At 31.9% G+C, this 72,089-nt stretch overlaps 4 protein-coding genes across 8 annotated transcripts in view; 1 reads left to right on the top strand and 3 right to left on the bottom strand.

Moving 5' to 3' along the window:
- Positions 1 to 5,375, bottom strand: part of LOC132733025 (dehydrogenase/reductase SDR family member 4-like) — a 6,813-nt gene extending 1,438 nt beyond the window's left edge. Inside the window, exons 1-7 of the mRNA XM_060719600.1 lie at positions 5,233 to 5,375; positions 3,818 to 3,995; positions 2,923 to 3,000; positions 2,392 to 2,486; positions 1,620 to 1,677; positions 1,148 to 1,282; positions 164 to 213 (exon numbers count right to left, since the gene is read on the bottom strand). Coding sequence (XP_060575583.1) covers positions 164 to 213; positions 1,148 to 1,282; positions 1,620 to 1,677; positions 2,392 to 2,486; positions 2,923 to 3,000; positions 3,818 to 3,995; positions 5,233 to 5,282 — 644 coding nt within the window. The 5' untranslated portion in view covers positions 5,283 to 5,375. The remainder of the gene's footprint in view (positions 1 to 163; positions 214 to 1,147; positions 1,283 to 1,619; positions 1,678 to 2,391; positions 2,487 to 2,922; positions 3,001 to 3,817; positions 3,996 to 5,232) is intronic.
- A 4,500-nt stretch (positions 5,376 to 9,875) lies between these two features.
- On the bottom strand, positions 9,876 to 13,973 carry LOC132733026 (dehydrogenase/reductase SDR family member 4-like). Its single transcript, XM_060719601.1, has 8 exons — positions 13,832 to 13,973; positions 13,300 to 13,477; positions 12,923 to 13,000; positions 12,221 to 12,315; positions 11,312 to 11,363; positions 10,686 to 10,820; positions 10,333 to 10,385; positions 9,876 to 10,003 (listed from the first exon to the last, which is right to left on the bottom strand). Exons 1-8 carry the CDS (start codon positions 13,879 to 13,881, stop codon positions 9,889 to 9,891), a joined length of 756 nt encoding a protein of 251 aa, XP_060575584.1. The 5' UTR covers positions 13,882 to 13,973; the 3' UTR covers positions 9,876 to 9,888.
- Positions 13,974 to 21,681: 7,708 nt separating this feature from the next.
- On the bottom strand, positions 21,682 to 30,988 carry LOC132733027 (dehydrogenase/reductase SDR family member 4-like). Its single transcript, XM_060719602.1, has 8 exons — positions 30,641 to 30,988; positions 28,038 to 28,215; positions 27,647 to 27,724; positions 27,050 to 27,144; positions 23,531 to 23,588; positions 23,063 to 23,197; positions 22,446 to 22,495; positions 21,682 to 21,953 (listed from the first exon to the last, which is right to left on the bottom strand). Exons 1-8 carry the CDS (start codon positions 30,688 to 30,690, stop codon positions 21,839 to 21,841), a joined length of 759 nt encoding a protein of 252 aa, XP_060575585.1. The 5' UTR covers positions 30,691 to 30,988; the 3' UTR covers positions 21,682 to 21,838.
- Positions 30,989 to 33,727: 2,739 nt separating this feature from the next.
- On the top strand, positions 33,728 to 71,303 carry LOC132733021 (protein broad-minded-like). Of its 5 annotated transcripts, none has more exons than XM_060719587.1 (36): positions 33,728 to 33,849; positions 36,944 to 37,097; positions 37,690 to 37,836; positions 38,567 to 38,756; positions 39,227 to 39,298; positions 39,816 to 39,941; positions 40,673 to 40,748; positions 43,096 to 43,199; positions 44,595 to 44,656; positions 45,762 to 45,903; positions 46,351 to 46,407; positions 46,611 to 46,713; positions 47,132 to 47,266; positions 47,732 to 47,821; positions 48,358 to 48,500; positions 51,966 to 51,980; positions 53,207 to 53,334; positions 53,787 to 53,988; positions 54,679 to 54,773; positions 55,276 to 55,414; positions 56,111 to 56,198; positions 56,657 to 56,775; positions 57,250 to 57,369; positions 57,726 to 57,814; positions 58,321 to 58,434; positions 58,949 to 59,057; positions 60,125 to 60,221; positions 64,622 to 64,663; positions 66,772 to 66,894; positions 67,158 to 67,241; positions 67,770 to 67,839; positions 68,559 to 68,680; positions 69,296 to 69,450; positions 69,933 to 70,073; positions 70,370 to 70,558; positions 71,121 to 71,303. In XM_060719587.1, exons 2-36 carry the CDS (start codon positions 36,946 to 36,948, stop codon positions 71,232 to 71,234), a joined length of 3,954 nt encoding a protein of 1,317 aa, XP_060575570.1. In that variant the 5' UTR covers positions 33,728 to 33,849; positions 36,944 to 36,945; the 3' UTR covers positions 71,235 to 71,303. The 5 variants fall into 5 exon arrangements, with proteins under 5 accessions (XP_060575570.1, XP_060575569.1, XP_060575571.1 ...); XM_060719586.1 differs by lacking the exon at positions 51,966 to 51,980 and adding an exon at positions 49,753 to 49,782; XM_060719588.1 differs by lacking the exons at positions 51,966 to 51,980; positions 64,622 to 64,663 and adding exons at positions 49,753 to 49,782; positions 62,736 to 62,750.
- The last annotated feature ends 786 nt before the right edge of the window (positions 71,304 to 72,089 follow it).

Genomic DNA, 72,089 nt, shown 5'->3' with positions numbered 1-72,089 from the left:
TGTCTCAAGGCATCAATACGTTAAGCTAAGAAAAAAGAAAAGCCATGACACTTCATATGCATAAATGATCACTATGAACAATTATACATACATGTATTTAAAAAGCCTCGTAAAGTGACAAAATTTTCTAAAATTAAAGCATACATTTCAATAGAATATGTACCTTTTTAAATAAATTGAGTCCAATATCTTTTTGCCGTCAGCTTTTACCAGCTAAAAAAAGAAATTGACTATACATTACATGTTACCCGCCCGGGTCCAATATATTACCGTCACTCAGTCCTACCAATCTTTCAGGTTTTTTTATTATTATTTAATTTTTAAACTACGATATGATTCCTTTCTTATAAAACATGGATCAATTAACTTAACATGAAAATATAGTCACGCTCTAAACTTGTATGTCAAAATGCCACATATAGTGCGAAACACAACAAACAGCAAAGGTCAACAAGTAAAAGGGCCATTCACTGAAAGCAGCCTTCAGGGTGACGGTTGAAACCTAGCAACACAGGATCACTGGCAAGGAACCAAGCCGGGCACGGAAAACAATCGGAGAGAACATTGTTTAAAGAAATTGTACATCCTTACAGGCTATCATTACCAAACTATCAGTACCATACATACGTTAGATAGAAAAATAGAAATCATTTAACACTGTTAACATTTTAATCGTGAAATATGACAAATCTAATTTGATACAAAATCCGCCTTGCTATATGTTTATCTATCACAAAGCCCGGATCATATTTACTGTAAAATGATATGTTAAATATCATTAAAAGTAATGTTTTCCCTAAAGTGACATTATGTTCTTTTTTTTATTGTCAATTTGAGTTAAATTAACTATATATTTCAAAAGGTCGACTTTTATAATGGTGATTGACTAACAGTTGATATTTGAAAATGTTTAAGATAAAGAAAAATTTGCCTACAATATCCAAAATCTGTCCCACACTTTTTATAAATTGAACGTTACAGGTTAATTCCGATGGGTATTTACAAAAAAAATCTTGGGTAACATGAGTTATTTATGGTTCACGTGGAGTAAATTTTTAAATTGAAAGGAATTATAGCAAATTTAAACTTATCTTGTTTTTAACTTGTTCACCTACCAATTCGCTGAATTTGGTTTTTAATCACCTACCAATTCGCTGAATTTGGTTTTTATTAGACCAGGTGCTATGCAATTAACACGAATATTCATCGCTGCAAATTGTTCAGCTAACACCTTAGTTAGTCCTATCAAGGCAGTTTTGCTTGTTGAATATGCCCCTGTGTGCTGTAAATGTTAAAACGAACACACATCATAAAAAGGTAGATATCAATTACATTGCATATGAAATTCAACTACATGTATGTCTATACTAATGTTAGCAATGATTCAATTAAGAAGTTATTTTGCTTTTCTCTCCTTATCTTTATCTTTCTATACATTGTATGCACACATTAATATTATTTATGTACTCTACCAAAACTTCTCTTTTTTAAGGTCAAGATAAGGTTCTAGTAAGAGTGGAGGGAGTTCTTTCCAATTAATCTGCGTTGTCCGTAATTTAATAAGGGCAGAGAAATTGACTACTTTTTTAGTGTATTTAGGAAAGTTTTGAAAGAATTACCGTGGATCCTACAGGAATATAGCCTGACACAGAAGAAACTATGACAATAGAACCGCCCCTGTAATATGCAAGAAATAAGAACATGTATATCCCTAAAAAGATTGTAAAATAACTTAAAAAATGTATATAGTCTTTAATACCATAGGCAGTGAAAAGTACAATGTATATTACACTAAGCATATTAAGTAAAAAAAAAGGAAAATGTAGAAGACATATGTGCCTGAAAATACACAATTCAATATAAATGATTTTTTTATCTTTCATCAGATAAACATGAGATATTCAAATATTTTATATTTATGATAACATGCATATACATTTTGAATTTCCATAAACTATATGTATACTGTGATGTTCCATGTAAAGAGTATTTTAAATAACTGTGACTTTTACATCTCATTATTAAAATACATTTAGATATAATTGCACAAGTGTACCAATATACATTGTATCTAAAATGTGGTTAACATGTTTTATTAAAGGACAATGCAATGCACACAGAACTGTGCAAAGGAAATTATTGAAGATAATCTGTCTGAAATAGAAATGAAATAAGGTTAAATGGAGACAAGGCTTAAATTTCATCAAGTCAACATTAAACAAAATGGCTCACAAGTTCATATCTAATAATGACATCCCTACAGCACTGACATAAAAATGTGGATTTACGATAATAAATGTTTTGATTTCCGTGCAAACATTTAATGAGTTAAATGTTAAATTAATAAAGCACTTGAAAGATGGGGTAGGGGCGCTGCTAAAACAGACCTACCCTCTCTTTTCCATGTAAGGTACTACTTCTTTTATCAGGAAAAACGTTGATTTGACGTTTACTTCAAATATCTTATCCCAGCCTTCTTCTGTTGCCTATTTTCAAGAAAAACAAAATTAACATACAAAAATGTATGTTAATTTGGAAGAATTTATGAGTATATTAAAGAGTTTTCTTTATTTTACATTAGCTTCCATGATAAGTCCAAACACAAAATTGATAGAATTTCTTTTGTTTAATTTTTGACCGACAGTATGTTTACAAAATGTATTTATTGTATTTATACTATTTCTATGTACTTAATTTCAATGTAGAGTCATTTTAAAAAGCGCTTCTCTCAATACATGACGCATGATAGATCGTAATACATGTCAAGCATTTGAATATGAAAATTGCCACAAAAGGTCTTCAGTTTCCCAAGAAAAAAATCACTAACATTTAATCGGACCAATACTGCATCACAAGCAATATGTATAAATCCGTTAACATTACATATTGCACAATAGAGACAATATGTATTAATTTCCTTACATTTAATATTGGACCAAATATAGGGTTGACAGCGGCGTTTGATACTAGAAGGTCAATACCTCCGAACTCTTTCATTGTCTGAAAAAAAGACAAAAAAATAAACACCAAACAACAACTCAAGCAATTTATTCTGTTTTATATGCTTCGCGAATTCTAGGACCTATAGTATACTGAATCATTTATGGCTATACAATACAAAATTTAAGCACAACAATGAAATATATGCTCCCACATTTCTTTGTTTCCAGAATTTTAATATCATGAAATACATAATTGCAACAAAAACTATTATTTAGAAATAGAAAGTTACATTTACAAGATAGTCAGTGAAAATATACAAAACATTGAAATAGCTGATCAATAATGGGAAGAACGTGTAAATGCGGACGGGCAAGTAAAATCGGTAGAAACAGTACAGTCAGATAAAGGACACTTCTGAAGTAATAAAGATATGTATAGTATCGGTGACACTGAAAAAAACATCTCTGCTTATTATATAGCTTCTATTTCAGTCGGACCAATCATCATAATATTCTTTCATTTTTCAGAACAAAATGTTATCTCTGATTTCATATTCATTTTTCAGACAATTTCAACTGCATTTTACCGGAAATTTCTGTCGTATAATGATATCATATTATAAAATAACATAAAATACTAATTAGTTCAGTTTGGCACAGTACTTGTACACCATCTTTTACCACCCTTGATAAAATACTCATTTTATGTTGTAACTACATTGTTTTTTATGGTACTCGCTTTTGAAATGCTAGTACATGCGCTTTACACACAAACACTGACTGATCTATGATTCCAGTACATGAATACAAGCACTCATTCACGTGCAAGTTAGGTGCGTGTAAATAATTTTACGTTAAACTCAAGATTACATAACCTGCTTTATCATTCTGTGTCTCTGTTCTTTTTTCGCCACGTGACACACTACGCCGGACACATCCAGGCCTTTGTCTTTTAACATCTCTACAGCCTTATCAACGTTCTCCTGTTTTCTACTACTAATCATTACTTTAGCCCCATCTTCAGCAAGACGTTCCGCAATAGCCAACCCAATTCTATGTAAGAGATAATACATCTTTTTTGTGTGAAACTATAAAGATACGTTTTAATCAAATTGTTTATCCTAAAGTACAAATAAATGAAAACTTTAAAGAACTTTTTTAAACTTTGCCATTTTACGTTTAGGGTTAGTTTAGGGCCGATGCAAATAGAAATTAGCGACGGTTACTAATAAAAACATAAACGTATATTTATATGCGATATAATTAAATTATGATATTGTGTTTGAGTCAATCAGACTTTGAGTCGCAACCAGTAAGCCAAACGGCCAGCTAAGTTATAGTAAAGAGGTCACACTGTACAAACAATATTTATCTTTTATTGTATGAAAATAGCTATATGATATCAGTATAAAATAAATAAATGGGTATTTTTTACTTTATCTAGCCGTCGTTGAAAAGTTTTTTCATTGTTATAAACTATATGTATCAGATGTCAATCGAAATATATTATTTTTTGATATTGTATACCATTATTATTATATGTATAGGGATATAAGATGATATATTTGAAACTTTTAAGGAAAGTAACAACATATACGTTTAAATGCGTAAGCTAAATGTATATATACTGTGCAAGACATGTTTTGAAGACATAGGAATTCAATTGCTGCAAAAATGTATTCAATAAGCTTAACTTTCAATTTTTCCTAAAGGCTTCGATGCATCGGCCCTATTAGTTCTTTTCAATTCTCAACATGTGACTCTCCCGTGTCTCCTTAAGATTTAGTTCGGGTGCCTTCTGAGTTTCCTGTCGCCTGGGTTGTGTTGGGGCCGCGTTTTAGATCGTCGCCTTGCTTTTTTTTATTTATGTTTCCTATTTTCTTAATGACCTATAAATGGCTATCCTAAATGGCTATAAGAATGTCATTGGGTGTTGGAGATACCTAACAATTAGAAGAAATAAGGACTTCAATCTCTATTGAAGTATATGGCAACGAATCTAATTTCTGTCTACATAAATCCTATCTATAATTTTAATGCGGACAAATTTCCCCCTTTGTTGGGGATTTTTTAACCAAACTAAAAAATAACTATTTTCTGTACGTCTTCATAACGTGCTTACAAAGATCTAGAAAATATTTTTTGTAAGCTTTATTAATACTAAAAAGCCGACAAAAAGCAAAAACAATAGATAACATTTCTTAGCCAAACCATCCCATCCATACACACACAATACAAAGTGTTATATAAAGATGTAATTGTAGAAAGTGTAAACGAATGAATTACATACCCAGACGTAGAAGCTGTGACTACAGCAACTTTTCCATTTAGTTTTCCCATTTTAATTTCCCATTTCAACAAATTAACTTGTATATAAGTATCTTAAAACTATAATCTGCCTTTAACATCCGATTCATTGTCCTATCCAAATTGATTTAAATGTAAATAGTTATGTACAATGTAATGTTACAAATAATACTACATTATATGAAAAAATTGTATGGGATAATGAAAAAGTTGATTATTACAGAGACGTTATATCTGCTGAACTGTCTAATATAAATGACATTGTTAGTTGTATTGTTTCAAAAGAAACTAATGTTAGCGCTGGAATAAGTGAAATATCTAATATTTTGTATGATAAAACTAAACGTGTTTTTGGTAAAACTACGTGTAATAAAAGCAATATAAGTAACAGAACGTATAAGAGCCCATGGTTTAATAAAGAATGTGAGGCCGCTAGGCGAGAATTTAGGACTGTTAATAAGTCTCTTAAACAAAATAAATCTGTAGAAAATTTTGAATTGTTAAAAACTAAACGACGAGTATATAAAAAAGCTAAAAGAAAAGCACGGTCTGACTTTAATAGGAAACAGAGAACAAAACTACAAAATTTAGCCAAGCACCAGCCTCAAAAGTTTTGGCAAGAAATACGAAAAATTAAAAACAAAAAATCTAAAGCTGGAGATATTTCTGAAGAACATTTTTTCAATCATTTTAAAACATTATTTGCGGAAAATAGTGCTTTTATTAATAATGAAGTTGAGGATGAATTGGGCCAGAAAAGCTTAGATGAATATGTTATAGAACAACTTGATAAAGAATTTAGTATTGATGAGGTAAATTCAGCCATTTCTTCTTTGAAAAGAGGTAAAAGTGGGGGTGTAGATATGTTGGTTAGTGAAATATTTATAGAATGTAGTGATCTTTTACTTCCTTGTCTTTATAAATTGTTTAATTTTATGTTTCTCAATAGTGTATATCCTGAGATATGGACAAAAGGTATGATAGTTCCAATCCCGAAAAAAGGTAATGTTGATGATGTAAATAACTATAGAGGTATTACCTTCACCAGTGTTTTTTCTAAAATATTTTCTTTAATGTTAGATACACGTTTGCGCAAGTGGGCCGAAACTAACAATTTGTTATCGGAGTACCAGTATGGATTTCGTAACGGCAAAAGCACCATAGATTGTATTTTTGTTTTAAATTCTATAATTAATAAAGTTATTAATAGTGAGAAAAAGAAATTATATTGTGCTTTTATTGATTTTCGTAAAGCATTTGATGTTGTATATAGAAATGGTATTTGGTTAAAATTATTGAATTATGGAGCTTCCTCTAAAATTGTCAAAATGTTGAAAGTTATGTATGAAAATGTTAAAGCATGTGTTAGAGTTAATGGGTCTGTAACTGATTATTTTGACTGTAATAATGGTGTTAAACAAGGCGAACCATTATCTCCTTTGTTGTTTATCTTTTTTATCAATGATATGTATGAATATTTGTATGACGATAATGTTGAGATGTTTACGTTAGAAGAGATGAAATTATTTCTGTTATTGTTCGCCGATGATACAGTTTTGTTTTCATATACGAAAAGTGGTTTACAATTGTTACTAGATAAACTATATATGTATTGTCATGAATGGGGAATCACTGTTAATCCAGAAAAATCAGTTGTTATGATATGTAAAAAAGGTACTAGACAAGAAAATGATGTATTTATGTATAATGATCAAATTTTGAAATGTGTTAATAAATTTACTTATCTAGGTGTATCTATTTCGTCAAACGGTAGCTTGTTTCAAGCACAAAAATCTTTGTCAGAACAAGCCTTAAAGGCCCTTTACTCACTTAATTCACTTTTTGATAACGTGTCTCTAGAAGTATCGGAAAAGTTAAAATTATTTGACTACATGATTATGCCTATTCTCAATTATGGTTCTGAAGTATGGGGTTTGCATAATGCACCAGACATAGAACATGTTCAAAAAAAGTTTTTGAAGCAACTTCTGGGTGTAAGACAGCAAACAGCAAATGCTGCGGTATATGGTGAATTTGGAAGGGTACCTTTGTTAATATTACGCAAAATACGTGTTGTAAAATACTGGTATAGAATAGTTAAACAGCCTGATTCTCTTATGTATAAATTGTTAATGATGAAAGATAGAAATAATCAATATGTTAATAAATGGTCGATTGATGTTAAAAAATTGTTTCAAAATTTAGGATTTGCTAATATTTTTGATAATCCCAATGTTATTGATTTAAAAACCATCATTCAACGTATATATGATCAATATAATCAACAATGGTTATCGGAAATTAGTAATTCATCAAAATTAGAGACGTATAAGATTATAAAAGATAGTTTTGATTTTGAAAAATACCTTTCTTTAGTAAAAAATCCAAAGTTTAGAATAGCTTTGTCACGATTTAGATGCTCAGCACATAGACTTATGATAGAAGAAGGTAGATTTAGGAATATTGACAGAGATCAGAGAATTTGTTTAAAATGTAACATGAATGAAATTGAAACAGAATATCACTTTTTACTTGTTTGTCCATTTTATAGGGAATTAAGGAAAGAACATTTACCAAAATATTATTGCTCTTGGCCTACCTTAAATAAATTTATATCTTTAATGAAAAATTCTAAGCATGGAACTGTTAATAGATTATCAAAATATATCTACTTTGCAAATGCATTACGTGATAGAACGAATGATTGATTGTTTTCAAATAATGATATTGGTATATATAGCATACTTTTATTTACAAACATATATTGAAATACAATGTATAATTATGTGTTCTTTAAATATAAAAATGTTAATGTAAAAATTATTTGTATACAGTTACATACTTTTCTCATATACTATTTGTAACCGTCATTCTGTTTATGGCGACGGACATTGTAAAATGTTTATGCCTTTTGAAATAAAATCTTGAATCTTGAAATCTTGATTCAATAGGTTTTGAAACGATATTGCCTATTGCTGAAACTGTTTGTCAGTCGGGGGTTTACACGAACAGAAATCTGTAGTTGTTGAAAAAATAAATCAAATCGTTTTTACTGGGGTATCATGAACTTTGTTTATGGTAAACAGTTTTAGTATAAAAGCCGTAAATACCGATATTTGAAACGTTTTGGTGATTTTTATAGGTTTAGGTATGTCAAACATATATCACATTGACCTTAGCCAGCGGTGTCATGCAAAAAAAAAGGAAAAAAAAAGTTGAAGAAACTTTTGTTACTATCTAATATTCATGAATAAATGAGTTTGCATTGTGTAGATACACTAACTAATGTACGCTAAAACTAACTGCTTAGTTATAGTTAAGAATCACTTAATGTATTTTTTCACATCATACAATATATATGTGTGCCGTTGGAATGAGAAACTTTTTACTATGTATCAGATTTCTACCGAAACATATAAAAATTTAATGATTTTTTTATTTAACGCAGACATACTTTATACGTTTAAGACACAGGGATTAAATTGCAACATTAATAACTAGAAATGAGTCCATATAGGACACGGGTGCCCTTATTCTCCACTGTTTTTTTTTCAATCTTATGACTCTAGATCAAATATGTTTTGGGCTACATGTGCCAAAAGTTGAATAATGATAATCTTTTACTAAGTCAAGGGCAATAACTCTAAAGATACTGGATAAATTCACAAGCAAAACCCCAGGTTTTGAACCGGCTTAGCATTGAATTGATGTAACCGGCGAGTTTGTAACCGCCAGGTTTATGTTTTATTATTTACACGATTTTATTTATTTCATGATTTTTACGTGGAATACGTCATATACATGTATATAAAAAAAATGTTATTTTGTTTAGTTTTTTCATTTTGGATTGTGAAAAGTAAAAGAAGTTATTATGTGGAAAATTAAATAAATAAAAATTTAAAGGAGGAATAAGAGTTGTTTTTAATTCCTACTCAATCCGTACAATTTATTATTTGTCAATTATCATGTAATTGTAATGTTTATAAATAAAATATTGTTTAAACTAAAGATTGCTACACCAGGTGATCTATGTAAGAAATTCAAATTTCATGTTTTGTGACCTTTAGACCTCAGTTGAGTTCTTTTAAACCCGTTAGTTTTGACCACAGATATATTTTGATGTTCATATAAATGTACATCGATATTAGTATTGTTTAATAATTTTTTAGTCATTTGTTTATATCATTTTTGAATGTATTTAATAATTGCCTAATCTAATTACATAGATTAATATACCTCATTTCTCTTTTATCTCCGGGCAAAAAAGCAGTTATTTTAATCTAGGACTATGCAATATGATACAAAATGATTTCTACAGTTTTCGTTTCTAGAAGTCATATCTACAAATGAGTATCATATTAAGTGTTAATGTAATCATAGTCAGGTTTATAATCTGAAATACTGGAATGGCGGGAAATCTCACAAAAAATATTGTTCTATGGGTACAATTGCGTCAGAGGAAATTTACAGAAATGAAATGCAAAAGTCACATGAAACCGTTACGATTATAAATATACACTATATAATTATATCATATTTTATTTACAACCACTGACTTATACAGTCTCAATATCCGTTGTATTTTCACGACTTTTTACAGTACAATAACTGTTTATTATGTTGTACATTTGTAATTTGATCACAATCTCCCTGACATGCCCCCTGAAATAACTGTAGTCTCGCCAGTGATGTATGCGGCGTCATTGGATAGGTAGAAAGAAACGATCCCTGCACATTCCTGAACCTCCCCAAACCTGCAATGCAGTTTAATTTGTACACTGTTATAGGTAGATAAATAGATCTACTTTTGTATATTACTAAGTTTCGGATTTGTCGAATGTGCGCATAGTTTGTGCTGGGTCATATCTAAAACCTACAATATTAAGTCTTTGTAACGATTTTTTTTCATGCCGCAAAGTCTTCTGTCTAAATGAATATTTTATTCATACATTTTTATCAGCCGTGTATATATAGAACGCACAGACAATAAAACAAGATATTTTAACATAGTAAAAATAATGTGATTTTCAGAAAAGGTAAAAAAAAAATAAACAAAAAAGACTTTTTGTAATTATATAGTTACCTTTTAAGGGGAATCCGTCCCATAAACTCTTTTGAAAACTCATTTTTCCATAGCTGAAATTCGAGATTCGAAATGTTTTCATAAGTTTCCGGAGAAGTGTGTCTTTGACATTGATAGTTTAATAATCATTTTCAAAATGATATTTGTTTTCGATAACAAATGTTTTAAAATAAAGATGACTTTTGAGTCTGCTTTTCGGCGTTATAGAAAGAAAAAATAGTTGTGAACTTATCATAAAATGATTATTACCTTTAGTTAGGTTTATCTTCCTTTTCTATGACATTTACTAAAAGTAAACAAAAATTCTATAAAAGCTTTTTTTCATAATTGGAAAATCCAATATTTTCACTTACAGTTTCACTGAACCTCGTTTTAATAACTCCCGGTGCAATACAATTTACCCGAATGTTCATACTGGCGAGTTGTGGCACAAGAACCTTTGTCATTCCAATTAGAGCGGTTTTACTTATAGAGTACGCACCCATAACCTGTGTAAATTAAAACGTGCATGTGAATCATTTATAATACTAGATTCATGTGTTGCTACGAATTAAAATTTATGAAAACGTTGCATTTTTTTTCAAGCAGAATCGGGGCAATTTCTGTTAAAAATATAAGGTAACTAGAATATGGTAATGTTACATAGCAATAAAAGAAATACTCTATACAAATTCATCCAAATATAACGAAAAATCATTTCCTTCATACAAGAGAAAACATTGCTTTTTTAAGTAGAACAACGCTCTCGTATCTGCAAAAATTATATTATTTTATTAGTTCATGTTGAAATGTTGAGTTTTGCTTCAGTCGGGAGAGTAACAGTAGCATGCACAAATCACTGTCGTGAACAGTCCTAAATAAACTAAATCTGTAGCTTTTCTTAATTTTGCCATGAAAGATGATTTTTAAGGTTTCAATTTCAACTACATGTATTTGCAAAAATATATTTTCTTTACAAAAATGAGAAAAAAGTAGCTACCTCTGAAGGCGTGTAGCCAGCATTCGATGAAACAATGACAACTGATCCACCCCTGAAACGATTTATTTTTTGATTAAGTCAAACAGTGTTCATTTCCATTTTATATGCAGGGAAGTGAGGAAAAAAATCAAAAGAAAGTTTAATACGCTTTCATTTCCTATGCTGAGTTGTTTGTGGTGGCGCGCGTTCGTGCTTTGCCCTGGTTCCCTCCCCTGTTTTTGTTTGGTGTCCTATTGGGCTCCTTGTCGGTGGTCATGTGTTGCTGGGTTTGCGTTGGGGGATGCATTTATTGAATGCCGCTCTTACTTATTGATCTTTGTTTAGATTTGTTGTACATTGTGTATTTGATTAATTCTTTCGGTGCCCTGTCTGATCGCTCGATACTGTTTGCTGAGCCGATGGGTGCCACGTTAGACATATTATTGAAAAACTGCGTTCTACGAACTTTGCTCTTTCTTGTTGTCCTGAGTGACAGCTGTAAAAAGTTGACCCGTACTTCACTTTAGCTTTATTATATTTTCTGGTTCTTCGGGATTATTGATTCCAGCAATTTTAAGTTGAGTTACGCTCAAGCCGGAGCTAGGAGGCGTTAGAGATTGATGTTGAACTATTTCATTATCCCTCATGTACAGACTCAGTCAAACCATGTCTACAATTTTCATGTAATTTTGTTGTGAATTATACTTCCGATGATCACCCTTCCTCCAGAGTTTTATTATTATATTCTATAACAATGATAAAATAATATATAAATACAACGTAGAAAGCGGTAAAAGTATAAAAACAACATATTTATCAATAAAACAAGTACTTATCAAGTACTATACAAGAAATGAGAAAAATCCTGCTAAATATCAAGTAAAAGAATATTCGCATGCAAGACAAGTGAAATTTAAGCTACATACTTACCCACGTTTTTCTATGTAAGGCACTACTTCTTTGATTAGGAAAAATGTTGATTTGACATTTACTTCAAATATCTTGTCCCATGCGTCTTCATTCGACTTAAAAATATGTCAAACACTTTAGGGTATAAAGATAGGCTGAAACACATTTGTTTGCTTTGAAATACTTTATAATATAGAATTAGACCAGTTCTGCGCTTTAAAGTAAGACATTAAAAGAACTAATGTTTACGAAAGACAAAGACACTGGACATGAAAACATCGTTACATAATGACTCTTATATGGTCATTTTTCTAGGCGATCATTATTAGTTTTTACTTGTGAAAATATCGGACGATGTGTGTTTTTTCTTATTTTTGGTGTGTGAGATCATACCATCAGTATAGACAAAGGTTTAATTCCACCTAAGCTGGTGGTATACTGTTTAAGCCGATTCTAGTGGGCGTAAGAGATGTTGCATCCCCCCTTATCTACCATGAACAGACTTATTAAACTCAATTAAACCGAGTCTGCAATTTTCACTTTTAAACTTTATTTTCATTGCTCCCGGCGGACCTTCCCAATTTTTCAGACGCTGGTTTGCACAACCATTGTTCTTGGGCAAGCTCGCTTTAACATTTGTAATAAATTTTCATGAAAATTTATCTCATTGAGAATGTTAATCATTTGCTTACCGTTAAATGTAATATTACAACATATACTTACATCCAGTATTGGGCCAAATATTGGGTTGACAGCAGCATTTGATACCAGAAGATCGATCCCTCCAAACTCGTTCACGGTCTTAAATAAATAAAAGGTGCAAAATAAGAAAGTTTTTTTCCGCATATTATTTTTATGATTATTATAACACTAAACGAATGGATGGACATAATGTATATAAAGTTACATATTTTTTAACAAACACAGTTGTTGCATAATTTAGGTAGACTTCTTTCCTCTTGAAAGTCAAGAAGTTATATTTTATAGCCTACTTAAATATAGTTGTCAACATGTTGAATTATTTTAAAGATATAATGGCACATAATTGTGAAGGGTGATTTTTCCTTTTAAAACGATTACATGTAAAATGTGCCTGTTACTTGTTCAATCATTTTCTGTCTGTGTTCCTTTTTGGCCACATGACAAACAATTCCAGACACAGATAATCCCTTTTCTCTCAATTCTTTCACAGCTTTGTCAACATTTTGCTTCTTTCGGCTACTTATCATCACTTTGGCTCCATCTTCAGCAAGACGCTGTGCAATTGCAAGTCCGATACTGATTATGTAGAAAGAAATGATAAATTAAACATTTAAAAAACAGTATTGTTAAAAAGGAACCAATGAAATTGTATAAAAATTTCACTAGTGTTGGACACGAATCTCGGACCCATACGCGAATCTAAGACCTACAGACATGTTTTGGTCCCACAGACATGGTAACGCGTTTGACCCACAGGAAATCAATTTCTATCTTTTTATATTGTTTCCTTGTTCATTTTTGAATAGTATACATATTGTAGTTGTAAAAATATTTAATACACCAACAGTTTTAAAAAGTTAAATGCAAACAATACGGCTTAAATTTCAAATATAGTTATTTAGTACATAATGAGAAAATAAAAAAACATACCCATCAGATGAAGCTGTAACAATAGCCACTTTTCCTGTTAATTTTCCCATCTTTATACACTAGCGAATTGTTAAATTTTAGGTCATTTTCTAGATCATGCAAGGTTATATTCTAGACCGATAAGATAATAGATTAACCAATAACGTGGATTGTTTCACTTTGCCACTCCGACTTCTGTGATGTAAAACCTTATTGGATTATCAATATATTTGCGATATTTAAATCGAATGTAATAAAATTTGAATGTTTTCAAAGTTACCCGTTACATTATGCTTTACGTTTCTGCTTTTGCTTCTATTGGACAATCAGAATGTTCATTATAAAGAAAAAAACAACAACTTTGAATAGTGTAAACCAATTATTAATATCGGCGGATTCACATATACACATATATACTTTATTTATTTCCGCCACATATTTCAGCTTTTAAACAACTTTTTTAATTGTTATAAATGTTTTTTTATTTATGATCATGTTTTAAGTCTCTCATAAATCTTTTAGAGTGTTTCTTTGCACGTATTTCTTTTATAACTTTGTTATATTTTGTTAATGTATGTACAAAAGTGAGACTTAAATAAACAAATTGTCTTGTCTTGTCCATAGGAATTCTGGAACAGGACCGCATATTGGGCGCATAAATCCGAATCCGCACCGGCTTTACATTTTCTTTGTCCGACCTTTGAATATCTTTTCATATACTGCGAGCAGGTGGTCTTTAATTATCTAATCTCAATTTAATATAATCTGCTAATTTAAAAATCAGTCAAATTTACGGTTTATTGAAAAAGGTCTTTTTTATAATACCGTAAAATTTGACCAGTTTTCAAAGAGACAGATTGGGTTCAATTGATAATATATTTTAAGGCCATATACTCGGATAATACTAAAAGACATTTAATGTAGCAGAAACGTTTTAAAAAGCCGTTACACGATCGAAAATATGCGCCGCAATCTGCGGTCCCGTTCTCAAGTTCCTATGGTCTTGTCCTGTATATATTCATCATACATGTATAAGATAATATCGAGGGTTCAAAGGTAAAAGGTAATAACTGCCATTTTCAAGATTTCGAGAAAAACGCAAAAAACATATTTTTTTAATACAACTTTATTTTCCGTAATATTGTTATAACAATTTTGATTCTCCCATATTTGTTGACTACATTAGATCATATTTTGTTTAGTTTACATTGCTTGGTGCTGATAAAACACTGTAATTATAGTTTGTTTTAAAGTTCTAAGATCAAAATAATATCATTTTACAGAAGTAAAAGGTAATAAATGTACTTAGATCCTGTCAAGACTACAAGTTTGAGCGGTAAAAGGTAATAACTGCACTTACGACCTTTTACTTCTGAAGGTTTAGCAATAAAAGTTAGATATCGAGGGTTCAAAGGTAAAAGGTTATAACTGCCACTTTTGCCGAAATTGACTTTTTATGTTTTTTATAATGTACTTATTGTCCTTTATGTCTGACAAAAATATTATACAAATATTCAATCCTTATAAGGGCAAAACATTAAAAATTGTTTTGTAATAACTTCTTTTCTACAAATTATTTAGGGGTAAAAGGTTCTAAGTGTACTTATTACCTGTTGTTTACTTGTTGTTCCACATGATGTGAAGAATCTGTAGTGGAAAAAGGTTATAACTGATTTTATCACCTTTTTCCCCTGACAGAATACTGCATTCATACAGTTCACAGGCACTATCTGGTATCTTTTTTCCAAAGAAATTTATCTTTTAGATTTAAATGCAGCGAGCATATAACCGAAGATGAAAGACAGAAAATATTCAGTACATACTGGTCAATAGGTGATTACATAAGTCAGAGGCAATTCATTTGTTTCCATGTTGCCAATAAAGAACCAGAGAAGGTATCTAAACAGAGAACAAAACAAAGAAGTGCATTTTGTATTTCGAATTGGTTTTTCTTCACAGTTGGTGGCAAAGACTTTTTTCTAAAAACTCTCGATGTCGGTTCCAAAACAGTTGCAAACGCAGTTAAAGGGACTCCACTGAGGTTGTTTGACATGATGGGACTGAAAATATTTTTTTCCAGATAAATGTACCATTTGATGTAGGTGTAGACCACGAATCTTTGTGCAAACTTTCATATCATTCGCGCACTTCGTTTTTCCATAATAATTATTCAAGTTGTTAAAAAAATGACCCAAAATGAAAAGCATTTAAACGCTTTTCACTCAAATTAGGCTAAGAAAAGCATAAAACTACGATTTTCGATTTATTTTAAAGTATATTTTTTAACTATCTTTACATATATTTCCGTTTAAAGCGCCCCAGTTCATTTATGAAAGAAATTCTAATGTTATGTTTTTAGGCTTTTAAATCTCAGTGGTATCCCTTTGAGCACAAAGTGGCAGGGTTATATGTTGGAAATGACAAGAGAGGGAAAGCTTTGCCTGGTAATAAAACCATGGAATATCACAGATCATTTGTAAAGAAACACAACGAAAGCTCTCCGACTGTGAATCACACTACACACGAAGACTCCAACAGGAAGTATCTAACGCAAGATTTAAATATAAAACAAATATACTCACGGTATGTAGAAAAAATGTTAAGGACAAAATAGAAGGTGTGTTTCAGAGGCTGTGTACAGAAGCATTTTCAGTACAGAATATAACTTGTCTTTCTTCCATCCTAAGAAAGATCAATGTCCACTCTGCAATCTGTTTGACACTTTGAGAATAGAAGGTAGACTAGATGATGCAACAAAAGCAAAATATCAGGCACACCAAGTGACCAAGAAAGAAAAAAACAGTGCTAGAATGGAAAAATCAGCCGATAAAGAACGCACAAAGAAAGATCCAAAGTTTTCTGTGTCGGCATTTGATATCCAGGCTGTTTTGACAACACCATGCAGTTTAATTGGTGAACTTTATTACAAAAGAAAACTGTGTTGTTACAATTTGTCATTCTATGAACTGGGAAATGGTAACGGGACTTGTTATCTGTGGGATGAGACACATGGGGAAACGAGGCTCGTGCGAAGTAGGAACTTTTGTGTACTTGTATGTTACTTCTGTTGCAAGTAAGACATCTGGTATTGAAGAAGTGACATTATATAGTAATGCTTGTGGAGGACAGAATTGCAATCAGTTTGTTGCAAGTTGATTAGTTCACTGTGTCCAAGATATTCCTCACATCAAGTGTATAAATCACAAATTTCTCGAAAGTGGCCATTCAGAAATGGAATGTAATTCCATACATGCATCTATCGAGCATGCAAAAAGCCTCACAATAGTTCATGTTCCATCTCAGTGGGAAACAGCTATATCATTAGCACGCCGGGAACAACCATATATTGTCGTTCCAATAAAATACACTGACATACTAGATTACAAGTTGTACAAAGAACAAAACTTTGGCTCAATGAAAATCGATGTTGATGATAAACGTGTTAATTGGCTGAATATAAAATGTATTCATGTTCGTAAAGACAATGAATACAGTATTGTTGTGAGCTATGTTTTTGATGTTAGTGAGTTCAAAGAAGTTAGGCTAATAAAGAAGAAGAACAGAAGCAAAGAAAAACTCTTAAGGCTCCACGAAAGGCTTATACAGAGAAGCTTCCAATATCTGCTGCAAAAAAAGCTGATTTGATGTCATTTGTTGCTTCTGGGACAATTCCGAAGGAGTGCGAATCATACTATGAGTCATTGCCATGCAGCAAATCTATAAAAGACAAACTTTCAGTGCCTTCTGTTAGTGAGAGTGAAGAAGATGAGTGGAGGTCATGGAATAATTAATGACAAACATTCACAACATACTTAATAACTATGATATGGGTCACTAACTTCCTTAATTGCTGATGTCTTGGGTTTGTTTGACTTCAGTTCGATTATATAGAGAAAATTCAAAAGAAATGAAAATTTGTAAACTATGATCTTAGTGCGTATTTTCCTAATTTTTTAGTTATCATTTTATTTCTGTAGAATATAAATATCGAGCAGGTACATAATTCATACATCTATGAATGAAAATTGTCAATTTTGTGTACGCGTATTATTGTGAATGTGTGTTTATGACACTACGTTAGGTTATTCAAAGTATAGCATAATAAATAAATTTGCAACAGTCACACTCTAACTGCAACATCTAAATTCTTTTCAGAGGAACAAGGCTATAACTGCACTTATAACCTTTTACCACAATTTATCTGGAACTTTTATTGCTAAATCTTCAGAAGTAAAAGAGCGTAAGTGCAGTTATTACCATTTACCTCCAAACCTTGTTATCTTGACAGGATCTAAGTACATTTATTACCTTTTACTTCTGTAAAATGATATTATTTTGATCTTAGAACTTTAAAACAAACTATAATTACAGTGTTTTATCAGCACCAAGCAAGGTAAACTTAACAAAATATGATCTAATGTAGTCAACAAATATGGTAGAATCAAAATTTTTATAAAAATATTCCGGAAAATAAAGTTGTATTAAAATATATGTTATTTGCGTTTTTCTCGAAATCTAGAAAATGGCAGTTATTACCTTTTACCTTTGAACCCTCGATATAAACAGTGGTAAAAGGTTATAAGTGCAGTTATAGCCTTGTTCCTCTGAAAAATTTAGATGTTGCAGTTATTGTTAATGTTGCAAATTTATCAATTATGTCCTTACTTTGAAGAACCTTACGTAATGTAATTAACACAATGCACATTAATACTCGTACACAAAATTAACACTTTTCATTCATAGAAATATGAAATATGTACCTGCTCAATATTTTGATTCTACAGAAATAAATTAATAACTAAAATGTTTACGAAAATACGCACTAAAATGTAAGTTTACAAATTTCATTTATTTTGAATGTTCTCTGGTATATAATCAAACTGAAGTCAAACAGACCCCAGACATCAGCAATTAAGGATATTAGTGACCCATATCATAGTTAAGTAAATAAAGACTACTGTTTCATGTCACAAAATGTGAATGTTTGTCATTAATTATTCTATGACCTCCACTCATCTTCTTCACTCTCACTAACAGAAGGCACTTAAAGTTTGTCTTTTATAGATTTGCTGCATGGCAATGACTCATAGTATGATTCGCACTCCTTCGGAATTGTACCAGAGGCAACAAGTGACATCAAATCAGCTTTTGCAGCAGATATTGGAAGCTTCTCTGTATAAATCTTTCGTGGAGCCTTATGAGACTTTTCTTTGCTTCTGTTCTTCTTCTGCATTAACCTAACTGCATTGAACACACTAACCACAAAACCATAGCTCACAACAATACTGTATTTTTGTCTTTATCTATCTCCAGAAATTACATCATTTGATAACGTCACATGTTTAGCAGCAAAACAAAACTACATATAGATGTTATTTTATCGGGGGAAAAGAAGAATGAAACCATTTAATTATTCTAAAAACATTATTAAAAGCAGGATAAAACAAATACATGGTTGATGTCGGGCTGGAGAAGGTTTATCTGGTTCACTGCGAAAGTGAATCTTGGCTTGTTAAAGCTCGCCAAGATACACTTTCTAGCTCAACGGATAAGCCTTATCCATCCCTAAATCAACCATGTATTTTATATATACTCAGCCAATTAACATGTCACCATCAACATCGATTTTCATTGAGCCAAAGTTTTGTTCTTTGTACAACTTGTAATCTAGTATGTCTTCTATTTTATTAGAACGACAATATATGGTTGCTTCCGGCGCGCTTATGGTATAACTGTTTCCCACTGCGATGGAACATGAACTATTGTAAGGCTTTTTGCATGCTTGATAGATGCATGTATGGACTTTGCATTCCATTAATGAATGGCCAATTTCAAGAAATGTGTGGTTTTACCATTGATGTGAGGTATATCTTGGACACAGTGAACTAAGCAACTTGCAACAAACTGATTGTAATTCTGTCCTCCACATGCATTACTATATAATGTCACTTCTTCAATACCAGATGTCTTACTTGCAACAGAGGTTACATACAAGTACACAAAAGTTCCTACTTTGCACGAGCCTGGTTTCCCCATGTGTCTCATCCAACAGATAACAAGTCCCGTTACCATTTCCCAGTTCATAGAATGACAAATTGCAACAACACAGTTTTCTTTTGTAACGACGATCACCAATTAAACTGAGTGGTGTTTTCAAAATAGCCTGGATATCAAATGCCGACACAGAAAACTTTGGATCTTTCTTTGTGCGTTTTTTATCGGCTGATTTTTGCATTCTTGCACTGTTTTTTTTTCTTTTTGGTCACTTGGTGAACTTGATATTTTGCTTTTGTTGCCTCATCTAGTCTATCTTCTATTCTCAAAGTGTCATACAGATTGCAGAGTGGACATTGATCTTTCTTAGGACGGAAGAAAAAAGTTATATTCTGTACTAAAAATGATTCTGTACACAGCCTCTGAAACACACTTTCTATTTTGTCCTTGCATTTTTCTACATACAGTGAGTATATTCGTTTTATATTTAAATCTTGTGTTAGATACTTCCTGTTGGGGTCTTCGTGTGTAGTGTGATTTATTAGTCGGAAAGCTTTCGTTGTGTTTATTTACAAATGATCTGTGATATTCCGTGGTTTTATTTCCAGGCACAGCTTTCCCTCTCTTGTCATTTCCAACATATGACCCTTATAACTTTGTGCTTAACTGCGTTTGCAACTGTTTTGAAACCGACATCGATAGTTTTTAGTAAAAAATTCTGGAAACAAAGTGATCCCTCGGAAGCATTAATCACAACAAAATTACATAAAAATTGCAGACTCGGTTTGATTGAGTCTGTACATGAGAGATAATGAATAAGTGCAACATCCCTCACGCCCTCTTTTCTACCTGTGTGAAAAACGAATTCGAAATAGGTCTTTGTTTTGTTCTCTCTTTAGATACATTCTCTGGTTCTTTATTGGCAACATGGAAACAAATGAATTGCCTCTGACTTATGTAATCACCCATTGACCAGTATGTACTGAATATTTTCTGTCTTTCATCTTCGGTTATATTCTCGCTGCATTTAATTCTAAAAGATAAATTTCGTGGGAAAAGAGATAACAGATAGTGCCTGTGAACTGTATGAATGCAGCATTCTGTCAGGGGAAAAAGGTGATAAAATCAGTTATAACCTTTTTCCACTACAGATTCTTCACAACATGTGGAACAACAAGTAAACAACAGGTAATAAGTACACTTAGAACCTTTTACCCCTAAATAATTTGTAGAAAAGAAGTTATTACAAAATACTTTTTAATTTTTTGCCCTTATAAGGATTGAATATTTATATAATATTTTCGTCAGACATAAAGGACAATAAGTACATTATAAAAAACATAAAAAGTCAATTTCGGCAAAAGTGGCAGTTATAACCTTTTACCTTTGAACCCTCGATATTATACTGAAGGTACTGTTAAAATTGTTGAGTCTTATTCAGCTTATAATACGGTTTCAATTTCTTTTAGGAAAACGATTGTAATTTACGTTATCCAGGCAATGAAAGAACAAACAAATCTTTATAACGACAATAAATCGGAGGTTTTATGTGTAAATGAAAATAATGTACTGAATAACTTGAGTTTAGACAAGTAAACGTCATTTAAAGAGTATAGCTTCCTCACATAGCTGGATCGCTTCCTCACATGAAATAATCCAAAGTCCCTAGCGCGATTCGAACCCACGGCGGTGAGGGGTTAGTGGTGTTAAGTCAACGATCTGATCAACTCGGCCAGGGGTTCCTCTTTGTAGAATGTCTGTTTGTGCAATGTTAGGATATCTAAATATCTAACATCACAGCAATGTTTATCTTATCGTTTTCGCAGATATTATCTATATGTTGTGCTGAACACTTGTCGTTCTTTCGTGGGCTGTATTGAGTGTATATGAATTATAAATTACTTTTACAGTATTATCTTTATTTACAAACCCACTGTTAATGAAAGGACACGTTCCTTTAATATTGCATTGTTAACCTGGATGAGAGCCAATGAAGTTTGAAAAAAAGTTAGATATTTAGTTGTCGTTTGGTCATTATAGTCTCGACACCATACCACCAGATACGATCACAGTTTCCCCTGTAATAAACGAGGCGTCATTGGAAAGCAGGAAAGAAGTAATTCCAGCACATTCATGCGGCTCCCCAAATCTGTAAAAGTAAATTCCAGATTTAAGGATTACAAACTCTAATAAAAATTCTAAATTATTCGGTTTGCTTATAACTTTTTACTGATAACTATATTTGAAGCCTTTAGGGCTGGGGCGAAATGCTTGCTTAGGAAGTGAGCGGTCTGGTGTTTAAATTCCGGTCCAAGTAGCCTTCAGTGTACCAGTAAATAATTTACAAAGGCATCCCATAATGCGATCCTCTTAAAGGCAGTTTACTGATCAATGCATAACAAAGTTATTTTCAGTTAACTTAATTATATTTTGTTCGAAGGCCTTTAGAATTGTTTTCCATTGTCATTTTCATTACACAAGTACGTCAAACTTTTTTGTTAAAACAAAAATGAACAACAAAAGAAAAGAATGACATTCCACTTCGAACATATACTGTTTACAAATTTATACATGGCACATGAATTGACAAACTGACTAGAAATTAAAGCATGTATTTTAAAGTTTCTATAAAAATAGTTACCTTTTCAAATAAATTGAGTCTAATATCTTTTTGCCTTCAGCTTTTACTAGCTGAAAAAAAAATAAAAGACGTTTGTCACAGATAGACAAAATGAACCGCGTCACGTGACGCGACTCAGATTTTGAAGCCAATCCGTGACTAAGCTCCAACTACTCAGTTCTACCAACAGTTTAGGGCCGGTTGTTTCCTTTCTCTGTTATTTTTTGCTACGACAAGATTCAAACCTATAAAACAATGATTTCTGTAGTCAAAAAACAAAATATGCGTGCAAAGATAAACACAAAATAGGCCGTTCACTTAGAGGAGCTCCCTGTAAAACCTAGCAACACAAGACCTTCGGCAAGGAACCTAGCAGGACACCAAACAAAAACAGTAGAAAACATTGTGCTAAACATTAATTTTGTACATCTTACTAATAGCTTGTGAAGACCTATCAATATCATGCATAATAACTAGTATGTTAAAATAGAAAAATGAACACATCAAGCAATAAGACATAATCATCTTTAAAAAAATATCCTTGATATGTACAGCAAAGCCCTGATTGTATTTACTGTACAAAATATTAATATGAACAATTGTGTCTATCTTTATTGGCAATTATCACAAATACCTACCAATTCGCTGAATTTGGTTTTTATAAGACCAGGTGCTATACAATTTACACGAATATTCATCGTTGCTAATTGTTCAGCTAACGTCTTGGTCAGCCCTATCAAGGCAGTTTTGCTTGTTGAATATGCCCCTGTGAACTGTAAAAATAAAAACGAACATATATCATATAATTATTATATATATACCAATATAAGCATTGAATGACTCAATGAAGAACATACGAATTTAGCTCATTAATTAAGCATTAAAAATGTCCTTTTTCCTATTTTTTTTAAACAAATTTACACAATAAATGCACACAATATAACATGCTTAATCTGGTATAATTGTTTTGTAAAGGTCAAGATACAGTCTGATATTCTTTATTTCCAATTAACCTTGGTTGTCCGTAATTTAACACTAACGTGAAACCATACTTCTGTTTCATATGAAAATATTAATTGTGTTAAGGAAACATTTGAAATAATTACCGTGGAGCCAACAGGAATATAGCCGGATATGGAGGAAACTATGACAACAGAACCGCCCCTGTAATACAATGTACAAGAAACAAGTACATGTATAAAAGAACAATAATTACAAATTTTAACTAACGGGGGCCACGTTCGACTTTGTCTTATTTCTTAACTAAAAAAAATATAAATGTTACAAAACAACAATTTTTCACCAAAATTAGGTGAAAGACCACAGGTTTACATGAAAAAACTAGTTTTAAGGTGATTTCAAAGTTTTTCATCATTTTTTGTTAAGTCATACATATTAGAGGAAGAATATTGCGGTAAAGAATGTTGACTGAAAACATAATCATTTTGTACAATATATAATTCAAATTCAAACACGGTCAATGTCATTCAAAGCTCAAGGTCACATTTAGATTTTTCATCACGTCAGCTTTGCCATAAGTGTTCTTTTGTCCAAAAGTGAATTAAATCCCTAAAAGCTAACAATGTTATGACAATTTAAGCAAATTTTAATAATTTGACCTTGACAGTAAATGTCAAAGGTCAATGTCATATCACAATAATTCAACATGTCGTTTTTGTCATATGTGTTATTTTGCCCAAGTATAAATCAAATATGTAAATGAATAAATAGTTATGACAATTTAAGCAAATTTCAATAATTTGACCGTGACGGTCAAGGTCAAATAAGGTCAAGGCCATGTTTGAATTATTCAGCATACGCACTGTTGTACAGCGTCCACCGGATATAGCCCCTAAAAAATCGAAAACGAAAGTAGAAAGCTGCACACCGAGTACGCCCAAGGTAATGTTTTAACTTATTTCTTCATCATAACTTCATCATTTTTCCAAACTAAACAATATCATGAAGCTAAATGTTTCTAGTTTTAGAGCAATTTTTGCTTTTCTCTTCAAATTGAATACATTTTGTTAAATTGGTGATCAATTGTAGCGTCTTTGTTGACATTTGCGAACGATGTTGATATTTACCACTAAATCAAGCACAGCACGCATTTGCTGTATCAATTCCGCCGTTAACACACACTATAGTCATTCCTCTACTTATATTTGAGTTTTCACCCTTCAACTCGAGCTGCTTTTAACAAAATTTGCGAAATACGACCTTGCCTTGTGTACAGAGTCTAGCACGGATGTGTACGGGGTGTAGATTGAAAAGTGTTAGCGAGTGTACGGGGTGTAGTAGGTAAACAAATGTAATTTTCTGCAAAATAAATTTAGCATATACACGTACGCTGATGAAGAAAACGATCGATTGCGCGAGCAGGGATTGTGAAATGTATGATTTTAATTTTATAAAAATTGAAAATGTTTAATTTAATTATAAACATATTAAGCAACATGCACATTAATTGCAGTCCTGCTAGACCACTTTTTATGCGTGACTGTAAGTAAATAGGAAAAATGTATAACTCAAAAGACCACAATTTCATTCCATAGTGGTAGAACATTTCAGCAAATTCTATAATTTGTCTTAAACAATATTAAACCATGTTCGAGTTATCCATTGTTAACAAAACTTGATCTAAACTTGTTATATTGGTTTATTAGTTTACCGGTCTTGAGACTTCATTGAAAAACAAACATATGTTAATGAGCTTTGGTAAAATATCCGCCTTGATTAGTTTTTGATTAGTTAAGTTAATGATCTGATTTATCTTTTGGGCAAAAACTATTACTATATCACTTGTGATTTCGATATTATTTAATAAATACAATGCTGCCGCTTTTGCTGCTGCTTTTTCTGAAAATGATATTGATGACTATTCAATGATGATGACGATGATGATGGTATTTTAGTTTTTCAGTTCAACAATGCCATACCAATGTACAGAGTGTGCAGAGAGATATGAAGCATTTAAAGAGTCCATTCGGCATATCATAGAATATCACTCCAGTTTGGAAATTCGACATAGAGAGTATAATGGGCAAAGTGTTAAAGTCATTATTACAAAGTGACCGCAGAGTTATGTACAGAACAAGGTCGAACAAAAGCTATTGATGACAAAAATAAGAAAATTCACATTTCTAAAAGGAACAATGTGCCAAAAGATAGTCCATTCAAGAAAATCATAAAATTTGGCAATCTCAATGAAAATGAATTCATCTGATGTTTCTTCAACAAATGCTGACGTGAACCATTTCCATTCAGCGAGTTGGTCAGAAAACTCCTCAACATGTCTTTTAAATACCGACACTATTCAGCTTATGATTGTCACAGAATTAAACGTAGTCATACTTTTAGGCTCAAAAACACTAAAAAGTTAAATTATTTAATAAATAAGTTAACTCTGTATCGTCCTCTAATTTATCCATGTTTAGTCTGAAAAGAGATTATTTCCAATTAAAAAATAATATTAAAGACTATACTTAAAAAAAATATGTGACTGCTAGACACCGGATACATCTACTAAACCCTGTACATTAAACTACTACACCCCGTTTACTTGAATTTGTTTTCTTTGCTAGACTCTGTACACAAGGCAAGGCCGTTTTTTGCAAATTTTGTTAAAAGCAGCTCGAGTTGAATGATGAAAACTCAAATATAAGTAGAGGGATGACTATAGTTTGTATTAACGGCGGAATTTGATACAGCAAATGCGTTTTGGGCTTGATTTAGTGGTAAATATCAGCATCGTTCGCAAATGTCAACAAATAAGCTACACTTTATCGCCAAGTTAACAAAAAGTATTCAATTTGCAAACAAAAGCAAAAATTGCTCTAAAACTAGAAACATTTAGCTTCATGATATTGTTTAGTTTGGAAAAATCGATGAAGTAATGATGAAGAAATAATTTAAAACATTACCTTGGGTGTACTCAGTGTGCAACTTTCTACTTTCGTTTTCGATGTTTTTAGGGGCTATATCTGGTGGACGCTGTACAACAGTGATACGGGTCCATAAATAAATAACAAAGTTATGACGAATTATACCAAAATTCACAAATTTGACCTTTAGTGCAAAGTAATATCTTGAAGATGATCTGAAACAGAAGTACGAGGGACCAGGCTTACCCTCCATCAAGGTAAAGTAAAACACAAATGAGCCTTGTCACGACAAATCCAACGTAATGCGTTTGCGACCAGCATCGATCCAGACCAGCCTGTTCGCTTACAAACCCTATTACAAGTAGAGAAACTGATGGCGAACAGCATGGATCCTGATCAGACTGCGCGGATGCGCAGGCTGATCTGGATCCATGCTGGTCGCAAACGCATTACGTTGGTTTTGTCGTGACAAGGCTCAAATGTAGGTTCGGATTTGTTACATCCCTACACAGACTGTTATGCAAATTTAGAGAATAAGCTCAACCAAATTATCAAAGTACATGTAATAACCATGCCAGCATTGACATGCAAAAATGTACATTTTTATGTGGAGGTGACCACACGTAGATGGTGCGATGATAAACGTTTTGATTAACATACGTACACTATTATTTTGATCCGCTCAAATAACCAAAACAAAACAAGAAACGCGGTGGGAAGGCGGTGGTGGGACAGACCTACCCTCTCTTTTCCATGTTAGGTATTACTTCTTTTATCAGGAAAAATGTTGATTTGACGTTTACTTCAAATATCTTATCCCAGCCTTCTTCTGTTGCCTATTTTTAATAAAAACAACAACGGAAAATGTAAAAATATGCTTGGAAGAAAGTATGGTTATTTTTCATTTAAAAAATGGTATATTTTGTATTTTACATTACTTCAATGTAAGACAGGTGCAAATATCAAATTATAGAATTTTCCATTGAAATAGATTTTGACCAACAAGATGTATACTAGTTATTTTATATTCTTGTATTCCAAAATAAAATTGGTTGCTGTTAATTTAATATTTTCTTACATGCGTGGTAGAACCACTTTTTTATAAAGCAAAACCACTGTTTCTTTCAATAGAGAGCACATGATGTCCCGTAACAAAAGTGTGACCTATTAGTATCTAAATTATCTGGTGAAGCATTTGAATATACAACTGTTTCAAAAGCTATATTCCATTGACCAAGCGATATTTAATCGCATCAATATTGCACCACAAAGACATTATGTATAAATTTCCTTACATTTATATCCGACAACACAGAATACATGTAGGGTTATCCTTACATTTAATATTGGACCAAATATAGGATTGACAGCGGCATTTGATACAAGAAGGTCTATACCCCCGAACTCTTTCATTGTCTGAAAAAAATAATAATAAACCAAAATAAAGCTTTAACATTTGTTATTTTTTTTACAAGCTTCGCGAATTCTAAAGTACCTTTACCAATTAAATTTGGCAGACTAACACTTTCTTTCACGAACCTTAATGAAAGTTCCGTTTTAAATACAACATTTGCATTCTATGGCACACGCTTATAGGAAATACCTGCTCTTTACGCACGAACTAATTGATCTATGATTCCAGTAGATGGATACAAGCACTCATTCACATGCAATTAAAGTGCGTGTAAGTAATTTAACTTTAAACTCAAGACTATCATAAGTACATAACCTGCTTTATCATTCTGTGTCTATGTTCCCTTTTCGCCACGTGACACACTACACCTGACACATCCAGGCCTTTGTCTTTCAACATCTGTACGGCCTTATCAACGTTCTCCTGTTTTCTACTACTAATCATTACTTTAGCTCCATCTTCAGCAAGACGTTCCGCAATAGCCAACCCAATTCTATTGACAAGAAAATATTATATATGAAAGTAAACTTTAAAAGATGCAATTGCTGTTTTTTATTTATATGTAACCAAATTCATGAACAAATTTTTAAAATTTTCACAGAAATGGAAATATCCTGATTATCAGACTCAGCTCTACGTTTTCGGTATTTGTGAGTTATGTCAATGATGGAATGTTTATAAGGATTTTCTAGGAATTTTAGCGTTTTGGCTTCTATGGTTATTGGTATAATATTCCAAGAAAAGAGCTGAAAATAGCGTGTTCAATTCTTTGAAAGTTGAATTTTGGTAAAGGTGGTGCAAAGGGGGTATTAACTGTATCATTCATTGGTCATCACATAACCATCTTTTGATAGCCCAACAAATTGTGCGCTTTAAAGCTTTTTATTACATAGACATCTATGAAAAGACAGACATCTATGAAATATCAGATTATAAAATCGGTCGGTCTTTGGACAGGTTTGATAATTCTGCCTAAAACATTTTTTCTGTAATCGGTAATCTTTTAGGTTTCATATTTAACTTAAATGATAAACATTTATACATACATGTATACACACATATACTGGCCTTATAAAATACTTAAAGGGTTTGCCATTAGATATTTTTAATAAGAAATGAGTCAGCCATCTGCGGTAAAAGTATCGATAAATAGCTCACCGCTTTGACAGCGACTCTCCTGGGTCATATGTTTATCTTTAAAAAATCATCTTAAAGTAGAAAAAAGGAAAACATTGAAGAAACTGAAATCGCAGCAGGCTAGGTAAATGGTAAATGCATTCTACGTTCCCCGCCCCCTAGCACCGGCTCAAACAGAACCCCATCTTTCAACATAAACGTGGTGTTTAAGCATCCGCAGTGGTGATCATGATGGAACCTTCAACGTGACACATTTGTGCCATTCCATGAAAAACCAAATATGGTCCACAAGCAATTTTTTGTATAAAAATTATAAAGGTATGAAAAAAACCACACACATCGAAATCTTCATTTTAAGTGGAAAGACCGTATCAACATAACCCAATCTTTTTAATTACAATTAATATAATGAGCCGCGTCACGACAAAACCAACATAATGCGTTTGAGACCAGCATGGATCCAGACCAGCCTGCGCATCCGCGCAGTCTGATCAGGATCCATGTTGTTCGCTATCAGTTTCTCTACTTGTAATAGGGTTGGTAAGCGAAAAGCATGGATCCTGATCAGACTGCGCGGATACACAAGGCTGGTCTGGATCCATGCTGGTCGCAAACCCACTATGTTGGTTTTGTCATGACACGGCTCATATGTGCTTTGATATGCTCTATAAAACTTGTACAGCAGGGAATACGAGTATAAGAAAACTAATAAAAACTTATGAGTATTTTATTATGAGGTTATCATACATTGTTAAGAACAATACTGAATTCTACTTAACAAGTACACGTACAATTGTCAAGACTATATTGGACGAGGTGGTAGCCGAGAAACAAATAAATTCAGTTAGATTAATCCGACGTCAATATAGATAATTAGCAAGTACTGTTAAGTAATTGGAAAGACTACTCCCAAAATGATATTTTTCATTAAAAAGACTTTTCATATCGAAAATGCTACAGTTTCGCCACAATATAGTATTACGTAATATATATCTAAAATTGTGTCAAAGTCCAAGCTATTAATAACTACTTAGTTATAGTTCAGGAGCACTTAATGTAAATAAAAAGTTTCATTGTATAAAATTACAATTTTCCTACATGATCATGATATCAGCATATAATATGATGTTACAGGTATTTTTTTCACCTCATACATATATTTTGGTGTCGTTGGAATGAGAAACATTTTACTATGTATCAGATATCAATCGTAATACATGAATATAGATATTTTACGATATTGTATACAGTACTTTTAATATAACGATATGACTGGATACTTTAAGTATATATTTTTATTAAATTGTTTATTATAACGTAGAAAGTCAGAGGATATTCGCTTAAGACACAAAGATTTAATCGCTGCGTTAATAAAAAAAGCTGGCTTTTTTAAATAACGAAAAGTATTTTTCACATTGTTCTCCTGTGCTCCGTTTAAGAGATATTCTAGAGTGGCTGGCAACAAATCTACTTCGAGTGTACATAAATGACAGACAATATCCTTACTATAATTTTAATGGACTAACATGACCAAAGTATTTATATTTGTTGGAGCTTTTGCTACCAAACTGAAACAAATGAATTGATTTACAGTATGCCTTCATAAGATCTCTAAAAATGTTTCTTCAGTTTTAATCATACAAAAAACGACAGTACACCCCCACACTACCAAAAATAAAAATCCAATAAAATAGCAGAAAAAACACGGGGAAAGATAAAAACGATAAAAAAGTAATGTATTAAAGATCGATGATTATAGTAGTTACAAATGAATTACATACCCGGACGTAGAAGCTGTTACTATAGCAATTTTTCCGCTTAATTTTCCCATTTTCTTTTAATTTTCCATTTCAACAAATAAACTACTGTTAAAGTAATATAAAATTTTAAAACTTTACTCGGACTTAGATTTTGAAACGATATTGCTCATTGCATAAACCGTTTGTCAAGCGGACAGTTTGAAAACAGAAGAAAAAAAAAACGAACAGATTTTGTAACGCGGGGAATTTATTGGATTCAGTGACTGAGTGCTTAAAGGCAAAACGTACTTGACTTGGGTACTAACAATTTTGTTTTTCTTATACAGTTGAAGTAAAAAAAACCAGATAATTGTCCGACTTTGAAACGGTTTAGTGACTTTTTATATACGTTAAGTGACAGATATGGGTGATGGCATATATCAAATTGACCTTAGTAGTTAGTAGGTATGATTGCTCGGGGGTGTCCCACAAAAGCAACTGATATAATTAAGACTGATTCAAATTGATTTGTCATAATCATGTACATTTTGTGTATTTAAAAAATATATACATGTATATGCAAATCTTTAATGCAGATACTTTCGTCGGTATTAAATATTTACGAATCAATGATTTTGCATCGCTTATTTTTATGGTAGATATACACTAATATAAAAAATATTAAAATGCCTTTAAGTGCGGGTATTGCTGTATTCATTCCATTGAAATAGTCTATGCTCTACCGGTTTATATAATAAGCTATACACTTTTATATACTGTATATGTAAAATCACCGGAGTACAAAAAAACGATATGTGGACATGCTCCTGATCTTAATTGTAATAGTGTGGTTGATGTATGCAGGGTCCTTAAAATAGGACAGGGTCTTTCATATAGAATAAGAGTTCTATTTTAAAGCATAAACAGCTCCAACTAACAGTCTTAACAATGTCTGTATTATCATCAAAGAACGGCTCTAAATTCCTGCTCTTAAAAAATCAGCAACCAAAAAAAAGGTTTAAAATTTAAAATAAATGTTGTCAGATTTACGATTAATTATTTATGCTATACTAAAACACTTAATTTCCCACAGAATATGCAGAAATTACGGTGTCCCGTTAGAGCCATCGCGACACACACATAACTTGAAACAACGAAAAGACGGTGCTAGAGGGCATGGACGGTAACTTCACTTTCCAGCACAATCCATGAACAGGCTCAATCAAACTGAAGACTCAATTCCAAACTGAAACATTTTTTTATCTTTTTTGGCGTTCTTTAGAGATTCCATTTTCTCTATTTTATTGCCACATCAGTGTTATTTGTGCCGTGTGGAGGCCCCTTACATACAATGTATAATCAAAGATGTTATATTTTCAATCCTTAGAGATCATCAGCACGACATTATTGATGTGTGAACATGTATTGTTGTTAAGTTTCTTCTTTTTGACCTTTTTAGCATAAATTTGCCGCTATTTCTGTCCGTCTATATGTCCGTCCGTATTTTTGTCCAGACATCATTCTGAAACAAGAGGTATCAGCAAGAAACTTAGAAAGTAGATAGATCTCATTGAGCATAAGTGCAATGCACAAGAACCAAGAGACTGCCCTGCCTAGTTTTGGAGTTATTGCCTTTTTTCATATTTACACTCAGAACTTTGTCCGGGACATAACTCTGAAACTGCAAAATGTTTCAACAAGAAATACTTTCTTCATTGCATATTTAAACAGTGAAACCACCCATAACATAATGTCATTTAATCTTTAATTTTTATGCTGAACAAACTACTTCTCCAAGTCCAAAACCCATTCGGGGAGCATCACCCAGTTCAATCGGCTCTTGTTCAACTTGGGTGGTTCCAGTATATTCCTTTTAAAATTCCATTGTATTTAGTTCCGCCCATTGTTCATTGTTTTCTCGTTTAGGGCACACGTATTCTTTTACTTGGGGACCATACGACGCTTTTCGTAAATGGCACAAATGTGTCATACTGAAGTTCCATGAACACATCTGCGAAGTATGGTGGCCGATTCGTGCCATATGTCGTATTTTCGCTCTGCGGGGCGCCTGACAAAAACACAAAAAACATAGTAACCATGCACCTTTTCGCATTTTCGCATGACGCCTAACAGAGCAAAACTACGACAAAGTGGTCAAATTGTCGTAATTTCGTGTTTATGCATAGCACAAAGCAGAACGAAAGTACGACTAAGTAGTCACCCAAACTACAACATATTATTGCCCAGTCGCTTCAAGAAGTATATTAGAGGTATATATAAAAGTATTCCTTTTATGATACGTACTTATAAATGAAATATTGAGCAATATTGATTAAATAAAATGCATATTTTCATTTTCCGTATTTTCACTGTAAAACGTTCTCTTTCACTGCCGGTATAATGCCGGACAACTTTTGTTTTTGAGGTATAAATTATGATTTCACTGCCACTCATGAAATATTTATTTTCATTCCACTCAATGAAAATAAATCCCATATTTATAGGGAAAAAACTTGAATATCCTCTATGTTCTTTCACGGATGTAATATAAATCCGTGGTTCTTTTGACTTAAATTGTTATCCATCAATAACGAAAATCTGTTTTGGGTCGTTAGTATTTTTAACACAGATATATACATGAAAAAGATATTGTTTGTTTTGTTTTTTAGTGTTGTTGTATAATATTGCAAGGTATGGAGTTACTGAAGATACACTAATAAAATCACAAAGGCCGCACGTGCGCACGTGTGAACGGATTTTATTATGGTGATTATAAACATATACAACGAAAAAAAGCACATTAATCAAGCAAAAATGAGCATTGGATTGAAAAAATAGCCCATGTTAGTCCCGATAGAATTATAATTATATTATCACATGTACATGTAATTAAGATCCGTGATATTTATATTCCTGGGACAAAGATACAATTGTACTATTATATTAATACAAATGAAGTCAGATGTAGACTCATGACAAATAATGTACTTTGATAAATAAATTATGTTTGATTATTAAATATGAAAAGACACTAAAATTAATTTACCATCATTATGTAGCCATAGCGTAAAGTATTGCGAGTACTTTGATAACATGCTTCCTTTATTTGTTAGATGTTACGCGATTGGTTTAAACTCGTTGAAGTTAACGAATCGCGTCGATTTAAACAACCTCGTATAGGCAAGGAATCTAAGATGGACGACTTTGTAAACATTTGAGTTGCTAACTGAAAAAATATCCGATATTATAAGGTGATGCTGATATAATTTTCTAGTAAATGACTTATAGAAATATTTACATTTTTATTTGATGTCCTACAAGCAATATTTCTAATTTTATATCTCTGATTTGTCTAAATAATGTTCAAACCGAGTGCATTCCAAGGGACGGTAAAGTGAGAATAATTTCTGACCCAGAACGAAAATATTTCAGAATCTAGTTTTGGCACGTCAGTATATTTTGACTTATCCTGGATATAGCCAATATCTCTTCTGTAAGTTCTTGATTTAAAGTGCCTTCCTTATGTACCTGTTTAAAGAAAATAAACTGACCAGCACATTTGTGAAAATGCACAAACATTTGGGTTGTGGACCTCAAAACGCCTTTTAAAATCCAAATAATAAAAAGTATTTTTGACAATCCCAGCACATGTACTGATCATATATATCAAAAAAACTTTATATAAGCTGTTTTGAAAAAAAAAATCAAATTGCTACGTCTATAATACACAAGATAAAAAGGTAATAGGACATTTCGGACCATGGATGTTTCGGACCAGACAATAGACCAGATTTTGGGACACCTCGAACCATATTAAGGGACATTTCGGACCAGATTTTTGGACATTTCGGACCATGTGTTGGACATTTTGGATCATGCGTTAGACACTTCAGACCACTGTTTTGGACATTTCAGACCATGTGTTGGACATTTGGGATCATGAGTTAGACACTTCGGACCATTGTTTTGGACTTTTCGGACCAGAATAAATATAATTTTTTACATATTATGCATCAATTATTCTATAAACTAAAGTGTGACTTTAGAATATATGAGACACCATGGTAAGATTTTACACCTATCCCGATTTATATTTTATATATTTTGCACTATAAATGAAGAAATTTAAAAAACAAACTAGCAATGTGTTAATGACACACGTTTGCAGACAATTTATTATGATATGATCAACTTCCATGGCTATTTTTTTTTTTTCAATATTAAAACATTGTCAGCGTATAGAAATACATAAATGAATTATGATAGAAATATTTTACATGGATAGTCAAAACAATGGTAATATAAGCTTGTCAGAAAATGTGAAAATCTCGTCGGACAGGTCATTACTGCATGCATTTTGAATATCATAAAATATAAAAATGTCAAATATTTGTTGTATTTATTATTAGAAAATGTTGTAAATACATCCTGAAATAACAAATAATTACATATTAAAAGGAATATATGTTCTGGTCCGAATTGTCCCCATCATGGTCCGAAATGACCATCACATGGTCCGATATGCCCAAAAATCTGGTCTGAAATGACCAAAAACTCTGGTCCGAAATGTCTGGTCCGAAATGTCCATGGTCCGAAATGTCAGTAATTTAATAAAAAGGTATGCTGGAAAAAATCAGCATCACCATGTAATTTATCTATCTTATCTATCTTCTGTTAATGTCAAAACCCCTCGTGTGGATGTAGACATGTCTGCGCGTCAAAAATCGCAAGAAAGTTAAAAAGAGTTGTTTAAAAGAGGATAAAAGAATATTTTAAAATGTTAAAAACAGGGGCTGGAAAACTAGGGTGAGACATGTTTGATGCAAGCTATGGCTGCACTGAACTGCTCTGGGGTAGGGAGTAGGGCAACTGCAGGGGGTAGGTGGTTCCAGTGGTATACCGTCCTAGGAAAGAATGAGAATTTATAATAGTCTGAAGTTGCTGTGAATAACCTATAACATATATGGGATGGCCAAGACGTGATATTCGGGACAGGGGTGTCAAATATTCTTCTAGGGATAGCAACCAGACCATGGTGAATCTTATAGAGTAGGTATAACCTAGCATCTATAAGTCTGAGTTCCAGTTTTCGAAGGTTAAGGGAGTGAAGCATGTCCGTGACACTAGAGGTCTGACCATAGTCTAGCTTAATCCATCGGGCTGCTCTTCTTTGGACATTTTCGATTTGATCTATTTGAGTTTTGGTGTGGGGAGACCATACTTCTGAACCATATTCAAGCTGGGGTCTGACTAACATCTGGTAAGCGATGGACTTAATGGATTGGGATTTAACCTTTATGTTTCTGCGAAGGAATCCTAGGGTTTGGTTTGCTTTCTTGGATGTGCTGTCTATATGGGCATCCCACATGATTTATTTCATTTCCAATATTTTCACATAATCCTTATGTCCATCGACACAGAAGATAATTATTATTTCCACGATGATGGTCAATTTTAAACTTCAACATCAATATTAACAACGCAAAAGGTGAAATAAACATCAACATTATTGGCGTTTTACTCCATTTACAAAATCTTTCAACACATACACAATTGGCTCCCAAGCTTTGCCATATTCAAATGCACCAGGCTTTGAATATGGGAACCAACATATTACTGAATGGCTCCAATTATAGCCAGACTGGTTCTCATCTTCAAAGCGCGGTACATTTGAATACGGCAAAGCTGGGGAGCCAATCTTGTATTTGTGGAGAATAATATCTTCTGTGTCAATGGACATAAGGATTATGTGAAAATATTGGAAATTTTATGGAATAAAATACATGGTGATGGTAGGTGTGCTGATTGTTTCCAGCGATCAATTTTATCTTGTGTATTATTATAGATGTTGAAATCTGAATTTTTTTCAAAACCGCTTATATTAAGTTTTTTTTTATATATAGTACATGTGCTGGGATTGACAAATATACTTTTTATTTGGAATTTAAAGGTGTTTTGAGGTCCACACCTCAAGTGTCTGTGAGTGAATGTTTTAAATTTGCTGTGCTAACATTGCAAAATAATATATTTTTCAATTGTTGTTTTAAAAAAGAGATATCTTCATGATCTTGTTTCATTGTTAACTAAAAAGGGGCCTAGACATTCAAATGCAGTGATGTTTGATGACTTTTGCTTCTTGGGCAGTACTGTTCTTGGGTGTCATAAACAGTAATAATCATCAGTGTTGATTGTCTAAGTTTGTTTAAGTACACTGGTTGGATTTAGAGCCAGTAACTATATTGGTTGTGGTTCATATTTAGTTATTTAGTGTAGTTTTGTTGTTGTATTTTTGTGTTCATTTGTATTATATAGTTATGACATGTTTTGTTTATTGTTCAACAACAGGCATGGCGCTGAAAGGACTAGAGAGTGAGGAATTAGTTCAGAACCTGAGGCAGCTAGTCATCAGTTTTGAGCCCCATATCAGGGAAGCAGGATCTACTGAACATGTTGAAGAAACTTTACATCACCTTGAAGAAAATGATGAAAATTTTCACAGGTAACATTGTAGAATTATTTGTTAGTATGTCAGTCAAAAGCTATTCTTAGCTTATGTTAAACTGGTATATATATATTTCTGACAATAGATTAATATTGACTTAACATGACTTGACTCAATATTAAATCAGATATTTAATGAATTTTCTATACTAAAGACTTATATATGTAAATTTCAGACTTTCATGTGTTTTTTTTTAAAAAAGTTATCTTAAAGATAATCATACAGAACAAGTTTAAAAAATGCATTTAAAGGTCTAGTTTCTAAAGCATGTTTTGATACAATTTTTTTTTTTGAAATTAATGTTCAATTACACTAAGGAAACAAAAAGCTTGTCTTTTAACATAGAAAAATAATAAATCATAAATTCTAGAATAACTCCACATGAAAATAAAATAATTATTTCTCAATGGAGAAAACATGTTTGATCAATATAATTATTTGTCAAAATATCCATTCTTAGCTATCAGTCAATGCATGTTAAGTGATATCTGTAAATAAACATATATAAAATAAATCTTTCACAATCTTTGATTCTTGCAGAATCAGGTTCATTTGTGTATTTTAATCACACCCTTTGTACTATATTTAGATATGAGTTTGTGAAGCAGTTAAAGAAGAAGATAGATGAGATTTTGGGACCACAGATAGAAGATGAAATTGAGAAACATGGAGGACGAGTGGATGGCCAGGAAACTCTTGTCAACAAAATTGCTGAAAGAATTATTAAGTCAAAACCGTAAGTCATATCTATGTGTTTGTATAATCTTTTGTTTCTATTTACTTTTAGAGGAACATATTTAATCTTAGATTAAATAAACTCGATAATTGAACATGACTGTGATGTTTAAGTACATATAGAATTAGGATGAGAAGTAGGATTGTTTTCTAAAATTCCAAAACAATTTCACATTTTGCACTAGAATCACAGTCTGTTTGCATCATGTTTGTTCAAACCTAAGATACAACTTACAACCAAATGTCTATGAACATTCTTTGAATAGAAATAAGTATGCATTTGGAATGAACTGCAAAGATAACATCTAATTTTCTAAATATTAAGAGTATTTTGGTATTTCCATATTTCTCAGATTATCACTTTATACCATAACACAATAAGGTTCTTGATGAGTGTTATTAACAAGTTTATATGATATACTTTTTTTTGGAAAGATCTTTACCGATAAGTACTTTTTTTCAATATCTTTTTGTCATAAATTGAATTTCTTTGGGTAGAATAGGGTTATTGGTATTGTTGGAAGGTTTAGGGTTAACCCTATCTTTGCAAGCTCTACGAAGTAATTTGATATTGAATAGTATTTTAAACACTGAAACACAATTTCAACAAGCCATAACTCTCTCTAAGGACACAAGTTGTAGTTTCAAACAATTTCAAAATCTGAATTGTTTAATCTAATCATTGAAACATTTCACAGATCTTTAAACATCATGCTATTTATGTATCACAGGTGTGCAGATTTAACAAAGAAATTAAAGTCTAACGTGGTTGAAGCTATGAATGAACTGATTAAGAATTTTGATGCCGAGTTTGGTGTAGGAAGTCACAGTGCTGGGCGATACCCAAATAAGGATGATAGAATGAGACCGTTTCATGACTCCGAAGAAACGGAATCTTCATTAGACAGCTCTTATAATCATGTATTTAATTTGAATATATGGTCAACTTGAAAATACAATCACTGATTGGTTGATATGTGTCACATGATTGAAAATTAACCAATGGAATTCCTTTTAACTCTATGAAAAATGAAAATTAACCAATGGTATTCGTTTAAACTCTATGAAAAATGAAAATTAACCAATGGAATTCCTTTTAACTCTATGAAAAATTTGATAATCTGATTGTAATTAGGGACCTTATTATATATACATTTGTACCAGTTTTATTGCATTTAGTATATTGATATGCTTAAATATTTGGAAATCTTGAAATACAATGTAGTTTAAAAATTTATCAGCCTACAGAAAAGAAACAATTTTTCTGTACATGAAATTTGTGGATTGCTGTAAAAAAACAATTTTTAGGTATTGAGTCTGCTTGTTTTTAAATTTTATCTTTTTGAATTCTAAGTGTAATATTTGATTAAAGATATAGTTTTTTTTTACAGGGCAGTTTATTTATGAATTCAGAATATCTTCAACAAGTTTCTGAAAAGATGAGTAAAACAAAAGATGTTGCGGTAAGATCTCACTCTTCTGATGGTTTTATTTTACTTTGTTATTGACAATAATATTGTTAATTGTGGTAACAGCATCTTTTCGTACAAACTTCTAGGTTTTTACAGTTTATAAATGTAGATCTGCATATAAATTTTATTGAAGACAAAATTATTTTATAACCATGCATATTTATTGCCTAAATTGTGCTATTAGACTTTAACTAAGGTAGTTGTAAATCTTCAGCTCTACCTGTAAAAAGGGATGAGAAACATTATAAAGTTAAAGAACATTAAGTCGCAAGTCTTTAATGATTTAATCAAATCCTTCTGGTTTCTTAGCCTGCTGAATCTACCCATGTGACCAGTGCAGACCTAAGATCAGCCATATTGGTCTGCACTGTTGGTTATTCTGTACTTAATTATAATTTTTAATGGTTGGTTTCATCCAGATTAAAAGATGGACGAGTTCTTTTAATATATTTAGCTGGTAGGTGTTAAGCACTATTTAGATATGATATTTTTCAATTTATTCTTGTAGACACGACGTGAAGCTCTACAGAACATGAACACTGTCAGAATTGATGATGTAATCAGCTGTGATCATTTCCAAGTCGTCAAGAAACATATCCTAGATGCTCTTCTAGATTCTGATGAACAAATTGTGGTAGGTTTTCTCTTTTTCTTTATGAACACGAAAATTATAGCCCTTGTTGTTAAGTCTGTAAAGGGTATTGACCTAAAACTACTAGCCTATCATGGTTATAAGTTTAAATTTTAAAGACACATTATGCCTCAGAAATCCATATTTTTTTAATTGTTTAGAAATGTCAAACATGTGTTTAATAATGTTTTAAATTTTAATAACGGATTTAAAGCATGCAAGATAAAGAAAGTAGGAACGTGAAGTATTGTGTCATTAAGGTAGTAAAATGTAGATTGAATAGTATTTTGACTACTATTCAAATACTAATTCACTATAATTATACCAATTACCAACAAAGCAAAGATAGCAAAAGATTGTTCATCTATGTGACAAATGAGTATTATTTTAAAACTGTAAAAAGATACCTAAATAAAAAAAATTGAGAAAGGAAAATGACAGCCTTTCTTTGATATAATGGGCCTTTAAGAGGGAAAATTATTTTTATATGATAAGATGAAACAAAAGGTAACAACATTGAGTTTGGTTCCATCCTGTGTCAGCTTCTATCTGAAGTAATACTTTTAGCCCATGTCTATTACTGATGCAAGATTGATAAAACTTAAGTCCTAATAAGAATATTTAAAGAGTTTATACATGTACGTCTAAATTGGTTTAAGACAAGATATTCAGCTAAGATGGTAAAACATTAGAAAACTACAATACCTTATTTTCATTTTTTTTTTTTTTTGCAGACATTATCTCTGAAATTTGTGACGAGAGCTTTTAGCACACCATCTCCACATACCAAAGACATTTATACACTTCTTAGTAAGTACATATAACTTCACATTGCTCCATGGGCAAAAATAGTAATAATTTTAATTCTGGTCTCTGACCCAAAAACAGAGCTCAGTTTTTAAATGTCAATATTGAAATCCCTTACTTTTCAGAAGGAACTGTTCTAGATTTAATGCAGGACAAAACCATTACAAAATTGATATCAACAGGGTAAGGTTTTAAGTTTTGTCATGGTTATATCCTGTCAGTGTACTAGATAATGATACTAGACATTGTGCATTATAAGGCAGTGTGTGTGTCTAATAGTGAGAAAAATGTGCAGCCTGACCAGGACTCGTACCCAGAACCCAGTGAATACTGTTCTACAGGTCTACCCATTGTGCTATCCAGCCGCTTACACATTGTCCCCTAAATAGTGAACAGTTCTGAACTATGACATACTCCCCTGCTGTATTGATATTTGTCCTCAAATTTCTCAGGATAACAGAGCACTGTGAATTGAACTCTTGAGCTATATGCAGTTGAGGTCCTATTTGGGCGCCAAATGTCACAGGGTGACAGCCTGACTGGGACTTGAAAACCCCGGACCTTCGCAGCACCCTTACAAGGCTCTACCGGCCACTTACACATCTTTCCCCCTAAAAAGTGAACAGTTTTGATCCGTGATATGTATTAAAAGTTTAGTAACTATGAGTTTGATTCCACTTAAGTTCCTGCAGTAGTACTTATTAATGTGTTATATCAAGTTTCTGTATAGATGCTATAGGATTTTAAGTTACAAAATAATTTGCACTTACCTTAAACAACATGTCTGACTTGAGGTGCAGTTTCACTCTATACAGGAAGAGGGATCATACTTGTGTTTAATCTACCAACAAACAACACCTTTTATCTACACAGCATCAATTATTACATAAATTATAAACTCTGGCAAAACTTAAGTTGTTACATGTGAAATATATATGTTATGTAGTCAAGAGATACATTATGTTTTTAAAAGAATTTTTTTGTAAGAACTGTAAACTTAATATTGTTCAATATTGTTTGTCTGAGGTGTTATTTCTAAAATTACTGAATGTCTTTGAATGAGATAATCTTTGTTATTTGTTACTGTGAATAATCATTCACACACAAACATTATTTAGAAATTGAATGATATTGTGACGTCATCGTCACGGCATGATTATATGTAAAATAATCATTTACAATGACAATTGTAAAAATAGTGAAGATGACTTTTATTTAAATAAATGATAAAAATTGCAATAATTAACTATATTTATTTTGTAATATTGACATGTTCAAATACTTATAAACATCTTATATATATGTTATATTAACATAATATTATCATGTCAATTCAACCTGAAACATTGCAAAACTCGTAATCATTATCACATGTGTTTAATTAATGTACATGTCCGCATTGGAACATGTGACTTTTTATGTTGTTATTTTCTATCGTATATATCGTTGTATTTCAGCGTCAGACCTTGAGATTTTTGTTACATACTGTTTAAGTTTGTCCTTTGTCACATTCCTCCATCGTTCCTTACAGCTGACATTTTGTATTGTTGTTTATTTTTAAGTTATTTTCCAGATTTCTCCACTCAGCTGTTTTTGTGTAGTCATCTTCTTTGCAAGTGCGCATGCTCCGTGTCGGGTCATAACTCATTATGCGGATCATAAATTTTCTGCGGACCCCTTTTTACCGGGTCAGTGTTACTAACGGAGCATGCCCAGAATCGGGTCAAAGGGACCCTCTGCGCATGCCCCGGGTCAAATCAACGCTAAATTTCAGTTGCGATCCAGGTTTCCTAGAGAGCAGCCACGCTCTGATTACTCTCAGAATTTAAATAATTATTTTTGATAATTTCTTCAGGTTTCTTCAGAAATTTAGGTACTAAGAACTTTCTGGCATCATTATTGCTGATTAAGTAAATTTTTCCATAATAAATTTTTGTAGGAAATTAAATTTAAGAGCTTTTATTAAATTTTCACACTTTGCCATTTTCGTCGAGGTCTGACAGCTTAGGAAGTTAAGATACTGTTAAATAGTTAAATATTTGTTAAGTTTTCTCGAATTCTATTAATTGTTATTCGCTCCTTAAATAAATTTACTTGTTGAGAATCAAATAACTTTTGTTATTTTCTGGTCGGCTCGGTCGATCGTGACGTGCGCTCACCCGCTACCAGGGGAGAGTCTTTAGTCTACCCGCTACCAGGGAGATATCAACGCCTGACTACGCCAAGAAATAATTAAATTAGTCCAGTATAGTCGGCCCCTTATATGAATATTTAGACTTAGTCTTTGCCCCACCCGCGCGCACGTCGCAATATTTTCTTTGTGTCACCAACCAGAATTCTTTTATTTCAGCTGAGCATTTGATTTGTCATTTTCATAACCGTAAGAGTAATATGCCGAAAATAAAGAATGGGTTAGACATTGCCAGACCTGAAATACGGAGAATTCTGACCGCTGTAAGTTAATTTATATATAAAAAATCATTTTCTTAAGGACGTTTTCGGGAGTTTTCACATATAGACATATAAGCAAAATTAAAACTGTTCTATAGAATTTCTTCAAACTTGACTTCAAAAAGGGGAAAATAACTCGAAAATATGAGAACGGTGACCCCAAATTTTTAGCTCGACTACTCGATAAGAATAAGTAGAGCTATTGCAGTCACCCGAGCGTCGGTGTCGGCGTAACCACTTATGGTTTTTGTAATAGTTCAAATATTTTCAAAGTCCATAGACATATGGCTTTGAAACTTTGCACACTTGTTCACCATCATGACCCCAACCTGTAGACAGGAGGAGGTAACTCTATCAAGCATTTTGACAGAATTATGCCCCTTTTTCGACTTAGAATTTACGTTAAAGTTTTTGTAATAGTTCAAATATTTTCAAAGTCCATTGACATATGGCTTTGAAACTTTGCCAAATTGTTCAACATCATGACCCCAACCTGTAAACAGGAGGAGGTAACTCTATCAAGCATTTTGACAGAATTATGCCCCTTTTTCGACTTAGAATTTACGTTAACGTTTTTGTAATAGTTCAAATATTTTCAAAGTCCATTGACATATGGCTTTGAAACTTTGCACACTTGTTCACCATCATGACCCCAACCTGGAAACAGGTGGAGGTAACTCTATCAAGCATTTTGACAGAATTATGCCCCTTTTTCGACTTAGAATTTACGTTAAAGTTTTTGTAATAGTTCAAATATTTTCAAAGTCCATTGACATATGGCTTTGAAACTTTGCACACTTGTTCACCATCATGACCCCAACCTGTAAACAGGAGGAGGTAACTCTATCAAGCATTTTGACAGTATTATGCCCCTTTTTTGACTTAGAATTTACGTTAAAGTTTTTGTAATAGTTCAAATATTTTCAAAGTCCATTGACATATGGCTTTGAAACTTTGCACACTTGTTCACCATCATGACCCCAACCTGTAAACAGGAGGAGGTAACTCTATCAAGCATTTTTTTTACTATCAAGCACTAAGAATAGTCGAGCGTTGCTGTCCTACCGACAGCTCTTGTTTCCATTTAAAATGTTTCTGTTATCATATTCTAATATAATGCCATGTTTAAAGAAATTCTATTGAACAATATTAATTTTGCCTATATGTCTATATGAAAACTCCGGAAAACGTCTTTAATTCATGAAGTTATATATTTGTTACAGTTACTATAGAGTGCTTCATGAGTAATATTCCTAGGTTAATAAACTGACAACTGTGACCTAATAATTCAGCATGAAAAGAGCAAAGAAAAATAATATTATATAACAATTTTAGATAAATTTAATTGTTTAATTGGAAGACTTGTTGATATTTTAAATGTTATGTTTTATTTTTCAGTTCCGCCTAATGAATGAATTTCAGCAAGAAACAATTAATTACTGGATAAGATATCCGGAACAGTATGTTATTTTGATCTATATATGTATTTTAAAAACACAATTCTCCTCCTAAATGAATATTTTTTCTTCTTAGGAGTTTAGTTATTTTTAAGTAATGTTTTAAAAATGTTTTATTAGGCATTTTAGATGCTTGTAGCCTGAAGAAAGGGCCACCAAATATGAAAAAATTTGTCATGAAATTTAAAAAAAGTGGTGTATTTTGACTCCCATACAAAATACCAATTACTATAACTGTACTTACTGCCAAAAAAGCAAAAGAAGTAAACTATGGTTAAGTTATATACATGTAGTTAACAAATAACATTTTGTTAGCTGTAACAGAACACAAGAAATAAAAAAAAAATATTTTTGGAAATAAAAGAAATATAGACCAGTTCACTTTAAGATAGATATTTACTGTGAGGAAATAACTTCCAAAATGTGAATTTACTGTGAGGAAATAACTTCCAAAATGTGAATTTACTGTGAGGAAATAACTTCCAAAATGTGAATTTACTGTGGGAAATAACTTCCAAAATGTGAATTTACTGTGGGAAATAACTTCCAAAATGTGAATTTACTGTGGGAAATAACTTCCAAAATGTAAATTTACTGTGGGAAATAACTTCCAAAATGTGAATTTACTGTGGGAAATAACTTCCAAAATGTGAATTTACTGTGGGAAATAACTTCCAAAATGTAAATTTACTGTGGGAAATAACTTCCAAAATGTGAATTTACTGTGGGAAATAACTTCCAAAATGTAAATTTACTGTGGGAAATAACTTCCAAAATGTAAATTTACTGTGGGAAATAACTTCCAAAATGTAAATTTACTGTGGGAAATAACTTCCAAAATGTAAATTTACTGGGAGAAACAACTTCCAAAATGTAAAATTACTGTGGGGAAATTTCTTCCAAAATGTAAATTTACTGTGGGAAATGACTTCCAAAATGTATATTTTCTGTTGAAAAATATTTTTGTAGATGTTCATAGTGTTCTGTTTGGTAGAGGATATCAATTGTTTTAAATCGCCAATTTGTCTTTTAGTAAATGGAAGTTTTCAGCACGTCTTCTATAATTAAGAAATTAATTATTGAACCTGTGTTTGCTATGTTTTTTTAGGTATTTAGAAGAAGTGTTAGTCAGTACCCTAAATCTGTTGTCTATACATCATGTGGGTACAGTAGGGACATCCCAGGGTTTGTCTCCCGTACATTTTGTCGCACTTATTGATACAAAAGCTCAGTGGTTTATCAAGTGGATTGTAAGTTATATACATGTATATGATTGTTTAACTTATCTCTTCATTATTATACATTGTGTTACATACTCTGTGTGTTTATATATTCATGAAAAAAAAAAGATTTATGTATTTATTATGATTATCTGTTTATATGGAGGATTGTGAAAGAGATTCCATATTCCAGGATTGTCAATTAATTTTGTAATGTGCAAGCATATAGCATTTGAATAAAACCTTGAAGTAAACTCATTTATTAAGACTATTATTTTATTAAAGAAGAGTAAATGAACAAAATAGGCAGAATACAAGATTTATGTAACTGCTCAAATATATTGTACAAAAATTCCATTGTTCATTGTTATAAGGAATTTGTTTCCTTCTTTGTCAGTTGTTAGTGAGTGAATTGTTTAGGAGATCCATTTGGTTTCTTCTTATATGAACTAATGAAGTATGATTGTTGTTTTTCAGCATGGGAATTTCAGCAGAAGCTTCTTGTTAGACTTGTTAGAAAAATACAGACCTTTTGTAAGTAGACATATTTCACATTTTGTTGATTCTGTTATTAACTAACACTACTTTTTTCAGTTTCCTTTATTAAGGTGTAAAATTACTTGATATTCATTGTAAGATATGAGGTTGTGTAAATATTTATTGTTAAGAATCATTTTCTGTCTGGGAGCAGAAGCTATCTTAAGCCATATATTTTCCATGCCTATATATTATTTCAGGTAGAGAATGCTGTCAAACATTGTTTAGAATTCTCTGCAGCAAGAAAAGTGCCATTTGACTTAATGAGTGAGATCTCTGAATGTGTCTCGAAATCAACATTTGGTAATTGTTGTTTTAATTATCATACACCATGGAGGACCGGTAGCTCATGCATATAAAACATTATTTTATACACTTAATACACTCAATCATGTATTAAGATATACCGATTTGGTTCTAGTATTAGAGTATTAGAACATAAAACACTTGGCAATCTGATTTATACTCAGGGGCCACACCTCCTCATACAAATGAGAAAGCCTTATGTATCGATGCTCTTTCTATTACAAAATTTTCAATGTTGAAATTTTATTTGAATTAACTAATAGATTTTGAAATGATTAACCTGTTTTAGAGGTGTTGCCTAAAATTGACCTATAATTAATAATTGTACATTATAACTGTTAATATTCAATATGTTTATATGTCACATAATCAAGATTAGTAATGATTTTATTTTTATGTCTGTGTAACATTACAGAGAACAGGAGATCGTATTACACAGGGGCCGAGTTAGAATATGCATACTTCATTCATTCAGCTTGTGTTATTGGTAAACTCCTGTGCTTTGCAAATGCGAGAAAATTCTTCCCAATTAAACTGAAGGACTCTGAAGGTATGACTATGTATTGATTATATATTTGCTATTACAATACTACACATTTGTAACGTCGCGTTTCATTGGATAATCGTGACGTTTATATAGTTTTATATACACGGCCGCTGTCAATTTATGAAGAAATATTACTTTTTGCTCAGATAAACAGAAGTCTGCTTTATTATAAAGTTGTTATAAATATTCCTGACAGGCTATATGACGGAAAAAAAATAGTTGTTTGCAATATTTCCTAACAACTGTTTATATGTAGGGCCATATAAAGTGTCAAAAATCTTTTGTAACTGATAGGATTGAGCCATACACCTTATCACTTTTGATGAAATAACTAATTTAAAATTGTCTTATACAGGGAATATTTTAACATTGATTAGATATGATGTCTAGATCCAACTGTATAATTGTAAGATGTAGTAATAATAATAAAACATGCTTTTTTCAATGTTTTTTTTTTTCATTTTTCAGAACCAGTCTCTATCAAGAAATTAATGGTTGCCATGGTGTTGGTGGTGGTAGATCCAAGTCCAGTGTTCCACCTACCTAGAGGAAATACATGTTAGTTATTGAATCTCAGTCATTACACCTGTTATTACAATAACTTTACAATTAATGTTATATAATATTTTTGCTGTAAATATTCTCTAGAAGGAATTATTATCTGTAAGACTGTTTTGCATTACATTATTTGCATTTTACATTTTTGCAAAAATGAAATTAGAATCCCATAAAATGTCCTTTGTGATAAAACCACAAAGTTTCATGCCCACCAAATCAAGCAAATTCATGTTTTGTGCCAAATTAGTAATCTGTTTCTACAAAGTGATATAAGATATGAGCCGTGTCACAACAAAACCAACATAATGGGTTTGCAACCAGCATGGATCCAGACCAGCCTGCGCAAACACGCAGTCTGATCAGGATCCATGCTGTTCGCTTACCAACTCTATTACAAGTGGAGAAACTGACAGCGAACAGCATGGATCCTGATCAGACTGCGCGGATGCGCAGGCTGGTCTGGATCCATGCTGGTTGCAAAGCATTTATGTTGGTTTTGTCGTGACACGGCTCAATTATAATTTTCATATTTTTAGCGGAGATGTTTGACCCGGCCAGACTGGTTACTGACGTTCTGAAAGGTTTATGTAGCTCGGAGCAGGCGTGTGAGATTTGTCTGTTTAAAGATGAGATAACCAGCACGCTACTATCTCCTATCTCACATTTCCTCGATGTTGCTGTAAGTATCGCTTTTCTGTTTGGAAATATTGATTATATATGGGTATATCTTTTCAGCAGGTAGTTAAAACTTTTCAACCGATAATAGATTAAAATGAAAAAAAAAATGAAATATTTGATAATCTTGTACAAGTTGATTGTGAATCCAGCTTTAATTTTCTTTTAGGATTTTACATGAAATCTTTTTTTTTGTTTTAAACTTTACAAATCAGTTATAAATGAAAAGATTTAAGGAGAAACTTTCTAAAAAAGCTTGTAGCTTTCTACTCAAACCTTTTTGCGATTGATTGTAATAATATTGCGTATATATGTTTGATTGAAATAGAATATTGTATAAACTTAAGGTTTGAAGTTACATGTATATGGACTATAAAAGCTTTGTATTAATGAGGGTTTAAAGCCTCAGTTGATTGTTAAGAGTGTTGGAATTTATTATACTGAGCATGTGAAGACTTTAAGACTTATGGAATCATGTCTTTGATTTCAGAATTAAAACAAAAAACAAAATTATTTGTGCATTTTGTTTGTGTCAGTTATTTTGACACAATACTTAATGATATTTAAGTCATCATATATCTCCTGTGTAAAAGAGCACCTTTGATTTTAGTGAAAGTTATAATTATATATGAAATAAAGTGAATATTTTAATTAATATATGCTTATGAAAATTGTTAATTTCTGCATGGTTTTTGATAATAGTTTGTTTGATATCTTTTTCTGAGTGAAGTTTTACCATTTAAATTTTCTGGGTTTTCTCCTAGCAGTTACATAATTTAATTTGAGACAATTACTGCTGGGATATAATTACTGAATAATTAAAAATGAAAAAGCTGAAACATGTATGTGGAATTGCTTGGTTGAATATTACATTCAATGATGTACTGGCCATGTTCTGTACCTTATTACATATTAATTTATTAAATTATGATTTATGGTGCCCCAATGAGTGGTTTAGCAAATTGACTTTAAAACATACACCCACACTTCTGTAGGTTAGAATCCCAACAAGGACGTTGAATATCTAGCTTGTAGCTTAGAGGAGGTTGATGGCTCTACTAAGGTGCAATTTTGTGCATGAAATAGCATGCCAATTGTCATCAGAAGACTGTCTTCATGTAAAGTTGGAAGTTGTCATATGACAGTTGTGTTAGTGTGTCTTAAATACAAACCAAATATAAACAAGTATATTTCCTAATATTGTTTTCAAAGATTTGCTTGAATATTTTGTATTTACAACCTATTTGTTTGTTCAGTATTGGGAAGAAGTTGGTTTTGAAGATGATGTAAGTGAAAAAGCTTGTGTGAAAACTGTGCAACATGTGTTTGCTTGTCTTGTTGAGCAAGTGTCCAGTAAATTTGTTTGTCTTGTTGATCAAATTTTCAGTAAATTTCCTTGTATTGTTGATCAAGTGTCAGTAAATTTGTGTGTCTTGTTGATCAAATTTTCAGTAAAATTACTTGTCTTGTTGATCAAGTTGTCAGTTAATTGGCTTGTCTTGTTGATCAAGTTGTTAGTAAATTTGCTTGTCTTGTCTGATAAAATTGTCAGTAAATTTGCTTGCCTTGTTGATCAAATCATCAGTAAATTTGCTTGTCGTGTTTGATAAAGTTGTCAGTAAATTTGCTTGTCTTGTTGATCAAATTGTCAGTAAATTTGCTCATCTTGTTGATCAAATTGTCAGTAAATATGCTTGTCTTGTCTGATAAAATTGTCAGTAAATTTGCTTGCCTTGTTGATCAAGATGTCTGTAAATTTGCTTGTTTTGTTTATCAAGTTGTCAGTAAATTTGCTTGTATTGTTGCTCAAGTTGTCAGTATATTTGCTTGTCTTGTCTGATCAAGTTGTCAGTAAATTTGTTTGCATTGCCTGATCAAGTTGTCTGTAACGTTGCTTGTCTTGTCTGATTAATTTGTCAGTAAATTTGTTTGTCTTGTCTGATTAATTTGTCAGTAAATTTGTTTGCATTGCCTGATCAAGTTGTCTGTAACGTTGCTTGTCTTGTCTGATTAATTTGTCAGTAAATTTGTTTGTCTTGTTGATAAAGTTGTCAGTAAGTTTTCTTGTCTTGTCTGATCAAGTTGTCAGTAAATTTGCTTGTCTTGTCTGATCCATTTGTCATTTTGTCATTTTATATGTCAGTTTGTTTGTCTTGACTGATCAATTTGTATGTAAGTTTGCTTGTTTTGCCTGATCAAGTTGTAATGTGTTGAAATGATGTATATGATATTAGGTTTTGCTGTTTAATTTGTTGTTTTGGCACTAACTTCATGTATAGTATGACATTGATGTGATGATTATAAGTAAAACTTGTTATTGTTGATGATTTTAGTATATATAAATTGATTATTAGCATTGTTTTAAAATTAGTGTTTATCAGTATGTATGTACAGTCAAAACTTGTCTTGTTGACCAAGTTGTCAGTAAATTTGCTTGTTATGCAACACATGAAAGCCTATTTTCAGCTGCAGATGCTTTTGATTTTGTTGCTGCTGCTGTTGTTGTTATTGTTTTATTTTTTAAAATTATTTTGCAGTGTATTTTTTGATGACATGAAATTGAAATGTATAAACTTTAGTATGTTCTATGTTAAGATAAAAATGGCACAACTACTTACCAGAAAATATTTTTTTAAAACGTGATATTTTTCAATGCATGCATTTCATCAGCATTTTTATAGGGATATTGATGTTTGGGTTTTTAACACTTAGATTATATGAGAATTTGTAATTTTGCTGGTGTAATATTTTGTTTATGAATTTATCAAGGTCCTGAAAAGACATAAGTTTGATAAAACAGTGAGTTTAAACTGTTGTGTAATATGTACAAAGGGATATAACATAGGTTATAGGTAATAAGGTGTTAGTAACTGGGTTAAAGGGATAAGGTGTATAGGTAATTGGTGGTAGTGGTACTACAAAATGATTGAGAAGGTGACATTAATGCTATATCATAGATAAAGAATTTGTGATCAGATTAAATCTGCCATAAAATCTTCCATTTGTGAAATATGTAACTTTCTGCCATAGATGATAGATGAGAAAAGATGTTACATCATGTTAATGTGGCCTTGATTTAACAAATTTGGTTAATGCTCTTTAACAAATAATTTTACAATTTGATTTTTTTTTCAAATAATTTTTGTTTGACCATTTCATTTAGCTTTGCAATGGTAAAGAAATCCAATTATTACGTACCACAGATTTCATGTGAAAACTGTTGTGGACTCTGATTTCATCTTGCTAGGTGGAAAAAAATAATAAAAAAGCTTAAATGCACTCCAGTCATTGACTGGTAATTGACCATCTTTACACTTTACATATTGCTACTGTGATATCAAATCATTTGGAATAAATATAATAAGTGTAGCTAAAACAAGGAAAACATAATAATTCTACAGATCTATCACTCTATTATATACATGTATGTCATGTAATTTTTCAAATATTTTATTATCCTATATCACAGTATTTCAGTACAAAGGTAAAAATTTACCCTTTACCCCACCCATTCCCTCTTTACCCTCCATTCATTGTACACAGTAACTTATGATATTTTTTGTAAATATGTAAACTAATAATGAGTATGTTCAGTTCATTTTGTTTTAAAGTATTGTAATATTATTATGTTGGTATTTTATTTGAATATTTTCCACCACATATCATGGTTATATTGTCCAAGTATTGTATGTTAACCCTTATAACATGCTTAACACAGTTAATTTAAAAGACTTGACCATATTTCTTGGAGAAGACCATTCATCATTTTAAGGGCAAAATTCATAATATAAACTGACTGAATAGCAAACAGTGCAAACCATGTTCAGACAACACTGGTTGCAATTAGATTAATTTTTTTGCGACAAGCAGGGTAAAAATTGGGTTTTAACCACCAGAGTTTATGTATTATTTGCCCAGCTTTGAATTTGAAACAGTCAATTCAAACAAATTTTGAATAAAAGGATTTCAATATTAAAGATGTTTCAGTTTCAATTTTTGTTAAACCAAGGCATGTAATATGCAACAGGTTACCGGGGGTATAACAAACAGATGACCAGAAAATAACAGCCGAAAATTCACATAATATCACATAAAAATTATGACTAGCTAAATAAACAAAAATAGAAGATCATATTGTTGAGCTGCCAACAGTATGGAGCCTGGATGTTCAGGTTGGCCTGTCTTTATACTGGTGGCAAAAAGGCTGATTACTTTTGTCCCGTTTATAAGATAAAAATATAGTCTTCCTGGAAACGAAGTGTTGATTGTTTGTTATTAACATTTTGTGGTAATACATTTGTATTCTAACTGTCACACAAAAAAATGATGTAACTCTCACATTTCTTCTAATAAAAGTGAAGTTGTGGTTAAGGTTTGTTAGGGGAAAAAATCAGCGATATTTTGTAATAGAACCAGAATTAGTGTTTATCTTCACAAATAATTTAATCCCTGTTAAAGAAATAAGATATTATACTTCAGTTAAGAAAATTGATAACCTAATTATTGAGATAACCAACTGTATAGACTTTTTGCCTGTAGATAATCTAATTTAAATTATCACTTTGATGCTCTGTATAAAAAGTATATATGAAAATGTATAGATGATTATCAGCAATGCTTTATTTTAGTAACTTTGCAACCATGTTTGACTTGTTAATAAATCAAGGAGCTATGTAAAAATTTGTGCAATGTTTGTGTGTGTATATATAGGAACATCAAGCCCCGGGAGAGAAGACGTTACTACACGTGGCCGACATTCTGTCAATGATTGCGTCCAGTACTAAAGGGAGACGACATCTCATGTATGGTGAAAAGAATGATATTTTCTCTCGTACAAAGTAAGTTTTATTCAATCATGGATTATAAGTTGTCTTATTTTATATCTGTTTTAATTTTACCTGTTTGACAATAAGGTAGTTACCATTGAAATATAGTTGAACTTAATCTTAATCTTTAATGTGAAAAATACAGGTAACAGAGTATGATATTTTATTGAATTACAATATTACCTCTGGTCGTAGGTCAGAAGTTGTCTATTGATCTCGCTGGCTATTGCACCGCAGTAGAACAATTTACACCTGGTTAAAGTGCAAGATTGTGGTTTAAACCTTTTGAAGGACTCAAACTCAGGACTTCTCAAATCCATTGGATGTTATTTTTAGAATTTTTATCCTTGTTTGCATGCCATATTGTAGAAATATCTAAATTTTTGTTACTGTACTAGATTTATTTTACCCTTTTAAATCTTATAATAAAAAAATTGTAAATTAAATTCATTGCATTATTTTAGGTCATCAGCTGCCCATATTATAGCAGAGTTCACAAAGAAGGCGTTGCTACGACAACTTCCTAGAGAGGCGGGGCCAGCTCCAAGCCCTGCTGTGATTGGTGCATACCTGTACATCTGTCGACAGTTGTATAACACATGTGAGGGGCTACTTGTTCTGTATCCATATAATCTACATACAGTGATCGCTGAGGCATGGAGAGATGTAAGCTACTTCAGTTTTCTCCAGTCTGAAGGCATAGATCCCTGACCTGTCTAATTCTAATTATCAGATGAGTGGATACAAAAAGAATTTCACAACAGCATATTTGTTAACTAAAGAGCACATATTAATGTTAAATCTATTGTTATTCAAATAAAAGGTCAGAGAAGGTATATATCAATAATAAATCACAAGTTTCTCTCAAATCCTGTTAAGTTATTTTCAGATCAATTTATCAAGTACATAATAATTTTACAATTTTTAAATTACAAATGTTGTAAAATCAATGTCAAACAGTAACTTAAATTAATAAAAGGAAAGAGTACAAACTTGACCATCCAAATCTTGAACACTTAGTACTACTTACTTCTTCTAGATTTATTGAACATAAACATTAAAACTTTTTCAAGTATACAAATGTGAGACAAAACAAGACACAGCGTTAAAGAGTAAAGGATCCCGAAAAGGAAAGACTGAATCAAAGTTTAGAGAAAAACCATATCGAGGATTGACCGCAAGACTGTTTGAAGACCTTCTTTATTTCATAACAGTTACTGCAGTTTTGCTGTCAGCCGGCTATATATCTATGCTTCAAATTTACCACATTAAAACACCAGCGTTTATATTTAAAATGTCATTGAATTGTCGATGTAGATGATAAGTTATAATATGTCAATAAAACATTTGTTACAGGCATCAAAGGAACTTGAGAATTCTCACACACCTACACCAGATGATGACAGCTCCAGTGATAATTCTAGTATAACTATCAGAGAATCTTATGATGTGTAAGTAACAGTGAGATATAATTTATATTTTTCACTGTACATAAATTTCATTCATCTATAAGCATTAACAAATCTTTTAAAAAAAAACAAAAAAAAACAAAAACAAACATGTTGGTCTGCTTTGACTACAACGCATAGTTTTTTTTTCCATTGCCTGTGAAATTGTTTTTGATATCACAGATGGTTAAAATGTCATAGTTCTCCATTTGTTTTATTGTACATGTAAGATTGTAATACACTTGTATAACTTACAGAAGAAAGGTGCTTTATAACAAGAATCTAACACTGGTTACCAGTACAGACCCAAATATCTAGCTAGAGGGTACAATGTGATTGCCAAGTTTTTGTTATAAAGTTACCTGAGAGCTAGATATTTCCACTGAAGACATGTTTTTTCTAGCAGTGGTGTAAACAGCAGAAAATCCTATCTGATATGCAATAAATTGATTTATTGATAAAGTTATTTTATAAGTTATATAAGGTATATACTGTTTTATTACAGTGTTGCATGGGAGGACACATTACGAGATAATCTGCTCAACTTTGCCAGTACTGCCAAAGGTATTCTACTGTTACAACAGACAGGTGCCCTTAATGAATGTATGTTTTACATGCATACAAGATATGAGAAGAAATTACAGGTATGTTATACAGTCTAACTACAAGTATTTGATTTTAAACCTTTAACCTGCTGAATTTCATAAATAAACTAGCCCTGCTTCCATTTTTAGAACTGTCCATTATCAGTTGACTGTTTTAAGGAAATCAAGAAGAAAATCTTAAGTTATTCAGCCAATAGTGTAGAGGTAGGTAGTCGGCCTGACTGTGTGAACTGGCCTGACTATACTGGTGGCAAAGGCTAATCAGATCCAGCAGGTTCATGATTTATTCTTTGCAAGCCAGAAATGATGATTGATATAACTTTCATAATATAACATATTCTTCAAGTATGGAGCCAATTCTGTCTGATGATTCAAACAGTCTGGTTAGACTTTAAATTAAAAGCTGCCTGATAATGATTTTAGTATTTTTGTTTTGATATTCCTGAAATTTGCAATATTTGATGGAGATGGTTTCAATGTCAAGAAGATAAAATTGTGCAGCAAACAGTGAATTTATACTGCATAGGCAACTCATTGTTGCGATCAACATTTAAAGAATGAAAGAATAAGTAAAGGCAATGTATTCCAAAGTTTTGTTACTTTGAAAAGTTTTGTATTTATAAACATTATTTATCCTGGAAGAATTTAAGACTTTGTAAAAGTTTGTCATATATAAAAGTCTGATATTCTATGGTTGGTTGTTATTCATGAAGTTCATGTATGATATCGCTATAGGTAAGTAAATGTGAGAAGTTTGGCTATGGTTACATGGTGACACAAGTGGCAACAACTGCACCAGGGATGGCAGCTCTAAAGAAAACAGGTAAATGTGAAATATTGTTGGTATAGTTAACTGGTAACCAGAACTGGATGCAAAAGAGCAGCATTCCAAGCCCATCAGATTTTAAAATGGACAGAAGCAACAGAAAATGAGGGATTCCTCTCCACAACAATTCATTGTGGTTATCATTTATGACAAGATATTTAAATTCATTCATAAAATGACATATTTATTGTCCAGATTAACTGCTGTAGACAAATTACCTTAAACCTTTTAAATGTTTCCTTTGAGCAGTGAGCTACTCACATAATTCTTATAAATGACAACACCTATATTGTATGACAAGTAATGTTTGGTCATATACATGTATATCATTTGTTAAGATGGTATGGTAATGTTCATTATAAAAAGTGTTTTTCTGTTTAGTTTTCCTGATAATATCATTTGTTAAAATTGTATGGTAATGGTTTTTGTAAAAAAAAAATTGTATATTTCTCCAGGTTATATCAAGGCATTGATAACAGAGTTGTGGTCAGTTACAGAATGTGGACCCATTGATATTACACTGTTTACACCAAAATCCTGGCCAGTTGATCCCATTGACAGAACTGTACATAAGGTATACTTACTTTACAACAACTGGTTGAGTTTACTTAGCTACTTTTACTATGATTAACAAGTTTTGATTCCTGTATAAGTACTAATAGTTTCTGTAGGACCTTTACTTTGTAGAATTCATTGAGACGGCAGATTTAAAACCCATAAATATTTTAGTCATTTTGTCTGTACATGAATATTTCTATACATCTGCACATTACAAACATTTCTACAGTTAGTTAGTTATTGCACAATACCTTGCCATAATGTGCCATTGACCTTAGTACTTCAGATTCACAAAGATGGTTTCTGTATATATGTTATCATTTATAAGTGATATGGATGAATGTAAACATTGTTCCTTATAATTAAGATTATTTGACAATCTGTGGAGGTCCCGTTGCTTTGCATTTTCAGCATGATTAATTACTCAATTAGGGATATTTTCATTATGACTCAGTATTATGATACAATTATGATATATGTATATTTTCAGCATCTAGTGAGGCTGCTCAACATATTATCAGGATTTCCAGCAGTGTATGAAGTGTTGGCCAATAAACCATTACCTTCAAAACCTTCCTATAGCTTCCGAGAAATGCCAGAATGTCTGCCAGTAAGTTGTTGTTATCCTTGATTTAAATTATATTCATTAGTGCCTTTGATCATTGAGATGTTAAGATTCATTTCCTCCAATTAATTGCTTAACCCACACAAAAGGATTATCTCTTGTTAAATTTTCTTTGCTTTTCTCTAACTTTACCATGTTCATTATTTCTTTTTTATTCAAGATTGATTTTATTTCATACATTGTTTGCATGATTCAGTTAAATATTTTTAAAGAAAACAAATTCTATGTACATGTATTTTCTTCCTCTCTTAATGATGTCAAGTAAGAACTTATTTTGCTTAATTTGAATATCATAAGTTTCATGTCTGAGACATTCTACGGTACCTGGTTTTTATTTGCAGGGATTTTTGGACAGACTTGTGATATTGAACAGCCCAGCTAAATATCATTCTCTCTTTAACATGGAACAATCTCATGTGTTTGGACTCAGGTATAATAACTTGTTATTAACATGTACATGTGTCATGGTTGATTTTATAGCGACTTAAATGTCTAATAATTTGCATGTAATGATAGATTGACATAGACTGATATTTGACATAGATTGATATTTGAAGTAGACTGATATTTGACATAGACAGATATTTGACAAATAATGGTGTTTGACATAAATTGATAATTAGTTTATACTTATAATTAACAGATTATACTGATAAATGGCATAGACTCATATTTAGCATTAGACTGTTATTACAAGTGTAAACAAAAATATAAATCTATTGACAATTCATGTTTGACATTGTGGATATATGATATCGGCATATAACTTTTAAAGAAGAAGAACATTTTATTGACTTAAACTGTACAGTTTCTTGTCATAATATATACATACATATTTTTTTCAACAAATTACTTAAAATGTTCTTATTTGAATAACTCAAACAACGAAACACTGATTCACAGACAGTGATGTTCATTTATAATGATATATTTCAGAGTATTAAGTGTGATGATTTCCTGCCTAGACAGTTTTCTGTTGTTACAGTCTCAGTACAGAATACAGGAATACCTCCTGGCTGCCCAGACTGATAATCAGATCAACAAAGATCAGTAAGATTTATATGTAATGTTTTATAGAGACTACACTTACCTTGCTACTGTGTAATTTTGTGTGTAAAAGCTTGTAAAAAATGATACATTGTCTATTATTTGAATGTATATTCTGTAAATGTGTATTGGCTGATGGCCATGTATCACAAATAAAAGTAAAATTTCAGGTATCTTATTTACATTGCCTTTTATCACTGCTCTTTTAAGAGATTTAAGAATGGAGACTCCATGGCCAAGCGGTTATAGTCGCTGACTTCAAAACCTTTTCCTGTCACCATTTTGGGTTTGAATCTTGCCAGGGTCTTTGGATTTTTCCATGTGAGGAAGCTATCCAGCTAGTATATGGAGGGTTGGTGCTTCATACAAATATGAAGGGTTTTATTGCACCTGTCTCAGAATCAAGATACAATTTTCCACCATAAGTTCCCTAACTAACTACTCAAAAAGCAATCTTTTTAAATTGAGAGATTTATATTAAATATTTCCTGCCTTATACATTTTAATTGATTTCTAGGAAAGAGATTATAGTGGACATGTTGTCGGTGGAGCGTAACAATATTTTAGTGAGGACTTACCTGATTGGTGGACCATCAGAGAGGGTGTTACCCAGCCGACATATTGATGTAAGTTTATTATTAATATGTAGAAGATTTATGTAACATGTTGTTTACTTCCTTCGATTAATTTTCATTTTCTGTATCCGATGGATATTTCTTTCTTAATTTTTGTCAAACATAAGAATTAGAACAAGTTTTTTCAGAAGCAGTTTAAATGATAACTTTATCTCATTTTCAGCCCAGTGAAATATAAGTTTTGCTTGTTAAATTTTTTTTTTGAATTCTGGAAAAATGAAATGAGCAAATGATGTGAGATTTTGAACACAAATAATTGTCTAAGACCAAAATAAATAAGTGCTCAAATCTTGAAAAAAAAATTCAGTTACATCAGGTCAAAAAATCTCAATTTCTAACATAATAGCTTAAGACCAACATCAATTAGTGCACAAATCTTGAAAAAAAAATTCAGTTACATCAGGTCAAAAAATCTCATTTTCGAACATAATAGCTTAAGACCAACATCAATTAGTGCACAAATCTTGAAAAAAAAATTCAGTTACATTAGGTCAAAAAATCTCAATTTCGAACATAATAGCTTAAGACCAACATCAATTAGTGCACAAATCTTGAAAAAAAATTCAGTTACATCAGGTCAAAAAATCTCAATTTCGAACATAATAGCTTAAGACCAACATCAATTAGTGCACAAATCTTGAAAAAAAAATTCAGTTACATCAGGTCAAAAAATCTCAATTTCGAACATAATAGCTTAAGACCAAAATAAATTAGTGCTCAAATCTTGAAAAAAAAATTCAGTTACATCAGGTCAAAAAATCTCAATTTCGAACATAATAGCTTAAGACCAACATCAATTAGTGCACAAATCTTGAAAAAAAAATTCAGTTACATCAGGTCAAAAAATCTCAATTTCGAACATAATACCTTAAGACCAACATCAATTAGTGCACAAATCTTGAAAAAAAATTCAGTTACATCAGGTCAAAAAATCTCAATTTCGAACATAATAGCTTAAGATCAACATCAATTAGTGCACAAATCTTGAAAAAAAATTCAGTTACACCATGTCAAAAACCGTCAGTGGTGTCCTTATTATTTCAATGTTATAATTTCAGGATAATGGGACCCCGTACCCTCACCCTATGTTCTCATCTTACCCTATACCCAGAGAGTACAGCCCAAATATTGGAGGACGTTCTGCTCTAAAACAAGGTAAATTATCATACTTGCTGAAGAAAGTAATATAATTAAGGTGTTCCATCCATTAATGAAAAGAATGCATGAATAAAATTGCACTTTTCATAATTATTTATACATTTTTCTCCCTAGTGCTTTGATTATTGTGATTCAAAGAATAATTTCAGTAGTATTTTAATTGAAATACATGTATAATCATTAGTTAAAAGGGGGAAATAGTTTATTTGAATATTTTAATGCAGAGAACATACTTATTTTATTCGGTAATAAGGGCAAATTGTCTAAATCTGAAGGCAGATAACATGGATATAATTAAGGGATTGTGGAAATGCCTCATTAAGGTAAATAATAGAAGATACAATTTAGAAATATACACACAAATTCCCTGAATAGAAAGGCCTTAAATATTGTTAAGAGATTGGTGGCAAATTGTCTAAACATAAAAGCAAATGATATATTGATATTATTTAAAAAGAGAGGCTAATTGCCTAAATCTTGTAAGGCCAAATTGCCTAAATGAAAATCAGATAAATTATTGATATTATTGAAAGACAGGGGCATTTTGCCTAAACCTACACATGATAACAATTTATACTATTCACAAATGGATGCAATTTGGCCAGATGCAAACAACCCATTGATGTATGGAATACCTTAAATTATATCAAACGTATGGTGATATATTTTATGTGGTTATGGACATTACAGGCCTTTTTGTATCATTTTTGGACTACCGTTTACACTTGTAAAATTGGAAAAATATTTGTTTATAAGAAATTTCAGAATTTTGCAAGCAACATTCAAATTAAAATAATAAAGGGGTTTTTATGTTGTATTTTTAAGCAATTTTTTTGTGTGCAGAAAATGCTTAAACACTTACAGATCTACTGTCTGTAGAAGGAGAAAAGGCAAAAAAGTAGGAGTAATTGGGAATTGTAACTCTACGAATGGGAAAAGCCAAAAATGTACCATTTTACCGTATCTGTACATGGAAAAAGGCCTGTAATGTACAGTTAATGGCTGGCAAATTATGTGATAATATTTGTATTTAACTGGTTGTGGGCATGTTAATATATATTAAAACACATGCTTATTTGGTTATGGACAATTAAAGTTAACACATTGGTTTATATGTGGGTTAACACATATGTGTAATGATTTATGTTGTTTTGTGATAATTATTGTACATGTGTATGTTTATACAAATTTCACTGCAGAATAAATATGCTAAAATTGTAATACTTGCCAACTAGTCTTTAGTGAACAGCAAGAAAAATGATTGTTTAATCAAAGGGAGTTTAAACTTAAACAATTACATGAATAATTCAATTAGAAATATACTCAAAATTCTGTTTTATTTGTCATTAAATTGTTTTTGTCACTATCTGTATATGGGGAGGTTATATTGTCGCCGTGGGTTTGATCCCCAGGAGATGCTTTGGTAGTTTAGCGCGGAGGAAGGTAGTCTAGTACTGGTGTAACTCTCCAGGAACAATGGTTAGGAAACTACCCGCCTATATGACCGAAATACTGTTGGGAAAAGGCGTAAAATGGAACAAACAAACATAGTGCAATAACTGGTTAACTCTTATTAAATTTAGAAGGACTAAATCTGTAACTGCACAAAGGTGACAATATGAAGTAATGAAATATAACTGACATAAATAATCATGGAATAACATATGTTAAAAGCTACAAAATATCATTATAATGATTTTGAAAGTCATATACGACATTTGGAATACTAAAATGTGACAAAGGAAGTAATGAATGATGGCATTTGATTTGAAGTTAATTTATTTGATATGACTTTTAAAATAACAAAATAAATATAACTTAATAAGTGATGGAATATAACAGAAGGAGTAATCTAAATGGCATACTAAATTTGAAGTAATCAGGAAAGAGGAGTATTTAGATATGGTACCTGGAATAATGTTATATAATCATGTAATAATAATTTAGTACTGTATTATGAAAAGAGAAGTAATAATTATGACATTTAGATAAATGAAATATGACAATGGGTGTTATGAGGTATTACATTTATAAATACATTATGGAGTAGTAACACTTGAAGGATATGAAATATGAAAAAGTTGGTAGAAAATATGACATTTTAAGTTGTAGATGATAATCTATGGTGTTGAAATTGGTTTATTCTTTCATTGGGAGTTTTTGTTTTGTAAAATAAATCAGCAATGCTAAAACAAATAATGCTTATTGAAACAATCAAGAATTTAACTTAAACACCATTAAAATAAATGAGTGGTAAAATATATTGTTGGCTTATTGATTTGTAAATTGTATAAGAGTATGGTACAATATAAACTCATGGGTTGTAACCTTTTGTTTAATAAACTGTCTGTTTAACTATGAGTGATAAAATATATGAGTGGTAACAGGTAAAATATATGAATAGTAAAATATATGAGTAGTTACAAGTAAAATATATGAGTGGTAAAATATATGAGTGGTAAAATATATGAGTGGTTAACATGATTGACTGTATAGATATCTTCCTGTCAGGTCCTTTGCCTCAAGGTATTTTATTTTTTATACTTTTGTCCCCCTTTGATTTACCTTATCATATATATTTTTTATTATTTTTTGCTTCCTCTTTCATTTTACCAATCCTATGCATAAATTGTATATATTTTATATATTTCCTTGTTGATTGTTTGAATCTGCCTGTGTTTGATAATTATATGTCTTATTTCTCCCAAATTTTCCTCATCAAAAACTGCGGTGGCCTCTCCTTTCTCAATTTATGCATGTTTATCTGGCTGTCTACTTTATTGTAAAATATATGAGTCAATGAAAGATATCATGTATGGTAAATTTAACCAAATTGCTTTCTACAGTTCCTACAGTCATATAGCTTGGGCTTCTAACAACAAAGCTTGCTGTGTCCAACCATTGTCTGTCCGTCAATATGGGGAAATTATTATCCCCCGCCGATGGAATCGGGAGGGGGATATAGTTTTGGTGTTGTCCGTCCGTCCTTTCATCCGTACGTCCGTCCGTCCATCTGTCCGTCCGAATTTCGTTTCCGGAGTAGATCTCTGCAACTACTGGCTGGACTTCAACGCAACTTTATGGGAATCATCAATATCAAGAGGAGATGCGCATATTGTTGGCTTGTTCCGGTCCGACCCTTCAACTCAGAGTTATGGCCCTTGATTAGTTATGTAGTATGCATATAGAGTTAAAATCGTTTCCGGAGTAGTTCTCTGCAACTACTGGCTGGAATTCAATGAAACTTTATGGGAATCATCAATATCAAGAGGAGATGCGCTTATCGTCGGCTTGTTCCGGTCAGACACTTTAGTTATGTAGTATGCATATAGAGTAAAAATCGTTTCCGGAGTAGTTCTCTGCAAGTACTGGCTGGAATTCAACGAAACTTTATGGGAACCTTAAATACCAAGAGGAGATGCGCATATCGTCGGCTTGTTCCGGTCAGACACTTTAACTCAGAGTTATGGCCCTTGATTAGTTATGCATTACCCCTATAGAAAAATATTTGTTTCCTCGCTACTTCTCTGCTACTACTGGCTGGAATTCAATGAAACTTTATGGGATACTAAGAGGAGATGTGCATATAGTCACCTTGTTCCAGTCAGATACTTATAACTCAGATTTATGGCCCTTGATTAGTTATGTAGTATGCATACATCTCATTGGCATTTCCAGATTTTACTATTTAACACAAAGTTATGGCTCTGTTATTGCCCTGAATATTTATCAAGTTCAAAGAATATTACTGTTTATGCCATGATTAATATATAAATAAAGCCTTATGTCTTCAGTTGTTGTGTTAATAATAACCAGTACTCGGCGGGGGATATAAATTCAACGAATTTGCTTGTTTATACTGGCTTAGGGTGTTTATTCTGAGATGGCACAGATATCAATAGATACTGGTTAACTACTGACTGTAGTATTTAATTGAATTAATGTGACAAAATGCTGCTAAGCCGTTATATTCCCTGGACTGCCCCCCTCCCCCCACATTTTCTCCCCCATTTCCCAACCAAATTACATATACCAGTACATATGTATGTAGCAAAGAAAGACTTTTACTTGATTTTCCCAGTCTGTTAAGTACTTTTAATTCTAGGACAGTACATGTAGTGTTAAAGTTTTCAGTCAAATGAAAATCAAGACACTTGTATGTAAGTTTTGAATCTGGTAAATATTTAGTAAAATATCAGCATTAAGTTATCATAGAAGTCAAAATATTAATGATATGATAATGGCTTTAACATTTTTGCAATCTATCTTCATCCTTGTTCGTCTTTATGCAAATAATAACATCTTGTCTAATTATCTATTAACATTGCTGTTTGTTTATATGTCTTTTTTTACTGCATGTGTTTTTTTTTCTTCAAATTTGCTGTGTCATGTTGCAGGGTTTATTTACCCCACCCACCAAAATGTATCAGACAAAAAAGGTAAAAGCTTGATGTGTTATCACAGTGGTGCCACCTACATTGCATTTGATTAGGTCATGTGACTATATTTCACACATTACCTACTCATTTCTTTTGAGGCTTTGTAATTTTAAAAAGCAACTTATTAAAACAGAAATTCATTACAAAAAAAGTATTTTAAATTTACAATTATTGTTTTTTTGTAAATTGTAAAATATGGGGATTTGTGGTTTGATTGAAACTTAAATGTCCCAATAAATGCCAACATGTTGGTATCTAATTAAAATATTAAAATATTTGAAAATAGTTCAGACTGTTCAGTAAAATCATGCCATGCCTCAAAAGAGCTTTCCCAGATATTGATTTACAATAATCAAGTATTTGATTGCCAAAAAAGTTGATGCATATATCAATTTGTTAGTATTCAAAGTTTCATTATTACAGAAGTTACTACAGGGTATTCCAATGATGGACTTTGAATAGTGTGTGTTTGTGCGTATTTGAATTTATTTGTACTCGCAGCCGGTTGCCACTATGGGCGAGTCCTCCACAAGAGTACATGCATTACTCAGTTTAGATTTTTGGAGGATAGTGCAAGATACAGAAAGATGCCCCAATTTCAGAAACTTCTTCTGGTTCTTTAGCATGCCAAGTGTTTAAGAACTTGTATTCAGGACCTCAATTTAAAGTCTCATCTGAAAGACTGTTTTGTAATTTTAGTCATGTGCAGAAGTTCTTTAGCAAGCTTATATGTTTGATGGTTCTACTTGGGTGATCGATCACTCATGCTTGAAATATACTCAGGAAACCTGAGGTATCCCTCCACCAGAAAAAAATGGAAAGTTATTGTGCATAACATGTGAGTTTTATCTGCTGAAATCAAGTGATCAACTTTTGCCACCAGTATAGAGCTAAGGCCAGCCTGAATATCTGTGCAGTCTGATCTGGCTGACTAAATTCAATTTTTACCTTGATGCCCCCATAATTAGTATAAAATGAGCGGTTAAGGAAACGGAAGGTGGACAAGTCCATTAAGGAAAATTTAGCAGGTAGAGGAAATTAAACAAGGGAGGTATTATCAATTTGAACAATTAGCTTTAAAATGCCTTATGTTTATTTTACATCCATTTTGATGCCTGTTATATTTACCGGTATGAGGTTAGTGAATGTTGAAACTATGAAGGAAAATCTTCTTCATGAAGAGATTATAGTAGAGTCCCGTGAACAGGATGATGAGTTACTTTTTTTTAATAAACAGATGAAATTGAGTATTACTTGAGATGACAAATATGTTTTTTTTTGTGTTTTCCCATTTTAATCGTCACAAATACCCTGTATGGTTTGATGTGTTTTTTGGCAGCTTGTTTTTCTACATATAGCATAATAATATGATATATGATATACTTATTTATAGAGGTATGTAAGATTTGGAGTATTTGCTCATCTTAGTTGCAATGGTTTTTCATCATATACAGTACAGTTCTTGAATTGATTAATTAATTTATAAACAGATTTTTTAGCTTTATTTAAAATATTTTGCTTATGTAGCATGCAATAGATTTTTATGCTTTGCATAATTATGGACTTCAAGATACTAGCTATGTTTTTTCCCTCCATTTTTATACATATATCTGTCACTGATTGTGACTTCAATATAATTTTGCATTGAATCATGCCCTTCAATCTTAAAGGGGGTTGTTTTAAAGCCCCATTGCTGGATTTTGTCCAAAGGTCAAAGGTTAAGGTCATTGTGACAAAGGTAAGGGTCATTGTGAAACAACCATTGAAGATCAGATCAAAGTCAAAATACCAGTTTTGGGTCAGTAGGTCAAGGTCATGGTGACTTTTGATAAGAAAAATGTTTCTGTTTATTATCTGCTTTAAATGTTTATATTAAATTCAGATATATATTTATATGCATGAACATTTCAATTTTTTTCATAATTAGATAGTTATATATGAAATGAACTTTTAAACCTTGTAGGTCTTTCTTTATTTATTTGAAGTTGTGAGATCATCGTTATACTTTATCAGCGTAACCCAACCAAAATGAAATAATCAAAGTATAATGTTGTCTACAGGTATCATTGTAATTTTTTTTATTATTTGATATACGACTTATGTTACAGACAATGAGCTGACAGAGTTTCTGGAGAATAAGAAAGGAGAGAAAGGGAAGGCCTGGGTGGAGAAATGTAGAAACTTACTGTATAAGTTCTTCACTGGTAAAGGTGACCAGGTCAAGGGCAATGGTAGGTGTTCTGTCTTACATTAATTTGTTTTTCTGTCTTAATTGCATTATTTGATTACATATTAACAAGGTGATTATACCATAGCTTGATTTGCAAAACTAGATTTTGGTATTCATAATATTAACTTTTAAGGGGCATTATGGCAGAGGATATGTCATTCTAACATCTGCTGGTTATTTTGGTTTTACAGTTTGACATATTAATACTGTATTAAAATGTTTCTGTCACATGTTATGTTATTATTTATTGTTGTTATTTTATAGTTATACATAAGATATTAGAGAAGACAGTGAATGTAATGTGTAGCATAGCAGAGGAATCTGTGTTCCCACTGATGCAGTATGCAGGTATAATTATGCTTTTTTTTATAACACTCATGTTTGTAACATCGCTTTTTATTGGTTAATGAAAAAGTGCAACATCCCTCATGTCCCCTAGCACCTGCTTGAGCGGTATTCAATTGTCAACACTTAAAAGTTCTGGACTCGATGATCCCCCATGATTACTGTTTTAAGAGATAGACATGTCAACCAGTAGGCCACATGCTAGTATAATGGTGTAAACATTGAATCTTTATAAGTATAGACTTTTTTCAACATGGGACTTGCATTACAGTAGATTCATCAAGATTTCTAATAATATTTTATTGCTCTTTGAGAATACAATTTATGAAGATTATTTTATAAATGGTTGAACAACAACTTCTAGCAACATTAGCAACTGTCCTTCCCTTAAGCATCATAAGATATAGAAACAAAAACATGTTTAAACAGTATACGCATGAGCAGTAACAAGGATTAAGAATGAAAAAGAAATTGACATTAACTTTGTAGCAAAATGATTTTGAATTCTGATATTAATTTTGTTTATTTTAGGCACAGACAGTGCTCTGAAGTCAGTGACTATATCTCCACTTCAACAGTTAGGAATTAAAATGGCCATCAGGTAGGTAGAAAATTATTAATACTTGGAGTTGTATAGCCTATTGTTTTTATTTATTTCAGTAACAATTAATGTTATTTTTCTCTGCAATCATTAAAATATGTTTTCCAGTGTATTTAAATTTTAAAATTTGATACCACTTTTTTGCTATACATGAATATCAGTAGTTATAGGGTTTTCAAAATTGATATATGGTGATGAAATTATTGAATGGTGATAATTTTATAATTGAATGGTCATTATCATGGTTGACTGAAAATATATATGAGCCGCGCCATGACAAAACCAACATAATGGGTTTGCGACCAGCATGGATCCAGACCAGCCTACGCATCCTCGCAGTCTGATCAGGATCCATGCTGTTCGCTTACAAACCCTATAACAAGTAGAGAAACTGATAGTGAACAGCATGGATCCTTATCAGACTGCGCGGATGCACAGGCTGGTCTGGATCCATGCTGGTCGCAAACCCATTATGTTGGTTTTGTCATGGCGCAGCTCATACATATTTGAATGGTAATAGGTATTGTAAAATGGGGATAAATATGTTGGCAATATCATGATTGAATGATGGTAAATATGATTACATGTAACATGAAAATAATGAATTATGATGTAAAAGTTTTAAACTGGTTTTAAACATGTTTGAGTTGTGTCAAGTAGGTCATAAACATGTGTGAATGGTGATAAAACTTGTTTGTGATTATATTCTGTAATTATAGGTACGGCATACATCTGAAGGCTGTGCATACGTCGTCCGACGCTACAGACAGTCTGACGTTCCTGATACGTCAAGTACACTACTACCTACAGCAACAACAGAAAACACCAGACACTGATCTCAGTATCCTTTCTATATCATACCACTCTTAAAGTCATGTTAACTATACAGTCAACATAGCCTCCGTGGTCGAGGGGTTAGACTTGATGACTTCTAATCCAGTTACCTCTCTGGTGTGGGTTCGATCCCCAGGAGATGCTTTGGTAGTTTAGCACGGAGGAAAGTAGTCTAGTACTGGTGCAACTCTCCAGGAACGGTGGTTAGGAAACTACCCGCCTATATGACTGAAATACTGTTGGGAAAAGGCGTAAAATGAAACAAACAAATAAAACTATACAGTCAAACAGTATGATGAAAGAAAGAATAACATTTTTTGGAAATTGGTTGTAAATCACATAACCATGGAAGCTCCCACCCAGTTTTGCATTTATGAAGTGCCGAGGAACATTTTTTTTGCATAAAAAATCTCCTTTTTTTGTTCTTTCCTAAGCTTACATATGTCTTCTTCAAATTTATCCATTTCAATATAAATAAGCATTAACTTGGTGCTAGCATTTAAACTTATATGAACCTGTATCAAAATTTATGCTCTGTTTTTCTTTTTGTGTCTATGTAATCATATATAAATTGAAATGACTGGTTCTGTTACATGTATTATTTACCTTGACTGTGTCTCAGATTCTTTAAAGACTGGTTACCCTGGTTTTGACTGGTTTGCTGCTACTGTATTTCTTATATTTAATGGGAACCACGAGAAAGCCTGGGATTTCCTGCAGCAATTTTCTACACTTGGAGCTTCAGGCTACCTTTGGATTCCAAGACTTCATGCTTCAGTGAGTAATATAGTTACTATAGCAACAGTGATTTCATTAATTTGGATACAGGCTTTCCTTCAGTTTAGAAATGATTCTTAAACTTTCTGCAACATTGTCTGAAATTTAAACAGAAGTAACAGTCTTTTAGGAATACAGTTACTACATCTTTACAAGGTAGTGGCCTTAAATATTATTTGCTGAAATATTATCAATAGAAAATCTTAACTGAATCATTCGGAAAAAAAGGTGATAAATGGCTATGAATAGCTTGCTGTTTTGGTGTTGAAGATGATGTCACAATATATAAGTTAAAGATCAATTCAGAGGTTTCCTAGTGAAATCCTGGCTGAGTCTGGCGGATTGTTTGTGTGACTTTCCTATGTATAATTTCCCACTCATGACTTTTTGTCATATTTATCAGTTTCATGATAACTTTGTAACTACGTACATGACTAGCTCAATGTGTTAGTTCACACATTATGTATATCTTATAATTACAGGTTCACCTACCAGCCGCCCTCAGTTCTAGTGGTATTCATCCTCTATTCTCCAGCACAGGACACAATATTGAGTTTATCCTACAAATAGAACTACCCCTAGTCTCATCGGCCTTCAAAATGTCTGGCTTTACTCCTGCACAGGTAAGTTGATGTCATGTATAAATTTGTATAATCTACTCTTTTGTGTAAAATAAGTAATAGAAGAGAAATTTAGGCTCATTGTGTAGGAAGCTATAAACTTATTGAAACACTCTCGAATCTATTCCTGGAACCAACAAATGTCTTGCTATTTCAGCTATTCAATTTATTAGTTTATACAAATGTATTTTAGGTCCATTGTGAAGGAAGCTATTAACTTATTGAAACACTCTTGAATCTGTTCCTGGAACCAACCAATACTAAGCAACGAGTATAAAGTTCCTTGTTGTTATTTTCAGATATCTCAGCACTGGTTAACACAGTGTTTCTGGAACTACCTGGACTGGCCGGACATCTGTCATTATATTATAGTATGTATGATATTTGGTGTGGACTATCAGGTGTACCTGTGTGTAGCTATACTGAAACATTTACAACGGGAAATAATGTCACACATGCAGTCACATGACCTCATCATGTTCCTCAAGGTACATGTAATTGCAAATTATGTCTTTTTACATATTTCATAAATGATGCAGTTAGCATGTGTTACCATGGCAGATACATTTGAGTTTTTACTTAGAACCAAGATCAAAACTTGTCAAGATTATATTTTGTTTGTTAATAAACTTCAGATAATTCTTTAGACATAATTGATGAGTGAAACAAATCTCTGCGTTAAAATATGATTACCCAGGTATCTATGCTTAGTATTTTAAGATTTTTGAAAGTCCTAATGATATTAAAGGTTTTCCAAAATTATACAAAGTTCTATTTACACAATGATGACCTATATAATATGGAAAATAGCCAGCAGGTGGTTGGAAGGTCTGTGGTTCTGTTGAGGCCTCCTTCTTGCCTCAAGTAATGCATACTAGAATAACATGTGTCTTCCTCCAGCTGTAAAGCTGGAATGTCACCTTTTGACACTTTATATAGAAATACATATATTAGTCCTTGACAATAGCTTGATTAGAGTGGTTTATAGATAATATCTAAATATAGAGTTTAGATACATTTATTGTAATATCTGTTGTATTATTTGTATAGGAGGAGCCAGTTCATCACTTCAAAGTGTCACAGAATCTCAAGTACATGATGGATCTAGAGAAAAAATACAGGAAAATGGTGTTACCTGACATGTTGAATATCACCAGACCATGATGCATATCATGTCACAAGACATTTATATTTAAATAACTGAAATGTTGAATATCACCAGGCAATGATGCATATCACCATACATTTATAATATTTAGGTAAATGATGTGTTGAATAACATACCTTGACACGTTGAGTATCATCAGACATTTCACATGTTAAAATCACCAGACAATGTCACCAGATAGTTATATGCTATAGAATATCAGAATGTCACCAGACATTTACCAACTAAATTTGAATTACACCAGACCATGACATGTTAAATGTCACCAGTCCTTAGTGGGATATTGAATATCACCAGACATATTTAACCAATTAATTGATATTTTGAATATCACCAAACTTTTAATCAGATGCCTGATATTAGATATTTAACATAGATGATAAAGAAAAGTGGATATATATTTTTCCAAATTGGATTTTGTTGTAGTGAACTAAAGTATGTAGTGATGTCTTGTTTAAATTAGGTGACAGACTTGCTAAAATTAGGTGATAATGTTTTATTTAATACCAGCAGTATTTCTGGTACATGTATGTGGATAAGTTCTGCAGAATTGGAAGATATATAGATTTAAAAGTCCTAAGAAATCTTCCAAGTAACCAGGTACTCCATCAGAAGAATGACCGAGTTATCAAATTGGTCACTTATTGCCATGACTACTAGAAATAAGAATATAAGGAGAGATAAAGAGTGTATATGTTAGGTTTAGTGTCTGATATTACCATGTGTTACATATATACCAGTGTTTGTGAAAGATTATTTTGTACATTCCTTTAATCTGTGATAGTTTAGTTCAAACAATGTACGGAATACTTTACTGTAAGTGAATGCCTGATGTCTTATAGAGAAATTAG

The sequence above is a fragment of the Ruditapes philippinarum genome, unplaced genomic scaffold (assembly GCF_026571515.1).
Source record: "Ruditapes philippinarum isolate M1 unplaced genomic scaffold, ASM2657151v2 ctg2501_1_1_1_1, whole genome shotgun sequence".
Taxonomy (NCBI): Eukaryota; Metazoa; Mollusca; class Bivalvia; order Venerida; family Veneridae; genus Ruditapes; species Ruditapes philippinarum.
Note: the sequence above shows the minus strand (reverse complement) of the source record. Positions and strands in the feature narration are given on the sequence as shown.

What these genes read in the sequence shown, in the direction of transcription:
- LOC132733026 (XM_060719601.1), bottom strand. Translation starts at nt 13,881, where the DNA reads ATGGGAAAATTAACAGGAAAAGTGGCTATTGTTACAGCTTCATCTGAT. An exon ending in GACAGAAAATGATTGAACAA is followed by an intron (nt 13,001 to 13,299) that starts GTAACAGGCACA and finishes TATTTATTTAAG; the next exon opens with ACCGTGAACGAGTTTGGAGG. An exon ending in TATTTGGCCCAATACTGGAT is followed by an intron (nt 12,316 to 12,922) that starts GTAAGTATATGT and finishes CATATTTTTAAG; the next exon opens with TCGAATGAAGACGCATGGGA.
- LOC132733027 (XM_060719602.1), bottom strand. Translation starts at nt 30,690, where the DNA reads ATGGGAAAATTAAGCGGAAAAATTGCTATAGTAACAGCTTCTACGTCC. An exon ending in GACACAGAATGATAAAGCAG is followed by an intron (nt 27,725 to 28,037) that starts GTTATGTACTTA and finishes TATTTTTTTCAG; the next exon opens with ACAATGAAAGAGTTCGGGGG. An exon ending in ATATTCCTGTTGGCTCCACG is followed by an intron (nt 23,198 to 23,530) that starts GTAATTATTTCA and finishes TTATTTTTACAG; the next exon opens with TTCACAGGGGCATATTCAAC.
- LOC132733021 (XM_060719586.1), top strand. Translation starts at nt 36,946, where the DNA reads ATGGCGCTGAAAGGACTAGAGAGTGAGGAATTAGTTCAGAACCTGAGG. An exon ending in TACGGAGAATTCTGACCGCT is followed by an intron (nt 43,200 to 44,594) that starts GTAAGTTAATTT and finishes TTTATTTTTCAG; the next exon opens with TTCCGCCTAATGAATGAATT. An exon ending in GATATGAGAAGAAATTACAG is followed by an intron (nt 55,415 to 56,110) that starts GTATGTTATACA and finishes ATATCGCTATAG; the next exon opens with GTAAGTAAATGTGAGAAGTT.